Source organism: Lutra lutra, chromosome 9 (assembly GCF_902655055.1).
Source record: "Lutra lutra chromosome 9, mLutLut1.2, whole genome shotgun sequence".
Classification (NCBI taxonomy): domain Eukaryota; kingdom Metazoa; phylum Chordata; class Mammalia; order Carnivora; family Mustelidae; genus Lutra; species Lutra lutra.
In genome coordinates, this window is record NC_062286.1 from 28,809,746 (window position 1) to 28,881,834 (window position 72,089).

The following is a 72,089-nucleotide window of genomic DNA, read 5'->3' on the forward strand; positions in this document are numbered from 1 at the left end:
GCTCCGCAGGGAGCCTGCCTCCACCTCTCTCTCTCTACCTGCCTCTCTGCCTACTTGTGATCTCTGTCTGTCAAATAAATAAATAAAATCTTTAAAAAAAAAAAAGAAAGAAAGAAACATTTTGTAGTTTATGCACTGTTCCTCAATCTATCTTTTCTTTTAAACCTGGAATATAGAAAAATCCCTAGGAGACACAGAGATGGGATGAAGGCCAACCATAAATCATATTCCTCACTATATATCTATAATTTTCTAGGTAAGAGTCTGATAAAATGAATGTCAAGAGGAAAAGCAGTTCTAAATGAGAGGGACTACCTTGGGGTATAATAAATGTAGAATGTTTCATATTTACAGTTTCATATTTATAGATAAATTGTAAGTCTTGTATAAAGATTTTCATATACCCCCCCACTTTTCCCTATTATTAACATCTTACACGAGATGTTGGTACGTTTGTCACAATTAATGAAACCTGTTATTAAATAATTATTATTGACTAAAATCCATACTTCATTCAACTTTCCTTAGCTTTTATCTAACATCTTTTTTTCACTCAAGAATTGTATAAAGTGACTCCTAATTGTTAATTGTTTGATATTTTTCTTATAATTAGACTGTGTGTTTGGGCTTTGGGGAGGAAGACCATGGAGGTAGTACCATTCTAATCACATCTGATCAAGGGTATATACTATCAACGTGACTTCAATGTTAACCTTGCCTACCTGGCCACACCAGAGTGAATCAGGTTTCTCCCCTGTAAAGCTACCTTTTCCTCCCATTCCATGTTGTACTCTTTGGAAGGAAGTTGCTATGCACAGCCCACACTTAAGGAGTGGGGAGGTGTGCCCCACTTCCTTGAGACAGGAGTCTCTATATAAGTTAATTTTAAATTCTTTTGCATGGGGGGCACCTGGATGGCTCAGTGGGTTAAAGCCTCTGCCTTCAGCTCAGGTCATGAACCCAGGGTCCTAGGATCGAGCCCCCCATCAGGCTCTCTGCTCAGTAGGGAGCCTGCTTCCCCATCTCTTCTCTCTCTCTGCCTGCCTCTCTGCCTACTTGTGGTCTCTGTCAAATAAATAGATAAATCTTTAAAAATAAATAAATAAATTATTTTGCATGGGAATTTGTCTATTCTCTCTCATGTATTAATTTATCTAACCATTAATAAAAGTATGGAGAAGGGATATTTATTTTATGCTTTGAGATATTCAGTCTAACCCAATCCAATATTACCCTGCTTTGTTCCTCAAACTGCTCCAGCTTCAGCCTTTGGGAGGTCTTCTGGCTGGTTCCTATGTCCCTTCCATCCTTTCGGCACACCCTCATTCATGTACATATGTGTGTCTAGTTTTCTAAAACCTTCTTACTTTCTGGCACTAGCAGATACTCCAGCTCATCTTGCATATTTCCTACTCTGGTCCTAGAATCAGCCATTTTTCAAAGAAGGAGAATGGGTTTTAAGACAGATTTACATAGATTTAAATCCTAGATCCACACTTACTCATCTGTGACCTTGGGAAAGTTATTTAGTAGCTCTGTCCCTCAGTTTCCTTACTTATAAAATAAGAATACTACTAATGTCAAACAGTTATCATGCCTTAAATAAGAAAACAAACATAAAAGTCAAGTTCTTAATGCTTTAAATGCTTAATAAATATTAATTCTATTCCATTCCTCCCTCTTTATCACCAGTTAGCACAACAATCTACTTCTTCTCTGCCGGTCACCTCCCTGAATCACTGCCCATCTTCTACCACTTGAGGATGCTTCCAAAACCACTAGCCTGAAACACTCAGAATCTAGGGATGTCTTTGCGCACAAACTAATACTTAAACATAAACACACAGAGATGCATAGATGCATACACATGTATGTTGTGTTAATCCGCCCAAGTGTAAGACATTTCTAAACTAAATGTCCATCCTTTGTATGAAACACATTTTATATAAAATGCATCACAGCAGCAATTTTATAAAGCTGGTATTGCACATAGCTAATTTAGAGAAAAAGGAAAAAAAAATTGTCAAAATGAGTAGTTACCATACAAGCACATGTAAGTGGCTTTCTTTTTTTGGACAATCACTCATCATCATTTTAACATTTCAGTTTCCATGACAACCAAATGCATTTAGTATTATCTCTAAATACACTCCCAGGTACTTTTCTTCTTGAATGAATCAAGGTCTTTCATTTTATACTAAAGAGATCAAGGCTAACTGGATAAATTCACTGTAAGATCTATCAAAGATATAACACTTTATCATGAAAAAAATGAATATCGGATTCAGTAACATTATGAACGTCATCTATTTTTTTTCTCTTAATCATATTTACCAAGGAATTCTAGGAAAATATACTAGAAATGGCCAAAGGAAATTTGGTATAAATTTCCAGCATAGGTTATGCTCCAAAGAAAGAAGCATTTAGCTCAGCGAGTCAGACCTCATTCTGTGTTGATATTAGTTTGTATTTGTATAGCACTGCGAGACTTTTAGTCACAGAGAGACAGGAGGCCCACAATGCTGGCCCCAGTGTAGTTCATGTGTCTGTAAAAGCTTCAACAGCTACTTCTGTTGAAGGTGAACTTGTAACTTCCTGTTTTCCCTCTAGTAGTTCGGTTCCAACTGCTCTTTCTCTTTTTTCACTTATTCCTCCCTTCATTCTCTCCTAATACAGACAGTCCCTAACTTATGTTTTATTGACTTTACGATGGTGTCAAAACAATGCACATTCAGTAAAAGCTATACTTTGAATTATGATTCTTTGATCTTTTCCCAAGCTGGGGATATACATAGCTCCCTCGTGATGCTGAGGAGGGGCAGAATGATGCTGGCCGGTCAGCCACATGACCACAATGGTCAACAACCTACACACTTCAAACCATTCTACTCCCATTCAGCTATTCTGTTTTTCACTTTCAGGATAGTATTCAATATATTACTTGAGATATTCAGTGTTTTATTACAAAATAGACTTTCTGCTAGATGACTTTGCCCAACTATAGGCTAATGTATGTGTTTTGAGCACATTTAAGGTAGGCGAGGCTCAGCTATGATGCTTGCTAGGTTAGGTGTATTAAATGCATTTTGACATAAGATATTTTCAATTTACAATGGGTTTATGGGATCTAACCCCTTTGTAAGTCAAGTAATATCTGTGTTCTGTTTTCTCCTCTTCCCTTTCCTCCACTTTTTCCTTTTCTCTCTTGATCTGTCAATATCCATGTTATGTGTTGGTAGTAAAAGTAGTGGTACTAGTAGTAAAGCAGGTTAGGGATCAGGTGTTTAATAAATATCTCTTTGGTGTCAAAATGCAACTTGGAAAAAACTCCAATCAAAATTTCTCAGATGTTTGGGACGCCTGGGTGGCTCAGTTGGTTAAGCAGCTGCCTTCGGCTCAGGTCATGATCCCAGCGTCCTGGGATCGAGTCCCACATCGGGCTCCTTGCTCGTCAGGGAGCCTGCTTCTCCCTCTGCCTCTGCCTGCCATTCTGTCTGCCTGTGCTCGCTCTCTCTCCTCTCTCCCTCTGACAAATAAATAAAATCTTAAAAAAAAAAAAAAAAAAAAATTTCTCAGATGTTCAAATACAGACACCTCACAAAAAGAAAACCCTAAATTGTGACCTAGTATCCAACCCCTTTCTGCTTAGCTTTTAGCACTATTTAATATCAAGGTTCATTAATTGATAAGCTGACTCTGTAATGTACTAGTCAATATCAGAAAAACGTGACTCTAACTCAGCAATTGCAAGAGATAGACAATAATTGTTCTGTATCTGTTTTTGGTCAGATATGTCTTTAATGGGTTTGCCAAAAAGGGTATACATAAAAATAAACCTGAATGAGTTCTTTTTATTTATTTATATGAGAAAAACAGAGAGAGAGTTGGGGGAGGGGTAGAGAAAAAGAGAATCTCCAGCAGACTCCTCACTGGGCACAGAGCCTGACACAGGGCTCCAACCCCCAACCCTGAAATCATGATGTGAGCTGAAATCGAGAGTCAGATGCTTGACCAACTGAGCCACTTTTTAAAGATTCTTCAGCTATTAATTTGCCTGGGATCAACTCAATGCTAATCAACAAAGTGGTACCACATACTACTATCACTTTTCTGGGCCTTATATAGACCCAAACCCTATAATACCAAGGACAACATCAGGAGCCAAAGCAATCATGGTTGTATACCCTAGGTCACATACTTTTACTATTGTCACCTTTATTTTTCCAGCACGGTCTTCAGTTAGTAATTTATGGTTATATATCCCTTTTAGTATTCCTCAGAAAATGGATCAGGTCTTACCTGCTTACCTTGCTTTCATTTTTGTATTTTAGAACCTTTGGAGTAGAGATTTAATTATTTTAGAAAATACAGGAAATTGCAGATAAATGTGCCCAACTCAAAAGTTTATGTAGTTTATAGATAGGATATTATTTCAGCTGCAGGTAATACAGACCTAAAACAGTGATTAAGCAAAAGAAGTATTTTATACCCTCACATAACAGATTGGTACAAAGGCTATGCTACATGCAGTCATTTAAGGGCAATGCTGTTTTGCCTTTCCTGGATGTCTGTCTTATCTCATGGTTCAGGATACAGTGTGACCATGTTCATGTTCCAAGCAACAGGATAGAGGAGGGTGTGAGAAAGGTTTGCCCTCCCTTTTAGGACATGAGTTAGAAATTCCATACTTGGGCACCTGGGTGGCTCAGTGGGTTAAGGCCTCTGCCTTCAGTTCAGGTCATGATCCCAGCGTCCCGGGATCAAGCCCCACATCGGGCTCTCTGCTCAGCGAGGAGCCTGCTTCCCCCCTCTCTCTCTGCCTGCCTCTCTGCCTACTTGTGATCTCTGTCAAATAAGTAAATAAAATCTTAAAAAAAAAAAAAAAAGAAAGAAATTCCATACTTCATTTATGCTAACAACCTATTGTCCAAAATTTAGTTCTGGTTGGTCATGTGATAGCTAGAACAGATGTTTCTATTCCTATGAAGAAGAAGTGGAGAATAGGTGTGGGGAGACAACCACCAATCTCTGTTAATTTCCATTTTCAGCAGAAAGTTCTTTGTGTCTATGTTCATTTCTAACTTCTCAAAATTCAAAGAGGATGTAGAAGAAACCAAGATAGCAGTATGGCTTAATGATTCCTACTGCTCTGTAAGATGAAGGCTTGAGTTATTCACTGCTGATGCCTTCATCATTAACTGCTCAGGAATCCTTGGTCTGCTGTCCACTTACCTTGAGTACCCAGACAAAACACCATTTTGCTTTGTCCCCAAATGCTGTCACTCTTCTTTTTTTCCTACTCACTGCTACAAAGAGCAGCATTTTCTAGTTCTTTATGGCTCTCACAGAAGGGGAGTATTTGTTTCCTCTCCTAGGGGCATTACCTGTGGTTAGTGACTTTCCATTAGCGCAGCTGATCTCGCTCTTCTGTCCAACTGTTGACTCATTCTCGAATTCTTCTGGTGATATAGATTAAGCAATATCCTCTTTGGATGCGTATCTACATTTCCCTAGAAACACCATTCCCTATCATCTCTCTGCACAGAGACTTACTGTCGGTCTTCATCCCATTTTATTGATAAACAAGGTGTTATAATTCGTACCAGGATGTCATCTGACCTAGGTGGCTGATAATCTAGCTACTTTAGGGTTTGCATCTCTGTGTTCTCCTGAAGAGTTCACAAGCTTATAACATATTCACAATATCTATAACATATTATAGATACCATGCATATCATATACTCCTTTTTCTTTTCTGTGACTGATAGTAATTTGGTCTCTTTACCTATCGCTTTCTCTTAGACGATTTTATTTCAATTAATTTGGTGAGAACATTGAAGTTCTACTTTCTTCTTGGAAGATTTTTTAAATTTCAAATTTCACTCAGTGAAGAAACTCTATTGCAAAACGTTATCATCAACTCCACAGGCAAAGTTTTTCCTGCCACATAGAGCTGAGAAATTTTTAAATTTGTAGTGTTAACAGATCTTTTATAGCTCTATGGAAGCAGGTAGTTCAATTTGTAAAGTTTAAATCCTAGAAATGAATCAAATTGATTTAGTCTCAGGAGAAATGACTCATGAATGTTCATGGCAGCATCATCTGAAATTGCCAAAAACTGGAAATAATCTAAACATCTACCAACAGATAAACAGAATGTTGAATATGCAGAGAATTAAAACCCTATTTGGCAGTAAAAAGCAATGAGCTACTGATATCATGGATGACTTGCAAAAACATTCTGCTGAGTGAAAGAAGCAAAAGAAACACAGAGTAAAGACTCAATACTTAAATGTATAGAAGATTCAAGTTAATCTATACTTGACACAAAGCAGATCAGTTGTTATCTGGGGTCAGGGTTGGAAGGAAAAACCAACTTCGAAAGAACATGGAGGATCTTTTAGAGGCAGTGGGGATCCTCTGTTCCATCATGTGGTGATGGTGTTATTGGTGTCTACAACTGACAAGACACCAACTTGCACTCTCCAAATGAATGAACGTATTGCATTTACATCACTCCTCAATAAAACTGTTAAGGAAAGTAATGATAGAGTGGGATAAAGAAAGATCACATAGAAAAATAATCTAGTTTTATATTAGAATTATCTTCAGCATTAAATTCTCAAATTCTTAAGTATTTCTTCCAAATGATCATGAAAGAAGAATTTAGCTCTTTATTCTGGAATTCCCATTCAAATGTTTCTCTCTTGGGATTCCTGGGTGGCTCAGTTGGTTAAGTTTCTGCATTTGGCTCAGGTCGTGACCCGAGGGTCCTGGGATCAAGGGAGCAGGGAGCCTGCTTATCCCTCTCTTCCCTGCTCATGCTCTCTCTCACTTTCTCTGTCTCTCTCTCTCTCTCAAATAAATAAATCAAATCTTTAAAAAAGTTAAAAAAAAAAAGGAAAGAAAGAAATGCTTTTCTCTCTTTGACATTACACACACACAGAGCACTTGAAATTTCATATGCAAAGAGTACTTCTATTATCCCATTTATAATACTAACTCAGGTTCTAAAACCAAGACAATAAGTCAAGTGATAAGCCAAATGAAAATATGTGAAGATGATGAAGAATACAGACTTTTGCTCCTCTGAATTTCCTATTCATGAATGATAACAGGCAGTCTCAATCTGGCTTCTGCGGTACTTATGATGCTAAGCATGCTTTCATTATTATTATTTTTTCCTAATTCATGTTCTTTAACATACAGCATAGCATTGGTTCCAGGAGTAGAATTTAGTGACTCATCAGTTACATATAATACCTTGTGCTTATCACAAGTGCCCTCCTTAATGCCTGTCACCCCGTTACCCCAACCTCCACCCACCATCCCTCCAGGAACCCTCAGTTTTTTTCCTAGAATTGAGTCTCTTACAGTTTGCCTTCCTCTCTTTTTTACCTTGTTTTATTTTTCCTTTCTTTCCCTATCTTCATCTGTTTTGTTTCTTAGTGAGATCATATGATATTTATATTTCTCTGACTGACTTATTTCACTTTGATGCTAACCATGCTTTCCAAGAGCGTAGATAACCCCAACTTTCCCCATAGCCTGGCATACAGCCAATAACCACCTCTCTCCATTGGCTATGGATTGAAATATCATTACAGCATTTGTCCTACCAGCCATATATGGTAGTGCGGTAAGTTAACATTTGGAGTAGTCGTAGCTTCTACTTCTTAGAAAATGCAAAACTGTGTCACGTGAAGAAATCAGAGGTTCCTGTCAGGGCCTGAAAAAGAATATGGGTCCCTTGACCAGCAGAGCTCCAGGACAGGTTCAGATTGTTTGCTGGGTGTTTCTCAAAGAGCAGACACTGCAACTGGAAAAGCTTTTGCAACTCTGATAGAAGAAAGAATGCTCCCTGAGGAAAAAGTCACCTACTGTGTAGCTCAAACCTTCCTATAGCTGACACGTACATATTTCTTGTAACAAATGTCCTTCTGATTAAAAGGATGCCAGCTTGCTGTTTTAAACCCAAGGAAAAAAAAAACAACTCTGTGTTTTTCTGCCTGAAGTTCTTCATGCCAGGGTTCATCTAGACATCTGGATGGCTTGCTACCTCCGCTTATTTATGCCCTTGTTAAAACATGACAGTCTCAGCAAAATATTTCTGACCACTAATTTATAATTGAACCTAGGGGAGCCTGGGTGGCTCAGTGGGTTAAGCCTCTGCCTTCGGCTCAGGTCATAACCTCAGGGTCCTGGGATCGAGCCCTGCATCAGGCTTTCTGCTCAGCGGGGAGCGTGCTTTCCCCATCTCTCTCTGCTTGCCTCTCTGCCTACTTGTGATCTCTCTCTCTCTCTCTCTATCTCTCATTGAACCCTATGAAAACTCACCCCCCCAACCCCCCCCACATACACATACACATCCTGTGCCTCTTCTGTTACATATTATGGCCATGATTTCTTCGTAATAAACTGTATTTTATTCATTTATTTTCTGTCTTCCCTCTTTCCCTCAACAACCTCCACAAGATTTTTTTTTTTTCTAATTTGTTCACTACTTTATTCTAAGGTCCAAAGAATTTCTAGAACACAGTGGGTACTAATTAAACATGCAGAGATGAGAAATGAATGAATGAAAGGCAATGATACAGAGAGAAAAGGTAGATCCAATACATACATAAGAACTCAATTCATTAACAGACTGGTAGGATTAAGCATGGAATTTTTATTTTCCTTACATTTTGATAGGAAATTCTCCGTAAGCCTCCATGAACAGCGTATATAGGATTTCATACTCTAGTATTTTTTCAAACTATTCCAATTATTTTTTGTGAGATCTTGACATATGTTTGTTACTAAAGGGCGTGTGTGAATAATAACATTTTAGAAATATACATTACATTTATTTCTTAGAGAAGCAGACAGCACATTTCATTAAGAGCTCTGAGAAATTCAGGAATAAAACCAAATTTTTAAAAAAAATCAATGAACTAGTTTTAATTTCTTAACTCTCTTTCTCAAATTTATTTGACAATAATGTCTCCCTTCCCTTTGAAACATGTTAATACCTCATTGAACAGTATTATTCAGTGAAGCACAATTTAGGAATTTTGGCATATTCGAACTCGTCTTCATTTTGAGGTAAAAGAAAAACTATCAGTCATTTAGGGACTTGGAATGTGTAATACCCATACAGCAGTCCTGAAAAGAATTGCTTAAGAATTAAATCAAACCAAACAAGAACTGAATCATAATAATGAGTCAAAGAGAGAAGGGCAAATATTTTATAGAAACAATGTGAACTATGGATTTATAAGTAAGGAATAGCAATGAAATTATATCCACTTAGGTCTAAGTCCATGTAGTTGCTGATTAATTCTTTGAAGTTTAGTACAGTTTGAGAGAGCATTTTGAAACAGAATATATAATATTAAAATAAAATTGAGGATACATTAAGTGAGGGGAAAAAGGATATAGGTGAGAATTAGAAATTAATGAAAATTACACTTATAAATAGATTCCTCATTAAATCTTGGGATAATTAACCCTTCATTTGGTGTGGAGGAATGCCTACCATCTATACAAAAAATTAATTATGGGTTAAAATTTAACACTAAAAATAAAATCATGACAAGATGAATAAGGAGAGGAATATTTCACTAATTCTGGGCTAAAGACTTTCTAAGCAGAATGCCAGGATCAGAAAACTAATTTTTAAAAAGTCACAGTAATGACAGTAATGTCTCCCTTGTCCTTAAATACTGTATGTGGAAAATGTCACAAATTTTTAAGAAGAAGCAATAATCTTTACAATATATTTGCAGCCTATGGGAAAAGTGTTATGTCTTTTACTTAGGATTTTTATAATTTAGTAAGTATGAAGATAAGCACCCTCTAATGCATGGCTCATTCATAAAAGAAGGATATACTAATAAAGCATTAAACTTTTGAAAAGACGTTTAAATTCTTTTAATTAAGCATCTATCAATTCGTCAAAATTAACAAGATCAGTAATTCTTAGACTCAGCAAGTGTTTGGGAAAATAGGAACTCAAAATGCCACTGGTAGGAGCCTTTCTTTCCCAATAACTATCAGAATTGGAACAATCCTTTACCTTGACAACTCTACTTCCAGAGATTTACCCAAAGGAAGGAAATGGAAATATGCAAAACAACATGTTTATTTTCAATGGAGCCTTTCTTCTTTTTTTAACTGAGATATTAATTACTTAACAAATAAATGTGGAAGGACTTGTAGCATAATCTTAAAAATACGGGCTTTGGGATCAGGACTCCACTATTCTGAGTGCTAAGGTCTTGGGCAATGTCTTAACTTTCGTAAGTCTTAGTTTTTCGTGTAACACACATGCACACACATTCACACATCCACGCCAATATACTGGTTCAATGCAGTATTACATAGCTCTTCAAACAAAGAGCATAAATCATACCCTGATGTGAAAAATGATGATACACTGTTATGTTACAAAGATCCCGGTCCTATGTACACAAGGGATAGATCATATTTCTATCACATACCCAACTATATATATCATATCATGAAAAATACATATTAAATTATTAGCAACAATTATCTCAGAGCATGGGGAGGTGGGGAGGTGGGGAGGTGGTAAGTCAGGGAAATGGACCTGGTTTTTCCAGGTATTACTTTTATAAATCAGCACTGGCAACAAAAAACACCTCCAAAAAATATCAAAGTCAAACAAGCCTATCTGGTGTACATTTACAACACTCTGTGAAGCTCTCCCCCATGAAGGAATGATACTTTATCAATGCTTTCTCCATTTCAGAATTTTTTAAAAAGTCCACCCCGGTGCTCATTTAAGCTACCTGAGAGTCACAGATCCCACCTTTTAATCCCTTTTATTTAAAAAAACACTTTCAATAATATATTTTTGAAACCTAAGAACTGAATTCTCCATCAGTTAATTAATCTTGTTACAGGATTAAAATTAGATTTGATAATGAACTCAGGGTGCCATTTAAAAATCCTTTTTCAAAACTTTTGAATTTGAAAGTGAAGTAAGACACTGAAGGGAGACACAAAGAGCCAGTGAATCTCAATGTTAGAGGTTAATCCTAGGATTATGTACTTCAATAGCTATGTATGTAATTTCATCATTTGAAGGAAACCACTTAAATGCTGTTTCCATGTTTGCTTCAATAATGTCTCACTGCAGCAATTTCCTGAAATTTAATTACAGCCTGGATGGTGATTTTCCTGCCGACCTGGAACACGAGCGGTAACTCATCCAATGTTCATTTTAAACTGGAATGCTACTCCAAGCGTATCTGGAGTAATGAGGTAGGTGGAGGAAAAAAATGCCGGATCCCACAAAGACAGACACCTGGTGATTTCGTTACTTGAAAAAGAATAGCTCTATGAACACATCTTCCGGGGATCATTTTCTAACTTAAAATAGAGTTCACCACCCATACAATGACACAAATTTATTCTGGAACGAGACCAGTATTTCTGGAGCTCATAGAATCAGAAACCCAATATCTTCAGAACCCCTCTCTTCTGTTGTTGAGAAAAATCTTGTAATGCAGAGAAACTTCTCATATGGACTAATTTAGAAGAGATCATAATTCAAAGCAAATGCTATATTGGAAATGTACCATTGAAGTATATTTTGAATTTAAAAAATTGCTGTTCCATGTCTGAAGAGGTAATAATCTGAAGCCACTCAAGTAAGATAACATTTTTAGAACTCTTATGGTTCACTTTAATAAGATTTTATTAACATTGCCCCTAAGCTTTCTCACTTTAATTCAATTTATAGGTTTTAAATATATCCTTCAGGAGTGATACAAATATTTCATCAAAATACTCCATATATTAACTCTCAACAGAGAGTTGAAGTATATACCCAATCTTCTTGCCATGTACACCAATAGCTCTCCAGTGCAAAACACCAACGTCTCACCCACGAATTTCTGCGTCTTTACCACTTCCTTCCCCTTTTGAGTACTTCCTGTGGTCCTTCTCCTAACAGCAGCCAAACAGATTCTATTAAATCTCTTCATGGCACTCTCCTTCATAAAGTCTTCCAAGCACTCTCTTCCTTCCTCACCATCCTCACAGAATAAGTCCAAAGACCACAGATGACCTGGTCTGGCCCAGCGAGCATTTTCTATTTCTCTCAGACTGCTTTGGAGACACTGTCCTGCCTTGTGGTCCTCAAACATATCCTTATAGTTCCCATACAGTCTTTCCTATGTGGAAAGGCCTGCTCACCAACTGCTCTATTATTACTTAACTCTATTCTATATTTAGATCTCTGCTTCAGTATCGCTATAATAGAAAGATCTTTTCTGAGAGTCACTACCATTCTTATCTCATTGTTATGTCTCATAGTATACTACATATTTGTTTTAGGTTCCACTGGGTTCACAAGTCTTCCTGAATCTCTAGCTTGATCTATTTTATCATTAAAAAAAAAAAAGTTATCCATTCAAATATCCCTTCTGTTCCATTTTCTCATTTCTTTCCTTCTAGAAACTTAACTACACTAAATTAAGATTTGTCACTGTATCCTTTTGATCACTAACCTTTTCTTCTGTAATTTTCATTTGTGTCTTTGTTTTTTATTCTGGATGTGGTTTTTTTTCTATGTAATATTTCACTAATTATACTCTCAGTTGTCCTTAGCCTGTTTAAAACATATCCATTGAAATCTTAATTTTTAATATATTTTTTCAGTTCTAAAATATCCTTTTTTTCTTTTTTGATTCTGCTATCTCCTTTTTATTTTTTTTATTTTTTAAAAGATTTTATTTATTCATTTGACAAACAGAGTTCACAAGTAGGCAGAGAAGCAGGCAGAGAGAGAGAGAGGGAAGCAGGCTCCCCGCTGAGCAGAGAGCCCGATGTGGGGCTCAATCCCAGGACCCTGGAATCATGACCCAAGCCAAAAGCAGAGGCTTTAACCCCCTGAGCCACCCAGGTGCCCCTGATTCTGCTATATCCTTTTAAAAAATAATTCCCAGTGACCTACTAAAGTTCCCTATCTTGTTCTTTCTCTCCTTGAATACATAAGCATACTTATTTTAAAATCTTTCTCATAACAACAATATCTCAACCCCCTAAAAGTCTGTTTCTATTTTCTGTTGTTTCTCCTGATTCTCATTCATGTTGTCTCACAGCATTATGCATCCAGTTATTTTTTATTGCATGCCAAACCCCGCATATAAATAACAGCTTTTAGTAATAATCTGAAGTTCATAGGTGGTATTAGGTTACTAGCCCGCTGATCTTGAGATGGAATGATGAGCCTAGATCATCCAGGTGGGTCCAATATAATCAAAAAGGTCTATATAGGGGCGCCTGGGTGGCTCAGTGGGTTGAGCCGCTGCCTTCGGCTCAGGTCATGATCTCAGGGTCCTGGGATTGAGTCCCGCATCAGGCTCTCTGCTCAGCAGGGAGCCTGCTTCCCTTCCTCTCTCTCTGCCTGCCTCTCTGCCTACTTGTGATCTCTGTCTGTCAAATAAATAAATAAAATCTTTAAAAAAAAAAAAAAGGTCTATATAAATGGAAAAAAGAGGCCAAAGATAAACAACCAGAGAAATGAATATATGAAAATGATTCCTCCAGATGTTGCCAGCTTTGAAGATGGAGGAATGTGGTCATGAAATTAGGAATGTAGGCAGCCCCTAGAAGCTGGAAAAGGCAAGGAAATGGATTCTTTCCTAGAGTGTCCAGGAAGAATGTAACCCTCCTGACACCCTGATTTAATTTAAGCCCAGTGAGACAAGTGTTGAACTTCTGCCCACAGAACTACAAAGTAATACAAATATTTTAAGTTATATAAGAATAAATTTGTGTTGTTGTGTTTCAACATCCACAGGAAACTAGCAAAACACGTTAAATTCATAATAATATAACAAAATCCTTGAAAGTCATAAAAATAAAATAAAATAATCTGGGACCTAGAATGATGGAATAGAATAGAATTTCTATTTGCTTTTGCCAGATTCCTGGGAATACCAGCAATCTGGGACAACTGTAATTCCCTTTGCAATGTTAGGTGACTTGGTGCCAGGTTTCATACCCTGTGAGGGCTCTTCTATTTCTAATTCATCCTTATTCCTAAAAAGCAGAACCTCAGCGTCCCAAATGAAGTAGTGGAGAGTTTAATAGATCCTTTCCTACTTTTAAGAGGCTCGACGTTTCCAACTCTTGTTCTCTGAGTCACACAAAACTGTCACACATTGTGTCGCTTCTTGATAACTTATTTTGGAATTGGAAAATGCCCCTAGGGGAAATGTGTCTATGTAGAGTCCAGGCTCACTGCCATTTGAGATCTGCTTATTCTCTCTGATTTTGGTACAGGACTTCTTTACTATCAGCTTTTTTAACCCTTCAAGCCAAAGTTTTGTTTGTTAGTACATTTGTTCAACTCAGTCTATTTGTACTTGGTATTCAAAACTACTCAGACTGTCACTGAAAATAAAAGGTGCTGTTTGTAAATGAGGAGGTGAATATAGATCACGAGATGGCAGAGTTCCAGAACAGTGAGATGTGGTGATACCAAGGATCCAAGGTAGTGAACATCTCAGTTGATATGAGTTTCACCTGATGATTAATTAGTAAAGACCAGTCCCTCAATATATCCTAAACAATATCTTGATAGCTATAAATCCTCAAGGGAAACGAAGCTGGGGAAAAATAACTTGACTAATATTATTGGGATGGAATCACTATAGAAATTAAATATATTTAAGAACAAATAAAAGTTATCTAGGATACTATGAGACATACCTAGGCCCTCATCTTTGCTTATATAAAACCTAAATATCTAACCTCAGGTATGACCTCAGAATTAACCTATGGTATTCAGAAAATGTTTAATTCCTGACTGGATGATTTTCTATCAGGTTTAACAGAGTTGAAAATTAGAAGTACTTTTACAAGTCTTTAATAAAGTTAGCAGTAATTATAAATCCTAGTTATTGAATCAACTTATATGCCAAGCATTGTACTAAGCTTTTTTAGGTACATTAGAGACTGTAGACTACCTACCTGCATTCAAACCCTAGGTCTGCCTTGGGAAGCATCTGTAACCTTGTAAAAGTTATTAATAGCTGGATACCTCAATTTCTTTCCCATAAAATTGGGATAACGATAACCCCTACCTCAGAAGTTAACAAGTAAATGAGTTTGTTTATGTAAAGTTTTTAAAATGGAGGCTGGTAGATAGAAAGTGCTCAATTAATGTTAGTCACGGTTACCCTAAATGTAAAATAACTCTGCAAGATTGGTGTTATAAACTCTTTCACACCTTCATGAAATTTTGGGTTCTCTTTTTATATCCAGCCTTCTCAAAAATTCTTGTTCACTGCCTCACAGCTTCCATCCACTAGTAAATCCTTTATAACTTAGTTTCCACTCCTATTATTCAGTGGGAACTGCTCTTTTAAGACTGGATTTCCAAATCAGCTTTATTGCTCCATCTTCTACCTTTGACCTTCCTGTAAAATTTGACAGGTAACATTCCCTTCCTGACTATTCTTTTGGTTTGGGGGACTCTATACTATCCAAGAATCCTACCTATTTCAATTACTATTTTTCATTGTTCAACATTTTTAGGGAAAAAAAAAAAGGAATTAAAGTAGGCTCCACATCCAGAATGGAGCTCAATGCAGGGTTCAAACTCATAACCCTGAGATCAAGACCTGAGCTGAGATCCAGGATCAGATACTCAACTATCTGAGTCACCCAGGCACCCCACTTTTTTGAAATTTTTTAACATTCCCTCTTGCTCTAAATGATGGAGCTTCTCCCAACTCTATGAACTGAGCTTTCTTTCTCCATGAATCTGTGGCCACATCAACTTCTAAACATTGACTATAAACTATAGAACTTTCTAAAACCTTAATTTGGACCTGCACTTCTACCCAAATCCAGGCACACATTCAACCGCTTAGAGAGTTCTTCAATTATGTGTCGTTCCAATCCTCAACCTCAACATAAATCTTTTAGTCTACAAAATTTCATTAATGAGTAGAATGTGATCTTTCTTTTTCCAAAAACACTCATTCTCATTTGTTCAAACTTCTCTTTTCACACTGTTATTCTGCTGGAACTGAGATACATCCTGCTGGGACTGGTGATAATCCACGTGAGAATGCTGTAAAGACCATAAGGATATTTCATTGCTATTTTTGTTTTTAAATTCGCCAGCGTTTAAGACATATTTTCTCTTCCTATTCTGATACCAGCACAGAAGAAAAAGAGTCGTTATATTATCCTATATTATAATTTTCCATGACTTATCTGTTATCATGGAACCCTCTATTTTCTTTTTTTTTTAATTAATTTTTTTTTTCAGCATAACAGTATTCATTATTTTTGCACCACACCCAGTGCTCCATGCAATCCGTGCCCTCTACAATACCCACCACCTGGTGCCCCCAACCTCCCACCCCTCACCTCTATTTTCTTTTCTATTCCAACAGGTGGTGTACTGTCAAGTACTTAACAACAAGCTCTCCCGAGGTGGTAGAGCTCATGTTTATGACAGGGCAGGCAAACTTACAGTGCTGGGAATACATGTGAAAAAGACAGACAGGAGTTTATATTCTTGTTGAGGGAGACAGACAACAATCAAACAACACAACAACAACAAAAATAGTTTCTCATAATAAAATTGGCTAGGAAACAAATGAAGTTGTGAAATTAGAGAGTAAGGGGCGCCTGGGTGGCTCAGTGGGTTAAGCTGCTGCCTTCGGCTCAGGTCATGATCTCAGGGTCCTGGGATTGAGTCCCGCATCAGGCTCTCTGCTCAGCAGGGAGCCTGCTTCCCTCTCTCTCTCTCTCTGCCTGCCTCTGTCTACTGTGATCTCTCTCTGTCAAATAAATAAATAAAATCTTTTAAAAACAAATTAGAGAGTAATAGTGGTTCATATCTAACAGAATGGCTCTTTTATCTATTCTCTCAGTCCTAAGAAAAACCCAGTGCTTTAACTGACATTGTACAGTTACGGAAAACAACTCATTTTTACTTGTGCTGTGAAGTCTGATGCCGTTTTCAGAACTTTCAGCAACCAAATGACCAAAAAACAAAATGGCGGAATTTAGTGGCATATGCAAAATAAACAGGTATATTCTTCTTCCCCTTACCTCTTGTGCAGTGCCATAGGTCAGGGATGTTATCAGAGGCATCTGATCATTGACCTTGAATATTGAAAGGAATTGAAAAGTGGTCAGGTGGAGAGAAAGCAATTTCTTTTACGGTTTGAGGGTGACTTAGGAAATTTTTGCCTTTCCAAAAGATTATAAAAATCTTTGTAAAAAAAGCTATTATGCCATTGACAAAACTTGAATTAATGATAGAACCATAATTTATTATTGAGCAACATTTAGCAATTATGTTGAGACAACTGCTAGTTAGCTTCCACATACTATCATCTCAAAGAACTGATAATGTTCTGTAGTTCTTAATCTAATAACTGTATACAAAGAGTGAAACAGTTACTTATCTAAACAATATGCATTCATAAATGTATTATAAATCATAATTATGCATTATGGTTGTATTCTGTATTTTACAGATATTTTGGATCATGAATTAAAGAGGGGGGTGAAAATATTTATTTCAATAGCGACATTTTGTAAAGCTTTCCTTAGACTTCAGCACTTAATTCAGGCAAATGACTTGGGAATGTAAGTGCATGTATTATTATTCTCATTACCACATTATTCATTTATATAGCATCTCTCTTCCTCAAGGATCTCAAGGTGATTTACAAACATTAATTGCCAAATACCTGTAGCATTCCTTTGAGATATATAAACCTGAAGTTGGACTAATTAAAAATTATAATCAAATCCCCCTTATACACACATAAACAACTTATTTATTTATTTACAGAATAACCCCTTCTAGGCTGTGGAAGTGAAATTGTTCAGAAGTGAGTGACAAGGAACAATGGCAACAAGTTGATTAGGCCAGAGTGGTAGCAGGACTCATGAGAATCTGGCCCTTCTCTTTAAAGTGATTTGTCTATGTGGGAAACCAAAAATGAAAGCATATGAAGAAAAGTCCATGAAAATTTGATTTTTACCAAGGTAAGTTAGAGAGAAAGAGAGAGAGAGAGAGATGGTATAAGGCTAAATCAATGAAAAGTCAGATAATACCAATAAAATTCTATCTCCAAGCTTGCGCTTCTGAGATGGAAGGAAAATTACATCTTAGTCATTACCGAATTTCCTTCTCTATTCCCATATTGCATTAGAATCTTAAAGATCCCCCATGTGATATGCAAAGAACGGATTTCTAATATTGAACCTCTCTGAGTGACCCCTGACATCTAAACCAATATTGGCTCCTTGCCACTAGTGACTATGTGCTTCTGCCCCATGGGCCTAGGACAGTGCTTCCTTGAACGCACTATGAAGGCAGAACCTCCAAATTCTGGCCACCCCAATGGGGTACTGCTGTAGAGAAAAGCAACAAAGCCAAAAATTGATTTTTTTAAAAAATGGTAAATTTGAAGAAGTTCCAGTAACACTTGATCAAGATAAAAAGAGCAAGCCAAATAACCAATATGAAGAACAAAAAAGAAACATCACTATAAATTAGACATTAAAGAGTGTAATATAAACAATCTGTTGATAAATAAAATTTTAGATGAAATAAAACAACTCAATTATTGAGTTGTAGAAAACACAATTCATAAAACTGAAGAATAAAAATCTATATATTTCTTTAACTATTAAAGATAATCTCAGTAATTTCAGGTACATGAGGAAAGTGAAGCACCTGGTATTGTCAGATAAGTATGTCACTCTTTCTCCTGGCCTTTTTTTACCCCCTTCTGTAAGTAAGGGGATTGGACTGTATTATCATTATACAAAGAAAACTCTAGACAAATAAGGTTTCACCAGCAAATTCTACCAAATACATAAGGAAGAAATAACACTAATATTAGATACACTCTTCCAGAGAATAGAAGAAGTGAGTCACTCTTCAACTCTCTATGAGGCCATCATAACACTTGATACCAAACTACAAAAGGAACAGTACAAGAAAGCAAAACATAAGTCAAGCTCATTCATGAACATAGATGCAAAAAATTCTAAACAAAATATTAGCAAAACTATTTCAGTAACACATGCAATATATCACGATGAAGTAGCATTTACTTCAGAAATGCATGCTGATTTAACATTAGAAAAGCCTTGTCTTGCGCCGTTTTAACAGAGTAAAGAAGAAAATTCATATAATCACTCCCATAAATATAGAAGAAAGTATAATGAAATTTAATATTGATCCATGATTTAAAAAAAAAAATCCTGGGAAAATAACAATTGAAGGAACATTTCTTCAACTTCTATAGGATATTTACAAAAGACCTGAAGCAAAAAGCTTATTTAATGAATAGCCATACATTCTCTTTTGCGATTAAGAACAAACTAAGGATGTTTGCTTTTACCACTTGAATTCAGTTCTTGTAAAAGCTAGACACCAATCACACACATACACCAAAAGTGAGAACAGTTGTTGCCTTCAGGAAGATAGAAAGATATCAAGTAAAAAAAAAGATAAGACTGGTCACGTTTATTCAAAACTATGTCTATATTAAGGTACCAGCAGTAAGCATAGCTTGATATTGATCAACACATAAAAATGGATTTAGAAGAAAATAACACAGCAACTCAGGAAACCTGAATTTCAGGCAAAAGTGATCGAGACAAAGAAAGGGTACCACAGAAATCTTACCAGGCTGACAGAATTCTATGTGTTGTGTATGTGCGGCTGGCCCTTCCACTGATGGGCTGTTTTCATGGATTTTTCATGAAAGCCTGATGGGAAGCCCACTGTGAGAGAGGCCTTCTTCAGTGCTGTCATAACTAATTATCTTCCTTGGTAACCCCCGCCCCCCAAAAAAAACACACAACCCAGGTTCAACAACCCTGATGCAGCTCCCTCCCAAATTAGAGCTTTTTCTCTCTGGAGCCATGAGAAAGTTATCTCTGTAAGCCTCAGTTTTCCTGTCTATAAAATGGAGATATATTCGTCCCCAATGAAGAGGGCTGTTATGGGGGCACCAGTTGACATATGTGAAGCATTTAGAATATTTCTTGGCACAAAGAAAGTGCTCAATAGGTATTAGCTATTATAATTTTGACCATTAGTACCCACCACAAAGTGACTTACCCTTTGGTCCCAAAATAACAATTATATCAGAATATAATCATTATACTGAATTACTTGTCCTTGTGTAGCAGGATGAGCAGAATATCAGTTGACCAATCCACACTGAATTAAGCCAAGCAGAGGCTGGTCCTTTCTTACAGTCTTTGGTGCCCATAGATGAACAACAATCCCGAAAGCCCTTCCTGCTGATTTTCCATCTCCTGCCCTCCTATTTCCAGTGAAGAGCTGTTCAGACAAAAGTTCTCCTCCCACCTGTTTCTCTGTCACGTTCTCACTTGCACAGACATACGCATCTACCCAAGATTTGCAAGGCAAAATTTACAGACACAAGCTGTTTGTATCAAGAAAAGGAAATCTCCCACACACACTCCAAAAAAAGTCTTATAGCCCCAGTTTTGCATCAGCCTTCCTAAGATTTACTTTACCCATTTTCATTCAGAATCTCAGCTACAAAAGCTGCATTTAAAAAATAGTTTTTCTTAAGGAAAACTGAGAGGTACCTCTGCATTATAAAACGGGTTCTTAAAGAATACATTCAGATGGGTTTTTTTTCCCCCAAAACAAAAGGACAGCTGCTCTAAAAGTGAATTCAAGTGTTAACCGCTTATAAAGCAGAACATGCTTTCAGCTTACAAATGATAATTAAAAAACAAACAAACACCTTATCACTGTTTCAGACAGGACTGTAAAATGAGAAAGCTCAATAGTATTTTTCAGGACAGTTGTATCCATGTTTCAAATATTTCCAAAGTACTGGAACATGAAAAATAAACATTAGACTTCGGATGCTTGTCTTAATTTGAGCTTTGGTTCTTAAGATTCTTACTACTTGTACATCTCTAAGGATACAGAAAGGAGTGGTTACCTGGGAAGGCCAGTGTGAGAGCCACTAAAAGCAGGATCTGGAGGCAAGTCATTTCTGCTCCACGGAGGGTCAGTGCACTGCTGGTGTCTGTGACATCAGGCATTGTCCCAGGGCTCTGGGGAAGAAGGAACAGGTAAAAATGAGCTCTGAGATGAAACCAGCATCCCACAGTAAATGCCCAGGTGCATTTATTGGTGCAAATAAAGAAAAACAGTGAAATAGTGAAGAGTGAAATAGAGAAAATAGAGAAGAATGGTGGATTTACATTACGAATTTTCTCCAGGTGAATTAAGTTATTCACTGAGTGGGCAGTTGCTACCTCTTATTGCTCACTAACCACTTCAATAAATTTTAGAGAAACTGAGGCAGAATGGTGCTACTGGCTCCTTGGCCCTAACATAACATTGCAAGGAATGAAAGTCAAGCTAGAATATGGTTATGTGGGTCCTAATGAGAATGCAGGAGCCATGAGCATATGCCTTTCTCACTGTTATTCCCTATATTTTTTTTAAAGGTGAATTTGTTAAGAATAGAGGAAGAATAGAAAATAAAGTTCATTCTCTCAAAAATGGGGAAAAAATTGTAAAAACAAAAAGGATTCTCTTTAACTTCCGTGCTTACACATTCTAGACTGATTCCCAAGGTATATTTACTTCCAAACTGCGTTCTCCACCCCAACCCAATCTTTTTGTATCTTAGTGTCTCAGCATTCTGTACAGATAATTCATGGAACTATAAATACTTTTCCAGGTGCAAGACTTTTAAAAATTAATTATTCTAATGCCACTGAACTTGCTGTATATTCATATGAATATAAATCATATAAATAGGGGCGCCTGGGTGGCTCAGTGGGTTAGGCCGCTGCCTTCGGCTCAGGTCATGATCCCAGGTCCTGGGTTCGAGCCCCGCATCGGGCTTTCTGCTCAGCAGGAAGCCTGCTTCCTCCTCTCTCTCTGCCTGCCTCTCTGCCTACTTGTGATTTCTGTCAAATAAATAAATAAAATCTTAAAAAAAAATCATATAAATGGTAGGAAAATACAGAAAGGTATACCATAACTATATCATCTCTCTCAATGCAACACATGATAACTGATATGTATCTTCAAGGCTATATTTGGCTCAGGTTGGAGACAAAAATCTAATCAGTAGAAAAGGATCCTGGAGGTATTGCCAAGCCTCATTTGGCAACAATAGCAACTTGTGACAGCATTTAATGAAATATCATATCTTTTCAATTAAAATTTTATATACTGGAGGTTTACCTAAATTACACCAAATAATTTTCCAATCTAGAGCTTAGTGAGGCAACAGAGAATGAACTGTGTGCTATTTTGGAGCATTCGTTTGAACATTTCATCATTATATTTCATCATTTAAAAAAATACTTTTCCCCCCAAATAATAAATATTGAAAGAAATGAGCATCCTATAAAACATCTTTTTTTTTTAAGATTTTATTTATTTATTTGACAGACAGAGATCACAAGTAGGCAGAGAAAGAGAGGTGGAAGCAGTTTCCCTGCTGAGCAGAGAACCCAATGCGGGGCTCGATCCCAAGACCCTGGGATCATGACCTGAGCCGAAGGCAGAGGCTTTTAACCCACTGAGCCACCCAGGCTCCCCAATACATCTTTTTTTTTTTTTTTAAGATTTTATTTATTTGTTTGACAGAGACACAGTGAGAGAGGGAACACAAGCAGGGGGAGTGGGAGAGGGAGAAGAAGGCTTCCCGCTGAGCAGGGAGCCCGATGTGGGGCTCAATCCCAGGACCTGAGAATCCCAGGATCCTCACGACCTGAGCCAAAGGCAGACACTTAATGAACTGAGCCACCCAGGCGCCCCATATCTATTTTTATTATAAATGATTTATCCATTTCTGAAGAGCCAAAAGAAAATTAAACTTCATCAAAAGTCCTACTCACAGACTTTCCAAACCGAATTAATAGCCTGTCATTTCACGTATGCAGTTCTTCCAATTCTGTGATTACGGAACAGCGGTTTTCTGATTTGTTTCTCCCAATGTAGGCGGCTGATTGTACACTGCGCTCAGCTGATATCTGTCTGGAAAGAAAGTTACCACCGGGGCATGGCAGGAGGCTGTGCTCCAGAATCCCTGCCAGTTATGAAGTCTGAGAATCAGAAAAGGAGCAAAATATATTCAACACCTCCTCTGTTTCACGACTATTATAAAAGCAGCAAAGATATACGTTTCATAAGAGATTGATTAAATGCTTCAAACAATCCACGTAGATGGAACTGGCAGATGCCATCCACGTAGATGAGAATCAGAAAAGGAGCAACAAAATATATTCAACACCTCCTCTGTTTCACGACTATTATAAAAGCAGCAAAGATATACGTTTCATAAGAGATTGATTAAATGCTTCAAACAATCCACGTAGATGGAACTGGCAGATGCCAGTACAACACAATCCAGCAAAGGAGAAGGCAATTTCAGATGAAAGGAGTGTGTTTTCATTTATTTTTCTTATGTGTGTGCTTTTGTATGTACGACAAACTAATGGCCCCAGGAATTACCAAATTAGTGGATTTCATGTCTGCTGATTTCTCTATTTCTCAATCTCATAGTTAATGTATTTAACTGGGTCCTCATTAGTAATTCTCAGCAAATAATATCACCATTTAACTGGGGAGGCTTTATCTGCTTGGCAAATCCTTCAACATATATACCTTACTATTTGGTATTCTTAATACTTTTGGTTAAATTGGGCTGATATAATTTTACCCATAAAAAATGCCAGAGAGGGGCACCTGGGTGGCTCAGTGGGTTGAGGCCTCTGCCTTCAGCTCGGGTCATGGTCTCAGGGTCCTGGGATCGAGCCCCGCATCAGGCTCTCTGCTCAGTGGGGAGCCTGCTCCCCCCTGTCTCTCTGCCTGCCTCTCTGCCTACTTGTGATCTGTCTGTCAAATAAAGAAATAAGACCTTTAAAAAAATAAAATGCCAGAGAAGGTGTATGACTTAACTCAGGTTTACACTGTTTTTTTTTTTAAAGTTGCAACTGTACAGAACATCCTCGTTCCCAGTGGGATGATCTTTCTCCTCTACGATATGGCTACCCATCATGAGACTTTGGCAAGCATCATGCAATTGGTCCTGAAAACAGAAGTAAAAATAAGAGCAATGACTCATTTTATATCATTTGATATGGATGGTTTCGTGGACCAACAGTTTCGAATAACAGTCACAACCAAGTACATAGGTGATTCTAATGTTTCTGAAGTGTTAGAAATCAGACGGTTGTTACTAGACATTGGCCAGATAAGGGCTAGTTGAGATGGATTCGCAAACAGGATTTAAGAGAAGTCAAGGCTGAAAGGCTATTGATGATCCTTCCCTTTGGCTAATGTATCTACCCAAATCCTTATCTCTCTGTCATCCCAGCACCTGTAATTATTCTAAACATTGAAGAGAGGCAGATAAGGTACTTTCCTACTTTATCACAGAATTTGCTTTGCCCCTACTAAGAAATAACATGTAATAGTAACAACTTAAGCCAGGACAACTTTACTCCTGTCAATGTACTGTGACATGTATTAACAATTTTTAAGAATTTGATTTATTTATTTGAGACAGAGATATACAAAGAGAGAGAGCACAAGCAAGGGGAGAGGCAGAGGAAGAGGAAGAAGCAGACTCCCCACTGAGCTGGGAGCCCCACAACATGGGGCTCGATCCCAGGACCCTGGGATCATAACCTGACATGAAGGCAGACGCTTAACCATCTGAGCCACCCAGGTGCCCTGACATGTATTAACTCATTTGATCCTAACATCTTGGTGCGATAAACAAAAATTAAAAACCACATTTGAGATATATATAGAGAGAAACCACTGAGGTTCAGCAAAGCAAAGAGATATCCTTGAGGCCCCACAGCGCATATGAGGTCAGGAATAATAACTCAAATCTTTTGACTCCAAATTCAGCACTTCTGAACCACATCTGTGAGACCAGAGACCTAGGAACTTACCTTGGAAATATGTTTTTGCTTCTTCTGTCCTCTCACTAGAGGTGACGAGGAGCTCATTGCCCCAGAGATTCTGCATAAAGGGCTTCCTGCTGCTCTCAGGTGGACATACAGGGAATGCTGAGACCTTTCATCTCTTTTCCTAGGGGCTAAAATGGTGATGTGTAGACTCTTACTATTTGGGAAATGCAAACACAAGGCTGATTGGTACAGGACACAAATTTTGCAGTGCCTAAAACATATAATTTGGGTGGCCCTTTTTAAGAAAAAATGATACAAAATTATAAACACAAATTTAGATATTGGGGCACCTGGGTGGCTCAGTCATTAAGCGTCAGCCTTTGGCTCTGGTCATGATGCAGGGTTCCTGGGATCTAGCCCTGAGTTGGGCTCCCTGCTCAGCGGGGAGCCTGTTTCTCTCTCTCCCACTCCCCCTTCTTATGTTCCCTCTCTCACTGACTCTGTGTCAAATAAGTAAATAAAATGTTTGAAAAAAATTAGATATTAAGGCAAATGTTTACTTAAAATGAATAAAATCTCAAACCGATTACAAATTTTAAAAAACTGACAAACTGCAATGCAGAAAACTAATGTCATTATTTATTCACTAATACGTGTCTAAAATATTCTTGTATGTTTTCTGGCTGAATATAATTTGCCTCATTAGCTGATAAGGATTTCATCATATAATTTTCAATTAAAAAAAGCAAAAATAATGATTGTCATTCTTCTGGCAATGTTCTGGCATTTTTTGTTTTTTGTTTTTTTTTTTTTTCCCTTTCTACTCACAAACTCAGGAACCAAACCTCACAGGGTGCATTCATATTGAAATATGACCTCAGGGATTCATCTTGGATAAGTAGGTACAATGCGCAGGAAAAGTATTATGGGAAGACATTTTTACCCCAGGAGGGTTTAAATAAATGCTAGTCAGTTTTCCATAGAGAAAGAGCTCAGCATCCTGAACTTAGGAGCCCTTCCCAGTAACCATCTAACCTGTACTGTTAGTGCAGAAGACACACACAGACATGCTGGAAAACACCTATGCTGTCAAATCGTAAGAGAAGCACTAGCTAACACGGTTCCTTCCTAGCCTGAGAAAAGTGTCACAGAGGGAAGGTCTTTCCAATAGTCAAAGAGCAAAATGTAGTCTGCTCTTAGGAGTGGTCCTAAGAACACTGACTGATTCTCCTTTTCATTCATTCACTCAAAACGCGCACGCGCACACACGCACACACCCACAACCTCAGTGTGCCAGGCACTATACTAAGCATTGGATATGTGATAACGAACAAAGCAGCATTCTTCCTATGCTACCTTAGAGCTCACCTTTCACTGCCGGGCAGATTGGCACATGCGGGGGAATTTCCACTCCCAGGTGGATAGAACCAAAAGGGATGGAAAAAGTGATGTCCCTGAGAAATCCTGAACAATTATTTTCTCAGTGATTTTATGGAATTCCTCACTCTCAACTACCATGTTGAGGTAAATGGAACATTACTTAGCATGGGTCGTCACAGGCACGTTTCATTTCCTAACATTTGGCATCCCAGATCCTTGTAATCCAAAGGAAGTCTCTGTAACAATAATGGCGGTCAGCACATAACATTAGAGGCCATTTAAGCCAGGGAAGAATTATCTCCTCATGTGAACTCTCTCTAGGACAGCGCCGGTCTGAACTACCCTATTGTTTCTAAATCCATACCACAGCAGAAAAGTTTTAAAGATGCCAGAAACCGTGCCCCACCCCAGCAGGATTTAGACAATTACTCATATGACATGTCACGTTTTAGGGCACATTTTCATCATTACTCATTGTGTTTGTCACAAATACTTGATATTATAAACAAGACCCTCATTTTAAGAACCTCATTTTCTAGCACCTAATTATCCTCCCAAAGCTATAATCCTTTGTTTGTGAAATCATAATTTATGCCTATAGAAATATGATTATGACTTCAGGTAAAGGAATAAACAGGAGAAACAGATTAAACTTTTAAAACTATATTCTTCTATCATGCAAATCTCTCTAGCAATAAAGTGAGAATTAAGAATGTAAGAAATGCATCATGAGCCCATAAGATTGTGGCTAAATATACTGTTTCTAAAATTTTCTCAGCACCAGGTGCTTGAAAGTACCTAACTTATTTAGAATGACTGCAAGTGCTGTCTCTTTTTTTCCACTTTGATTTAGGGATACTTTCAATATCTTGCAAAATTTTTACTTTACTTAATTCTTAAATTTCACTCTTCCTATAAATATTTTTTAACTTTTCTAAAGTCCAATATCATCCAAATAAGTTAAAATTTCTAAAGGTCATATTTACATCATTAGCTTTCAGTATTAATTCTATAAATTGCCTTGTAGGTCATTGACTTTCTAACACCATATTTTTTTTATTATTTATTTTTTAAAAATCTACCAGCATACCTCAGTTTATTTTAATAACATATATCAGGGATATGAATTGGAACATGTTGGGGCTTTTTTGGTTTCTTTCAAGGAGACAACAATTTAAAATTACCGGTAGATACACGTTCACACAAAGCCAGGTACACCAGACCCCATGAGGCCTAGGATCTGGCACTGGGTATTTTCTCCCACTTTCTCCACTGTTTATCTTCCCTTGGCATAACTTGTCTTATCAAAATTCACTTTTGACATTGTCTTTTCTAAAAAGCCACTCATATCTCTTTTTCCCCAGCTGAGCCTGGTGTCCATTCCCATGCTTCCCACCACACCTGATGTTGGTCCCACTAAACACATGCCATTTAAAACAGCAAAACATGCTAATATGTTAAATGTTAAAATGAATCTTTGATATAATACACTGCTAATGTAGTATAAGTGTTATACATATACATATTATAAATGTTAATATGCTAAATGTTAAAATGAACCTTACATATAATAATATTGATAGATAAAATGTGATTAAATTATTCAATCTAAATTCTTTTCCCAAAAAGTCACTGGTGGTCTTGTTATCATATCCAATGGTATATTTCCTCTAAATTCTTATTGTTGGGGTGCCTGAGTGGCTCAGTTGGTTAAGCATCGGCCTTCATTCAGCTCAGGTCACGATTCCAGGGTCTTTCCTCCCTGCTCAGTGGGGAGCCTGCTTCTCCCTCTGCCACTTCCCCCATGCTTGTGCTTTCCTCTCTCACCATCTCTTTTCTGTCAAATACATTAAAAAAAAAATCTTAAAAAAAAATTCTTATTGTTGACTCTTTTACTACACTATTGATCTACCCAATTTCCTCTTTAACTTCTCTAGGGTCAGTGACAGGCCTCTCTTCTGTTCTCCTTCTTGGTCTCTCTCCTGTGCATCCATGCATTCTCTAGTACCTAAAAGAGGTAATTCTACAAGCCTCCAACACTGAACTTACACATTTATTTATTACATTCATGCCCCTGTGTTTAATCCAAATCTGGTGGCATGAAATGTGACTGTCAATGTCACTCAGATCAAACTCCTCCTATCTAACTTTCCAAATGGCCCATAAGATTTCTCCTCATAAATGTCTTCTTCAGAGATAATATCACATCACACGAGCTAATAAAAGCCTTCTTCTAAAATGTGTTCCCTTTCTTTAGCATGTTTTTGGTGTTACTGGCTACAACACACTTTTTACCTCCCAGACTAGGAAACTTGAAGTCATCTTTAAATTTCCTCTTTGCCTCATCCTCTGAATCCAGTCTGTCACTATATCAATACAGTTCTTTATTTAAAATATGTCCTTTCTCTCCATTCCTACACCAGTCTCACAACTGGAGCCTTCCTGACCATCGACTAAACACTTCCCAACTGATCTTGCCTCACCATTACTCACCCTGCCAATAAGAATGGATTGATCATCTCCAAACAGGCCATTAACATGCTAGTCCCCACTCCAAGAACATGATGTATTTCCCTAGTTTCCAACTCCTGCTTCCAATCTACTATGTCCTTCTCCATCTTATTTACCCAACCTGATTTCTGACTAATCCCCATCATATGGTTTGTAATACAACAGTCCCTACAACAGTCCCCAAATATTTCCTATGATCTTTCTCTTGGTATCTTTGTTTCTGCTGCCCCTCTAGCCAATAAAACATAATTCGTATCTCTACCTATTCAAATTCTACTCCTCTCTCGGGCCACCAAAATTCCCTGCCCCTGACTAAATCCATACACACTAATCTCTCCCATCTCTAATGTGCTACCACACTGAAGTTCTAAGCCACGTGGCACAATTCAAATAAATGACTGAGACTTCTTGGATGATGTTTTGACCAGATCTCATAGGGTTGCTGCATCCTAGTTAATTCACCCTCATTCCAGCTGTGATTGCCATCTTTACACTTTCAAAAACTCAGATTCTTCTGATCACTCAGATATGATCAGGTCCTAATGAGTGAATGAAAAAAAAAAAAGGGTTGGGGAGAGAAAGAGGAAGAGAAAGAGAGAAAGAGAGAGAGAGAGGAGGAGATGAAAGTAGACTGGATTACTCTTAAGTCCAGCTCAATAATCCATAGCCATACAAACTCAAGGAAGTGACTCAAACTTTCCTAAGTCTTTGAATCCTCATAGTGAAAACTGGAGTATTAATATCAAATTTCTCTAACACACTACACTGCTATGAAAATTAAATAAGATAATTTATGTGGAAGAACATCGTAAAACATTATATAAATGTACAGAATTATTATTAATTCTTGATAACAAGATTCATGAGGTACTTAATTCTAAGCCATAAAGTTAATTTAATAATTTATAAAGAGGAATAAATATTTCTGCTGACTGGAAGATGTGTGTGCTTTTGAGGTAAAACCATACTTGGATTAAAGGAACTGAGTAAATAATTATCAGATTTGGGGAAAATAAATCCTAAAACACGTGAAAGATCTTGAGAGATAGTTTGCAGTAAATCTTGATATTTTAGGGGATGGTAGATGAGTAGTGGAAATAAGAATCATGGACTCTTCTGCAGATACCAGCTCTATCTTGGTATGGGAATTTGTGTTAGCTTTGAATTTGGAAGGTGGTTGTATTTTCCGAATTTATGTATGCCTCATGCAGTGGGAGACCAGTTGTCCCTTATCACTGATAATTAACCCCTCATGATAATACGGCTTATGTTTTCAAGTCCTTCAACATCATACTAGCTCTAAGAATAATTTGCTTCTTCCTCTGCATTCCATTGTGACTTTATTTTAAGAATGAGGGAATCAGACAGCCTAAGATTATATCCTTGCTCTGTCACTTACTATGTTATCTTCACCAAGGGCTTCACACGATTCTATACCTCAGTTTCCCCATCTGTAAAAGGAGGATAATGATGTACTTACATCTTAGGTTGTGTTGCAGATTAAATGACTTAATCCGTGGCATATAGTAAGAGCCCAATAAATTTTATATGTTACTTTAATTCCTATTTCATTCTGTTTGTATCATAACCATCTCTACGAATCTGTCTTCTCTGCCAGATTTTGAGCATCTTCAGCATCTGTCTACTGTATTTCTCTTTGTTAGCTTCTTAGCACTTCCATAGTACTTTACTCACCAAAAAGTGTTTATCTGGGGAATAAATTGAGGACTGTTTCATATAGGTGTCATGCCTTCCCAACTAATATATGATATTGAAAGCTTTGTAAGCCCTCATTCAAGGTTAAAGTTATATGGGATATGTCTTTTATTTCCCCCAAACAACAGGCACTTAACAAATATTGATGATTGATAGATTTTATGTAGAATGGCTTCTATCTAAGATCCTCATGAAACCTGAGTAATGATGCATGCTGTTCCAGGACTTTTATCCCATATTTTCCTTTATGTTGCCTTTTGCTATATATCCTCGGTTCCTACAGCATCAATTAGTGGTAGTGATGACTACAACAGTGCCCAGTATGTGTAAAGCCAATTATAGAAGAATCACCACTTTGATCATGGAAACAAGCATGTGAGAGATAATAAAATATTAATTGGTACCTTACTGAGACTTGGAAGAAGCTGGGAAGCATAGAAAAGAATTAATAACTAGCCAATGTTTTCAAATGACAGAAAACAAAGATGAGAATAAGGCCCTTTATGCACTGCATAGAGAGACTAAAAATTTGCAGGACTGGCATAAAAATATTGCCAGATATGCAAAGAAACAGGAAAATGAGAACCATATTCATATGCAAAAGTAAACAAAAAACTGACCCAAGATAATCCAGACGACGGACTTAGCGCACACTCTCTTCAAAATGTGTTTGTGTGTTATCAGATAAAGAGCTAGTATCCAAAATCTATAAAGAACTTATCAAACTCAACACCCAAAGAACAAATAATCCAATCAAGAAATGGGCAGAAGACATGAACAGACATTTCTCCAAGGAAGACATCCAAATGCCAACAGCCACATGAAAAAGTGCTCCACATCACTCAGCATCAGGGAAATACAAATCAAAACCTCAATGAGATACCACCTCACACCAGTCAGAATGGCTAAAATTAACAAGTCAGGAAACCACAGGTGTTGCCGAGGATGTGGAGAAAGGGGAACCCGCTTACACTGTTGGTGGGAATGCAAGCTGGTGCAGCCACTCTGGAAAACAGCATGGAGGTTCCTCAAAAAGTTGAAAATACTGCTACCCTACAACCCAGCAATTGTACTACTGGATATTTACCCCAAAGATACAAATGTAGTGATCTGAAGGGGCACATGCACCCCAATATTTATAGCAGCAATGTCCACAATAGCCAAAATATTGAAAGAACCCAGATGTCAATCAATAGATGAACAGATAAAGAAGATTATACACACACACACACACACACACACACACACGAGGGAATATTATGCAACCATCAAAACCCCCCCAAATCTTGCCATTTGCATCCATTTCAATGGATGAAACTAGAGGGTATTACACTAAGCAAAATACATAAATCAAAGAAAGATAATTATCGTATGATCTCAGTGATACAAGGAATTTGAGAAACAAGACAGAGGATCATAGGGGAAGGGAGAGAAAAATGAAAGAAGATGAAACCAGAGAGGGAGCCAAACCATAAGAGACAAACTGAGGGTTGCTAGAGTTGGGGGTGGGGGGATGGGGTGGCTGGGTGATGGACACTGGGGAGGGTATGTACTATGGTGAGTGCTGTGAATTGTATAAGACAAATGAATCACAAACCTGTACCCCTGAAACAAATAATACATTATATGTTAATTAAAAATAATGTGTTTGTGTGTGTGCATATAGATTTAAATGCAGGCCAAGGGATATTGAGGTTATCTTTATAGACTTAAATAAACAAAGAAAAATATCAAGCAGAATTCTATATTCAACCAAATATTTTTAAATAAATATAAAATACAGACATTTTGAAATGAATTAAAAAAAAATGAAAGACTGTCAGTACCAGAGACACTAAAGGATTTTATTAGTATTAGAAACATTAAAGAATGTTTCTTTAGATGAAAGAAAACGAAATAGTAAATCAAAAATTAGATCTAGAGGAAAGCATTTAATTCCTAGGCCAAAACCTAAAACATAACAAAACTTAAAACTCTGAAGTAATAATTGGAAAAAAAAAAAAAACTAATACAGAACAGTACAAAGAATTATCATATACCTATTCCTGAATCACACAGGTTCTCATATATTTAACAGCTCGCATTAGTATGGTACATTTGTTATAATTAATGTTACTACCTTTGGATAGTCTCAGCCATTATTACTTTAAATATTTCTTTCTGCCTTTCTTTCTTTCTTTCTTTCTTTCTTTCTTTCTTTCTTTCTTTCTTTCTTCTCCTTCTGGTATTCCAATTGCTAGTATGTTACATCTACTGTATTTGTCTTAGATATCTTGGATATTCTGGAGTGGTTTTGTTTTTCATTCTTTCTGCTCTTTGCATTTCAATTTGATAGATTCTTTTGACATATCTTCATTCTCACTGATTCTTTCCTTGATTGTATCCAATCTGCTAATAAACCTGTCAAAGGCATCCTTCCTTTCTGTTAGAGTGTTTTGATTCCTAACATTTCCTTTTGAATTTTACTTGGAATTTTCCTACCTCTGTTTATATTATGCATCTGTTCTTCCATACTGTCTACCGTTTCCATTATAGCCTTTAACATATTAATCATGGCTATTTTAAATTCTCTGATAATTTTAAAATGTGTCACATCTGAGTCTGATTTTGATGCTTGTTTTATTTCTTCTTATTAGATTTTTCTTACCTTGGAAATTTATTTGGTGGTAAATGAATTAATAGGAACTTGGGCTTTCACTGTGAGGATTTTATGTTAAATCTGATTAGGAGCTGAGGTCTGTTTAATGTTTGCATTTGGTATGAGGGTCAGAAGTCTCAGTTCCCTCTTACTTGTTTGTTTGTTTTTTCTCCCTCTGTTGTTTTTGGTTTCCCTAAGAGCTCCTTCTTAAGTGGAATCTGTGTCTTACAGCTCTCTCGGTTACAATCCATTATTATTATGCTGGAGCCCTGTTGATGTGGTAGTAGTGTTGGGAAAGGGAAGCATTTTGTAATCTTATGATTGAATCTCAGCTTTTTAGTGAGCTTAAGTCCCTGGACTGTGATCCTCAGAATTCATTAGCCTTTTCCTCCCTCTCCCTATCTGAGACAGGGAGGCTAGAGAAAGCTGTAGTTGTCTAATCCTCTTCCTTAATGTCAGATGAGAATCAGATGAAGTAGTTTCTTTTGGAAAGCAGGAATTTTCTATGGAGAACTCTCTGGGCATATTTAAAAAGAAAATTTTGCAGATTTATTGACATATAACATTCCTTAAGGATAAAATGCGCAATGTGATAATTTTATATACATATACATTGCAAAAGGATCACCCAGGTATATTTAAATTGGTTAATTTTCTTCTTTCCCTGCCTGAAACAGGAGGAAATGTTTTTTCTCTGATCTTTGCTATGAGAACCTGGCGGAGCTATTAGAGATAACACCCATACATGCGTGGGAACTGCCCTAAAACTGGGCTCCCACAAGTTTTGAATTCTCAAGTTAGTCCACACTGAGACTCTAGCAATTCCTCAAAGTTACCACATAAGTGTTCCTACCTGTTTCTGGCCTTGCAGGTTTCTGCTTTACTTTAGCTGATCTCAGGTGTAATTCTCTGTATTCAATTTACTGTCTCTTTAATTTTGAGAGTGGTGGTTTGCCCTATAACCTCAATTCTCTGATAGAGTAAAAAGAAGTCATTAATTTGGTGGGGGAGATGGGACTTTTTTTTTTTAATTGTAAGGACAAGAGTGATGATTTCCAAGCTCTTTAATGTCAAAGCTTAAATCAGAAGTCATTAATTTTTTTTTATATTCCCTTAGCATATTTCCAGTGCTCAACACAGAATTAGTAAGTATAGGGACGCCTGGGTGGCTCAGTCAATTGGACCGCTGCCTTTGGCTCAGGTCATGATCCCAGGGTTCTGGGATCGAGTCCCGCATCAGGCTCCTTGCTCGGCAGGGAGCCTGCTTCTCTCTCTGCCTCTGCCTGCCACTCTGCCTGCTTATGCGTTCTCTCATGCTCTCTCTCTCTCACTCTCTGACAAATAAATAAATAAACTCTTTTAAAAAAAAAAAGGAATTAATAAGTATAGTTACCACATCTACACATTAGGTCTCTAGACTTATTCATCCCATATAACTGTAACTTTGTACCCTTTGACCTACAGCTCCCTACTTGCCCCCACCACCCCATACCCTGGTAACCATTATTCTACTTTTTGCTCCTATGAGCTCAAGTTTGTTTGTTTTTGTTTTTGTTCTCGAGATTCTACATGTATGTGAGATCATACAGTATTTTGAAAAGAGGTGCCAAGTCAATTCAGTAGGTACACTTGTAATGTGAATAAACAGCTAAAATATCCACATAAAAAATGAGTGAATGTCAAACAATACATCCTAACATACAGAAAAATTAAACTATTCAAATGGACCAGGATTAAAACATAAAAGCTAAAATGTGAAAATATTTTGAAAAATATAAAATAAAATCATCACAAGATGGGGCAGGCAGTGATTTATTAGAAAGACACATAAAGCTCAAACTATAAAACATGTATTGAAAAAATGGACTTTCTTAAATTAAAACTGTCTGCCCTTCAGAAGATTCTATTTAGTATATTTTAAAATGCCATAGACAGTAAAACATATATACTTGTAAATATGTTTGTTTATGGATGTACATATATACATAAAGAACTCCTAAGGTTTGGTAATAAGAAAATTCAACAAAAGTAAGTGTGCAAAAGACTTGAAGAAGCACTTGATAAAAGAAGATAAAGAAATGGCCAATAAACAAATAAAAAACATGCTCGACATTATTTATCACCAAAGCAAGGCAAATTAGAGCTATAATGAGATGTAAGTTCACACATGTAATAATAACAAAATTTTAAAATTTAAAAAGATTGAGAATACCAAGTATTAGTGAAGATTTTAAGCAATTGGAACTATCACATTTGCTGATGAGAATGAAAAAAGTGCTATACCTGGTCAGAAAAATTTCTTACATATTCAAATACACACCTTTCCTGTGATTTGGCAATTCCATTCATTGGTTTAATGAAGAGAAATGTAAATATCCTCCCAGAGAAATATTTGTACACAAATGTTTATAGCAGGCTTTATTTATAGTAGTCAGAAACTAAACACAACCCAAATACCCATCAACAGGTGACATTTAAAGGTATGTGGATATTCGTGCAATGGAATACTACTCATCATTAAAACATGCATTATCTTCCAAAAATGCAACAACACAGATAATCTCACAGACATGATAATGAGGGAAGGAACCTAAATCAAAAGGATCATACTATATGACTTCATTTATTTGAAGTTCTAAAATAGCATGCTAAACTATGGTGATGGGAGCGGAGAGGTGTCAGGGAGGGGATAGACATCTAAGATGTACAAACAGACTCAGTACTTTTGAGATGATGGAAATGTTTCATATATTGAGTATGGTGCAGTTTACACAGATGTAAACATTGAATTCTCACTGAATTTTCATTTAAAAGCTGTGCATTTTAAGAACCTAAATGTCCATCAACAGATGAATGGATAAAGAAGATGTGGTATATATATACAATGGAATACTAGGCAGCCATCAAAAGAAATGAAATCTTGCCATTTGAGACGACATGGATGGAACTAGAGGGTATTATGCTTAGCGAAATAAGTCAATCAAAGAAAGACAATTATCACATGATCTCCCTGATAGAGGAAGTTGAGAGGCAATGTGGGGAGTTTGAGGGGTAGGAAAGGAATAAATGAAACATGATGGGACCAGGAGGGAGACAAACCATAAGAGACTCTTAATCTCACAAAACAAACTGAGGGTTGCCAGGGGTAGGGGGGTACAGAGAGGGTGGTTGGGTTATGGACATTGGGGAAGGTATGTGCTATGGTGAGTGCTGTGAAGTATGTAAACCTGGCAATTCACAGACCTCCACCCTGGGGCTAATAATACATGTTAATTTAAAAAAAAAAGCTTGTATTTTATTCAATGTATTTTGAATTCAAGTATTTTATTCAATGCAAATTAGCTTCATTAAAATTGATTTTAAAATTGTCCACACTCTGCCCTGTGTGTAGAGGAATCCCTAGAATACAATAGGCTCTTGATAAACATTTGCCAAATGAATGAGTCAATTAATTAATTCAATTAAAAATGTACAAATGTATGAATAATTAAATAAATGAATATAAAGCAATATATAATTCAGTTCTGGGATGATTTGGGCATACAATAATTACTGTAGAAGGTCAAAACACAGAGAGCTGGGGAGAGTTTAGAGAGGAAGAGAAGGTTATTCCAATTGAACCTGTAAAGATACATCAATTCCAAGTAAGAAATAGCTCCCTCTTTGAGAAAAGGAGACCAGCATTTGAGAAAAGGCACAAAGAAAGGAATGATTAAAACTATTCTCAGAATAATGAAGAATGGAATCTTCATCTGAAAACTCTTTTTGGAATTATAATAAATAAATTTTAATCAGTAAATAATAATTGTAGTAAATCATTTGAACCAGGTATTGCAGATAGATTGAATTTATAAATGAAGAGAATCAGGAAAATTTGTTGCAATAATCTATGGCAATAAAACAATATTCAATGATATAATAATCTAAGAGTCAAGAGATGACAGCCTAGATTTATAGTACTAGCATGTGACAGAGTAAAAAATGAATATCTGTTCTCCGCCCCTGATTCCTGACACAGAGCTCCTAGGAACCCAGCAATTCCTTAAGGGATAGCCTATTCAAACCTTCCAGTGGCTTCCCATCACTCTAACAAATTAAATCCAAACTTTCTACCATAGCTAACAAGAGCCTTCATGGTCATTATACACCTAACTTTCTAGATTCATCCTAGTGCTCTACTGGGGCCCATACTGCTTGGGCCACTCTCAGGGGAATATGTCACCACTTTCTGTTTTCAGGGTCTTTACCTAGAATACTTTTCCCTAAAACATTCATGAAGTTTTGGGGTGCCTGGGTGGCTCAGTGGGTTAAGCCGCTGCTTTCGGCTCAGGTCATGATCTCAGAGTCCTGGGATCGAGCCCCGCATCGGGCTCTCTGCTCAGCAGGGAGCCTGCTTCCTCCTCTCTCTCTATCTGCTTCTCTGCCTGCTTGTGATCTCTCTGTCAAATAAATAAATAAAATCTTTAAAAAAAAAAACATTCATGAAGTTTGATTCACATTTCCACCCAAAGTTCAGTCCAAATGTCATTACACCAGGGAAGACTGATTTTATCACTTTTACCAAAAACAGGATCACAAAATTTATCCCTTCGTTCTCTATCCCCTTACCCTACTGTATTTATCATCATACCTTTCAGATCACCATGAAAGCCTATTGCTCAGTATTTATTTGCTAGCTACTCATCCGAATTTTCCTCCACCTCTAGAATATAAGCTCCATGAGGACAGGACTCTTATTCATTAGTGATTCTCCAAAGCCTTTATTTTTTCTTAAGATTTTATTTACTTATATGAGAGAGAGAGTACATGCACACATACAAGCCAGGGGGAGGATCAAAGGGAGAGGGAGGAGCAAACTCCCCACTGCACAGGGAGCTGATGCAGAACTCGATCCCAGGACCCTGGGATCATTACTTGAGCGTAGGGCAGATGCTTAACCACTGAGCCACCCACACACCCTCCTCAAACTCTTTTTGAGTGAATGAATGGATCAGAAAAGCCCAGCTCTGGGCACCTGGGTGGCTCAGGAGGTTAAGCCTCTGCCTTTGGCTCAGGTCATGATCTCAGGGTCCTAGGATTGAATCCCACATTGGGCTCTCTGCTCAGCAGGAAGCCTGCTTCCCCCCCTCTCTCTCTGCCTGCCTCTCTGCCTACTTGTGATCTCTCTCTCTGTGTCAAATAAATAAATAAAATCTTTTAAAAAAAAAAAGAAGAAAGAAAAGAAAAGCCCAGCTCCAACACTTACTACCTATATAAACTTGGAGAAGTTACTTAAATATTCTAACTTTCAGAATTCATCACTCCTTCAATGGAGATAAAAATTAGACTACTGCCATTCAGGATTTCATGGGGATTAAACTGGAGAATACATTTAAAAGACCTAATGAAGTGCTAGCCCAGAGTAAGCAATAAATAAATGGTAGTCCTCACAGACTGGAAGGATCAAATGCATTCCAGCATCTTAAAAAGATAATAAATTATAAGGTTTTTCCATTTTTAATATGGAGGAAATAGTCCCCAGAATGCTAAAAAGGCTTTTCTTCTCAGAGACCCCATGTGTGGAGCCACTTGAGGCTCCGGGGAAACCCTCATGGGAAACTATTAGCAAAGTTCTAGGGCATAAAGCTCCATGCTCTCGTTTGCTCAATTTTAAAACGAGACTCAGCACACACGCTCTATCTGTACAACCATCATTTATAGAGTTCACTGATACTGTGATTCCTTGAGGCAAACGGACTATAAACTCCTTTAAGAGAAAATGAAAAAAATCACCTCACCTTTCATTTCAAGTTATTGGAGTTTTGATTCCAACATGATTCCAAATATATAAAAATTCAATCTGGAGTGAAGACATTTACAACACGGTTGGTGAATATACTGTAAAGGGATAAAACATCACATGACCAGAAGGGAAGAGTCAAGATGGCGGAGAAGTAGCAGGCTGAGACTACTTCGGGTAGCGGGAGATCAGCTAAATAGCTCATCTAAAGATTGCAAACACCTACAAATCCAATGGGAGATTAAAAAGAAGAAGAACAGCAATTCTAGAAACAGAAAATCAACCACCATCTGAAAGGTAGGACTGGCAGAAAAGTGAATCCAAAGCGACGGGAAGATAGACCGCAGGGGGGTGGGGCCGGCTCCCGGCGAGCGGCGGAGCAATGGAGCAAAATCAGGACTTTTGAAAGTCTGTTCCGCTGAGGGACATCGCTCCAGAGGCTTAACTGGGGTGAAGCCCAGGCAGGGTCAGCGCGGCCTCAGGTCCCGCAGGGTCGCAGAAGGATCGGGGGTGTCTGAGTGTCGCAGAGCTTACCGGTATTAGAACGGGGAAGCCGGCTACAGAGACAGAGCCGAGGAGTGACTCTCAGCTCGGGGTTGCCTTGAACCGGTCGCAGGCTCGGTCAGCTCAGAGCGCGGCTGGAGGCGAGGGTGACGGGAGTCATTGGGCACTGTTCTCTGAGGGCGCACTGAGGAGTGGGGCCCTGGGCTCTCGGCTCCTCTGGGCTGGAGACCAGGAGGCCGCCATCTTCATTCCCGTCTTCCGGAACTCTACGGAAAGCGCTCAGGGAACAAAAGCTCCCACAAGCAAACCCGAGCCGATTACTCAGCGTGGCCCCGGGTAAGGGCGGTGCAACTCCGCCTGGTGCAAAGACGCTTGAGAATCACTACAACAGGCCCCTCCCCCAGAAGATCAACGGGAAACCCAGCCAGGACCAAGTTCACCTACCAAGGAGTGCAGTTTCAATACCAAGGAGAGTGGCGGAATTCCAGAGGAGAAGAAAGCAAAGCACAGAACTCATGGCTTTCTCCCCATGATTTTTTAGCCTTGCAGTTAATTTAATTTTTTTTTCTTTTTCAATTTTTTTTTCTTTTTCTCTTCTTCTGCTAAATTTTTTTAACTTTTACCGTTTTCTTTTTTAACGTTTTTTAAATAGTTTATCTAATATATATATATATTTTTTCCTCTTTTTATATTTTTTCTTTATCGGCTTTCTTTTTTTAAATACTTTCTTTTTTTTTTTATTTCTTTTTTTTTTGAACCCCTTTTTATCCCCTTTCTCCCCCCTCACAATTTGGGATCTCTTCTGATTTGGCTAAAGCATATTTTCCTGGGGTTGTTGCCACCCTTTTAGTATTTTACTTGCTCCTTCATAAACTCTTATCTGGACAAAATGACAAGGCGGAAAAATTCACAACAAAAAAAAGAACAAGAGGCAGTACCAAAGGCTAGGGACCTAATCAATACAGACATTGGTAATATGTCAGATATAGAGTTCAGAATGACGATTCTCAAGGTTCTAGCCGGGCTTGAAAAAGGCATGGAAGATATTAAAGCAACCCTCTCGGGAGATATAAAAGCCCTTTCTGGAGAAATAAAAGAACTAAAATCTAACCAAGTTAAAATCAAAAAAGCTATTAATGGGCGCCTGGGTGGCTCAGTGGGTTAAGCCGCTGCCTTCAGCTCAGGTCATGATCTCAGGGTCCTGGGATCGAGGCCCGCATCGGGCTCTCTGCTCAGCAGGGAGCCTGCTTCCCTCTCTCTCTCTCTCTGCCTGCCTCTCCATCTACTTGTGATCTCTCTCTGTCAAATAAATAAATAAAATCTTTAAAAAAAAAAGCTATTAATGAGGTGCAATCAAAAATGGAGGCTCTCACTGCTAGGATAAATGAGGCAGAAGAAAGAATTAGCGATATAGAAGACCAAATGACACAGAATAAAGAAGCTGACCAAAAGAGGGACAAACAGCTACTGGACCACGAGGGGATAATTCGAGAGATAAGTGACACCATAAGACGAAACAACATTAGAATAATTGGGTTTCCAGAAGAAGAGGAAACAGAGAGGGGAGCAGAAGGTATATTGGAGAGAATTATTGGAGAGAATTTCCCCAATATGGCAAAGGGAACAAGCATCAAAATCCAGGAGGTTCAGAGAACCCCCCTCAAGATCAATAAGAATAGGTCCACACCCCGTCACCTAATAGTAAAATTGACAAGTCTTAGTGACAAAGAGAAGATCCTGAAAGCAGCCCGGGAAAAGAAGTCTGTAACGTACAATGGTAAAAATATTAGATTGGCAGCAGACTTATCCACAGAGACCTGGCAGGCCAGAAAGAGCTGGCATGATATATTCAGAGTACTAAACGAGAAAAACATGCAGCCAAGAATACTATATCCAGCTAGGCTATCACTGAAAATAGAAGGAGAGATTAAAAGCTTCCAGGACAAACAAAAACTGAAAGAATTTGCAAATACCAAACCAGCTCTACAGGAAATATTGAAAGGGGTCCTCTAAGCAAAGAGAGACCCTAAAAGTAGTAGATCAGAAAGAAACAGAGACAATATACAATAACAGTCACCTTACAGGCAATACAATGGCACTAAATTCAAATCTCTCAATACTTACCCTGAATGTTAATGTGCTAAATGCCCCAATCAAAAGACACAGGGTATCAGAATGGATAAAAAAACGAAAGCCATCTATATGTTGCCTACAAGAAACTCATCTTAAACCCAAAGACACCTCCAGGTTTAAAGTGAGGGGGTGGAAAAGAATTTACCATGCTAATGGACATCAGAAGAAAGCAGGAGTGGCAATCCTTATATCAGATCAATTAGATTTTAAGCCAAAGACTATAATAAGAGATGAGGAAGGACACTATATCATACTCAAAGGAACTGTCCAACAAGAAGATCTAACAATTTTAAATATCTATGCCCCTAACGTGGGAGCAGCCAACTATATAAACCAATTAATAACAAAATCAAAGAAACACATCGACAAGAATACAATAATAGTAGGGGATTTTAACACTCCCCTCACTGAAATGGACAGATCATCCAAGCAAAAGATCAACAAGGAAATCAAGGCCTTAAATGACACACTGGACCAGATGGACATCACAGATATATTCAGAACATTTCATCCCAAAGCAACAGAATACACATTCTTCTCTAGTGCACATGGAACATTCTCCAGAATAGATCACATTCTTGGTCCTAAATCAAGTCTCAACCGGTATCAAAAGATTGGGATCATTCCCTGCATATTTTCAGACCACAATGCTCTGAAGCTAGAACTCAATCACAAGAGGAAATTTGGAAAGAACCCAAATACATGGAGACTAAACAGCATCCTTCTAAAGAATGAATGGGTCAACCAGGAAATTAAAGAAGAATTGAAAAAATTTATGGAAACAAATAATAATGAAAACACAACGGTTCAGAATCTGTGGGACACAACAAAGGCAGTCCTGAGAGGAAAATATATAGTGGTACAAGCCTTTCTCAAGAAACAAGAAAGGTCTCAGGTACACAACCTAACCCTACACCTAAAGGAGCTGGAGAAAGAACAAGAAAGAAACCCTAAACCCAGCAGGAGAAGAGAAATCATAAAGATCAGAGCAGAAATCAATGAAATAGAAACCAAAAAAACAATAGAACAAATCAACGAAACTAGGAGCTGGTTCTTTGAAAGAATTCATAAGATTGATAAACCCCTGGCCAGACTTATCAAAAAGAAAAGAGAAAGGACCCAAATAAATAAAATCATGAATGAAAGAAGAGAGATCACAACGAACACCAAAGAAATACAGACAATTATAAGAACATACTATGAGTAACTCTACGCCAACAAATTTGACAATCTGGAAGAAATGGATGCATTCCTAGAGACATATAAACTACCACAACTGAACCAGGAAGAAATAGAAAGCCTCAACAGACCCATAACCAGTAAGGAGATTGAAACAGTCATCAAAAATCTCCAAACAAACAAAAGCCCAGGGCCAGACGGCTTCCCGGGGGAATTCTACCAAACATTTAAAGAAGAACTAATTCCTATTCTCCTGAAACTGTTCCAAAAAATAGAAATGGAAGGAAAACTTCCAAACTCATTTTATGAGGCCAGCATCAACTTGATCCCAAAACCAGACAAGGATCCCAACAAAAAAGAGAACTACAGACCAATATCCTTGATGAACACAGATGCAAAAATACTCGCCAAAATACTAGCCAATAGGATTCAACAGTACATTAAAAGGATTATTCACCACGACCAAGTGGGATTTATTCCAGGGCTGCAAGGTTGGTTCAACATCCGCAAATCAATCAATGCGATACAACACATTAATAAAAGAAAAACAAGAACCATATGATACTCTCCATAGATGCTGAAAAAGCATTTGACAAAGTACAGCATCCCTTCCTGATCAAAACTCTTCAAAGTGTAGGGATAGACGGCACATACCTCAATATTATCAAAGCCATCTATGAAAAACCCACCGCAAATATCATTCTCAATGGAGAAAAACTGAAAGCTTTTCCGCTAAGGTCAGGAACACGGCAGGGATGTCCGTTATCACCACTGCTATTCAACATAGTACTAGAAGTCCTAGCCTCAGCAATCAGACAACAAAAGGAAATTAAAGGCAAAGAAGAAGTCAAATCGGCAAAGAAGAAGTCAAACTATCACTCTCTGCAGATGATATTATACTATATGTGCAAAACCCAAAAGACTCCACTCCAAAACTGCTAGAACTTGTACAGGAATTCAGTAAAGTGTCAGGATATAAAATCAATGCACAGAAATCAGTTGCATTTCTCTACACCAACAACAAGACAGAAGAAATAGAAATTAAGGGATCCATCCCATTTACAATTGCACCCAAAACTATAAGATACCTAGGAATAAACCTAACCAAAGAGACTAAGAATCTATACTCAAAAAACTATAAAGTACTCATGAAAGAAATTGAGGAAGACACAAAGAAATGGAAAAATGTTCCATGCTCCTGGATTGGAAGAATAAATATTGTGAAAATGTCTATACCACCTAAAGCAATCTACACATTTAATGCAATTCCTATCAAAGTACCATCCATTTTTTTCAAAGAAATGGAACAAATAATCCTAAAATTTATATGGAACCAGAAAAGACCTCGAATAGCCAAAGGAATATTGAAAAAGAAAGCCAAAGTTGGTGGCATCACAATTCCGGACTTCAAGCTCTATTACAAAGCTGTCATCATCAAGACAGCATGGTACTGGCACAAAAACAGACACATAGATCAATGGAACAGAATAGAGAGCCCAGAAATGGACCCTCAACTCTATGGTCAACTCATCTTCGACAAAGCAGGAAAGAATGTCCAATGGAAAAAAGACAGCCTCTTCAATAAATGGTGTTGGGAAAATTGGACAGCCACATGCAGAAAAATGAAATTGGATCATTTCCTTACACCACACACGAAAATAGACTCAAAATGGATGAAGGATCTCAATGTGAGAAAGGAATCCATCAAAATCCTTGAGGAGAACACAGGCAGCAACCTCTTCGACCTCAGCCACAGCAACATCTTCCTAGGAACATCACCAAAGGCAAGGGAAGCAAGGGCAAAAATGAACTATTGGGATTTTATCAAGATCAAAAGCTTTTGACAGCAAAGGAAACAGTGAACAAAACCAAAGACAACTGACAGAATGGGAGAAGATATTTGCAAATGATATATCAGATAAAGGGCTAGTGTCCAAAATCTATAAAGAACTTAGCAAACTCAACACCCAAAGAACAAATAATCCAATCAAGAAATGGGCAGAGGACATGAACAGACATTTCTCCAAGGAAGACATCCAGATGGCCAACAGACACATGAAAAAGTGCTCCATATCACTCGGCATCAGGGAAATACAAATCAAAACCACCATGAGATATCACCTCACACCAGTCAGAATGGCTAAAATTAACAAGTCAGGAAATGACAGATGCTGGCGAGGATGCGGAGAAAGGGGAACCCTCCTACACTGTTGGTGGGAATGCAAGCTGGTGCAACCACTCTGGAAAACAGCATGGAGGTTCCTCAAAATGTTGAAAATAGAACTACCCTATGACCCAGCAATTACACTGCTGGGTATTTACCCTAAAGATACAAACGTAGTGATCCGAAGGGGCACGTGCACCCGAATGTTTATAGCAGCAATGTCTACAATAGTCAAACTATGGAAAGAACCTAGATGTCCATCTACAGACGAATGGATAAAGAAGATGTGGTATATATACACAATGGAATACTATGCAGCCATCAAAAGAAATGAAATCTTGCCATTTGCGACGACGTGGATGGAACTAGAGGGTATCATGCTTAGCGAAATAAGTCAATCGGAGAAAGACAACTATCATATGATCTCCCTGATATGAGGGAGAGGAGATGCAACATGGGGGGTTGAGGGGGTAGGAGAAGAGTAAATAAAACAAGATGGGATTGGGAGGGAGACAAACCATAAGTGACTCTTAATCTCACAAAACAAACTGAGGGTTGATGGGGGGAGGGGGTTGGGAGAGGGGGGTGGGGTTATGGATATTGGGGAGGGTATGTGCTATGGTGAGTGCTGTGAAGTGTGTAAACCTGGCGATTCACAGACCTGTACCCCTGGGGATAAAAATATATGTTTATAAAGCTGTAAAAAAAAAAAAAAAGAAAAAAGAAAGGATGAATACCCAAGTTTTGTAGCAACATGGACGGGACTGGAAGAGATTATGCTGAGTGAAATAAGTCAAGCAGAGAGAGTCAATTATCATATGGTTTCACTTATTTGTGGAGCATAACAAATAGCATGGAGAACAAGGGGAGATGGAGAGGAGAAGGGAGTTGAGGGAAATTGGAAGGGGAGGTGAACCATAAGAGACTATGGACTCTGAAAAACGATCTGAGAATTTTGAAGGGGTGGGGGGTGGGAGGTTGGGGGCACCAGGTGGTGGGTATTGTAGAGGGCACGGATTGCATGGAGCACTGGGTGTGGTGCAAAAATAATGAATACTGTTATGCTGAAAAAATTTAAAAAAATTAAAAAAAAAATCACATGACCAGATGTACAGTTACAACTTGGCGGACTAGGTCATGCAAGGGAGTAAACATGTACCATACTGGTACACTGTAACAGAAATCCATGTTTCCAGAAAAATACCAACATACAAAATCTTTGTTCACTCCGTATTGTAAAAAAAACTCTTTAGCATCAGGAAACAGATTAGAAGACTGTGAGAAGGACAGTCCATTCTCTTGAAGCTTTATTATCTTGAAATTTCTATCTCAGGGTGCCTGGGTGGCTCAGTTGGTTAATCATCTGACTCTTGGTTTCAGCTCTGGTCATGATCTCATGATCCTCGCATCCAGCCCTGCATTGCTCTCAATGTGGTGTCTACTTGAGGATTCTCTCCTTCTCCCTTTGCCCCTCCCCCTGCTCACACCAGCTCTGTCTCTCTCAAATAAATAAATCTTTGAAATTTCTGTCTCAGCACCTGGAAGTCATCTTTGGTCTATGAAAGCAGATTTTGTGTGGCCATGGTTCCTTCAGAGGAATTCTATGCAGAAGTCCAAGTGATTCCCGAACTCCCTTCACCAGCACTGTTCTAGTGCATCTCACACACTGCTAGTAGATGAATGTGCCCCAAAAGCAGTCTTGTTAGTGCCAATCCTTTTCATATGCACTTACTGGATTCCCCACTTTTTATGGATTGAAGCTCAAATTCCTGAGGTTAACATTCAACGTTCTGAACATTTTGCTCTTGATTATCTTCCTAATCTTGTCTCCTACCACTCCTTTCAAAATGCTCTTACTTCTTAATGAATATAATTTTATAGTTGTTGCTTTTCTATCCCTGGCCTTTTTTTTCCCCCCTCATTTCCCTTTTAGATGGATCATTAGGCTACTCTCTTTTTGTGTAAATCCTTGTGATATTCTCACCTACCTTAAAAATTTGTTGGTTTTATTTTTGCATTGTATGCCTACTCTTTGTAGTATCACATGTTGTAGGACTATTTTGTGCCTGTGGCATAATTCTGGTTCATCCATTTTATTCATTCCATGCATTTCTATTGGATGCCAGGTTCCATGCGAGGCACTGGAGCTTTGATGTTGAACAAAAACAGACTTGGCTCCAGATTTCATAGCAGTTTTAGCTAATGAGCCTTCAGAAATTGACTAAATAATGACAGAAACAAATATAGTATTATAATCATAATAATAAATAAGATATACAAATGCTATGAGATCTTAAAATAGAAAATTTTTAAAAGATTCATTTATTTATTTTAGAGGGAGAGACAGGGAACAAGTGGGAGGGGAAGAGGAAGAGAAAATCTCAAGCAGACTTCAGGCTGAACATGGAGCCCAATAGCGGGCTCAATCTCATGACCCTGAGATCATGACCTGAGCTGAAACCAAGAGCTGGACATTTAACTGTGCCACCCAGGCACCCCTAAATTAGTAAATTTCACTCAGTCAAGAAGATAAGAGAAGGCCTGCCTACAGATATGAGAGTTTAGAGGATGAAATCTAAGGAATGACTTCAAGTTTTTTGGCTAAAGAGGGTGGGAAAGAAAGAAAGTCTCTGGCAAAGTGCCCACATTGAAAGGGAAATAGGCAAGAAATAGGGACTGAAGGGATCAAGATTGATGGAGTGGAAAAAGAGCAATGAGGTGTGAAGAAAGAAGGATTTGGAAATTAGGGAGTAGCCAGGCCATGGATGGCCTTCTATAATAGTGGCTCTCAAGTGGGTTAGTCTCTAGAACACTTAACACTCTTAAAAGTTACCCAGAACTTCAAAGAACTTTTGATTATTTGCACATTATATCTATAAACAGTTACTGGTTTATAAATTAAACCTGAGAAATTTTAAGTGTTTATTAATTCATTTAAAATAACAAAAATAAAGGCATTACACATTAACATGAATAACATAATTCTTAATTTAAGAAAAACTACATACCTCAAAACAAAAAGGAATTAGAGAGAGGGGAGTGATAGTTTTCTATTTTTCCAAGTCCCTCTAATATTTGCTCTGATAGAAGATCTGGATTCTCAGATTTTTTCTGTTATAATACCACAGGTTAGTTTGCCCTGAAAAACTCCAGTGCCCTGAGAAAGAATGAGGGCAACAAACCGTAGTATTATTAAGAAAATAATTTTGACCTTGTGGAGCCCCTGAATAGAGCCCTAAATGACCCTGAGAAGAGTTGTTCTACATCATGTTAGTAGATTTATGTCCTATGGCCGATGGAGAAAGGCTTACAAGAAAGCAAGGAAAAAGGTAGGTGGATAAATGTAGCAGTGTTTTATAACATTTTAGTGAGACCTGTAGCTTGGACTAGGATATTTCACATTTACAGAGAAGGTAGAAAATTCTGGCTAGGAGATTTAATGTGACAACACTTGGATGATAAGGGTAAAGAAAGAAATAGTTTAAAAGGATGCGCTCTATCGGGAGGGAGACAAACCATAAGAGACTCTTAATGTCACAAAACAAACTGAGGGTTGCTGGGGGAAGGGGGGTAGGGAGAGGGTGGTGGGGTTATGGACATTGGGGAGGGTATGTGCTATGGTGAGTACCATGAAGTGTGTAAACCTGACAATTCACAGACCTGTACCCCTGGGGTTAATAATACATTATATGTTCATAAAAAATTAAAAAATTAAAAAAGAATTTAAAAAAGAGTATAAAAAAAAGAAGGATGAGCTCTAGTTTTCTGGTTTGTACTATTAAGTAGATAATTGGGCTCTTCACTGAAGGAGGAAATCAAGGATTAGGAACAGTCTTGGCCAGCACTACAACTGTCTAACATCCTGGGGAGATAAAGAACTGCTTGCACCCATGACAGGGACAGCTCTCAGGGTGGTACGGCCCATAAGGAGATACTGGGGCAGCCAAGTTGAGTTTAAAGTGCCTTTAAGACATCCACTCCACCCCACCCCAAATGATGCAAGTAAGCAGTTGCCTATATATGCCCAGAGCACAAAGTACAGGTCTTGGCTAGAGATAGACATGTGGAAGCCCCCATCTTATGGTGGTTGGTAAAGCTATTGGTGCGTACAAGTCTGCTTAGGAGAAAATAAAGAGAAACTTGAGTATAGAGCCAAGTGTCAAGAAAGTTCTAAATGTAAATGTTTGAGGTGAAGAAGCCATATTGATAATGCAAAAAAGAGGCAGCATAGCCACTGAGGTAGAAGGAAACCCAGGACAGTGTTCTCTTAGAGAGTAATCATTGGAGTAAGATTCCTAAGAAAGACAGGATCCAAGTTACCATGTTGTTTTACTCCACTATCACTCTGGAAGCTAAAGTACCACAGACCTAAAGATCCAACTGAATGACAATGGGACTAAATTCAAATATAAAAGCCTACCCAGAAACTGGCTGGTCAGAAGCCAGCAGTGAGACTTTGATTGGGAAGCAGTTTGCTTGGCAGACAGTGCTTGTGTTAAGAACCACAGATAAAATGTTCCCAAAAACTACACATTACATCTGGGTATGTAATCCAGGTAAGAGAGATCAGGGATGCTATACTCATTTACTCAACTCTTCAAAAAAGCGTGAGAGAAAATTATATGAAGATGTTCCATCTTTGACTAAGCGTAGAAAATTTTTCAGGGTTTTATAGAATCTGAGTACCTGCCCATTGCATTCTTATTATGAAATTGATATGTGTTAAGATTTTCTTAAATGGATTTAAGGAATGTTTCCCTCCTAAAATTCTTTTACTAAGAAAACTGTCTCAGAAAGCAAAGGTATCAGGGCGCCTGGGTGGCTCAGTTGGTTGGAACACTGCCTGCAGCTCAGGTCATGATACCGGAGTCCCGGGATCAAGTCCCACATGGGGCTCCCAGCTCTGCGGGGAGTCTGCTTTTCCTTTCGACCTTCTCCGCTCTCACGCTCTCTCTCACTCTCTCTCTCACAAATAAATAAATTAAGTCTTTAAAAAAAAAAAGAAAGAAAGAAAGAAAGCAAATGTATCTGATCCTGGGCAACATGCTTCCTAGGGGAATTAATGAATTTAATGCAAATTATAGTATAAAATATTGATCAGGAAGAATAGGGAAAAAAAAGAAAGAAAAGTTGAGGAAGCAAAAAGCTGAGAATTTCTTTTCTGCCTAGCAAAGGAAAATCATAGGGTAACACACTAGCTGACTTAGAGCAGCAAATATTTTAGCATATCAGCCATGTGCCAAATAACATGACAGATACCTCAGATAAAAATATGAAAAAGATAACATTTATACTTTGGGGATAGGAATGTGTAAAAGCATGATTCCACAACAATGTTGCTAGTGCCATGTTTTTCTTAGTTTTTTTCTTTCTGTTGATGGAAGGAAAAGATATAAGGATTTCAAACTCTCTGAGACATAATGAGGTATTGAAAAAGGAATAGGCAAACCTCTCCTGGAATGAGAAGAAATTGAAAGGCCTAGTGCTCGTACTAGATGAAGTTACAGTATGGCTTATTAAAGTCCACCAAATATGACATCTGAGCTTCAGAGAAACCCAGGTATTTTGACAAAAAATTAAGTTAGCAGAAACAGAAAGCTGGAGGAAAGGTTGCCTGCAGTTTTGATTTAGGTTAATTGACAACCAAACAGCCAAACTCGACCACACAGCCTATTGGTGGTAGCTAGGACAGAGAAATGAAGGTAGTCATTAAAACAAGCCAAAGGTATGGGTCACCAACTTGCTTAGGAAGCCATTTCAGATAACTTCTTCAAATAATACCTAGGATAAGTCAGTATTAACTGAAGGAAAAAACAAATAATACTTGGGATAAGTCACTGTTACTAATCAGCTTGCATCAGATCCTACTTAATTGCTGAGATAGAATTGTACAAATGTAATATTTTAGTCCTAGGTCTTTTTATGTTCTTACACTTGCCTTAAATTACTTGGTTAAGCTCTTTTATTTATTTATTTTTTGGGTTAAGCTTTTTTAAAAAGGGGTTCGCTTTTTGTTGAAAATATACTTTTGTGGGGCGCCTGGGTGGCTCAGTGGGTTAAAGCCTCTGCCTTTGGCTCAGGTCATGATCCCAGGGTCCTGGGATCGAGCCCCGCATCAGGCTCTCTGCTCAGCAGGGAGCCTGCTTCCTCCTCTCTCTCTCTCTCTCTCTGCCTGCTTCTCTGCCTACTTGTGATCTCTGTCGGTCAAATAAATAAATAAAATCTTTAAAAAAAGAAAATATACTTTTGTGAAAATTCATACATTTAAAAAGTGTTGTTGAGTTTTTCTATGTGTGATGCAATATGTTAGCTAAAAATGATGGAGAAAACTCAAACACACTATAGATTTATTCACCATTTTGAGCTGCTTGTAAGGAATTAATGAAGGCAACCCTTTCTTAGGGTTGCAAGATGTCCTAACAATGATATATCACCCAGGATACTGTTAATACACTCAATATCAGAACTTAAGAAGAAATAAAATCAGCGTACATGTCAGATATATGCCTCTTATGACTACCCTAGGACTACTTCTACAGATCAGGGACAAATGTAACTTTTACCATGTCATCTTGGTGGCCAGTTACACAGACCTGCCCCACCCTGCCCTATGACATCCTAGCATAGCACATTTCACAGTGCCAGGAATACGGGAGGATGCCACAAACGGGTGGACTTGATCCTTCAAAAAGAACAAGATGTATGAATCTGAACCCTTACCTGAGAATTTTGGTTCAAGTTCAACCCATGACCTAGTCACAACAAAGTCCATCAAGGACTCAACCTAGGGTGTGTAGGCAACCCATCATGGGAGGAGAGAAATGGGACAATGGCAACATGCTCCAAGTGCTCCTGGGGCAAATGTAAGAGCTGCAAAGTGACCTAGAAAGACGGTAACTCAAAAGTAAATGCTTGAGCTATGTTTTAAACACAAACAGACACTTGCCAAGAAAAGGAAAATGAACTAAGCACACTAGAGAGAGAGAGAGAGAATAATCAAAGGCACAGTCAGGTAGAAGAGAATGGGATATCTGTAACCAGACAGCCATCTGACACTGATGCAGCCAATGTTCAGAATGGGACTGGGAGAACACGAGCCTGACAAAGTCTGGGTGAAAAACGCCCAATGACAAAGATCCTCAGATGTCCCACAAAGGGGGCTGGCTTGATGTTATCTGCTTGAAAAGGAAAGATTTTAACACTGAATCCCTATTTTTAAAAGCATTATCATCTGGGAGAGTTTAATACATAAAAATGAACACAAGTGAACAAAGAGTGGGGTTCAGAGACCACATTTAGTGGCCCCCTCAACCCCAGAGGGGACAGACAGGAAAAGGGGACTGTGAGTCAAGCAACGCTAAGGAGCCAGAATGGAGTCAGAGGCATCCCATCCTTCAGACACACCCCTGCCACAAAACCACAACCACAAAACCTTCAACTGCCTTCCCATGGGAGGGGAGGCGAGCCTTCTATGTACCCCCACCCCTAATCTTCCTTCTCCTCATTAACTTACCTATCAGTAGTCACCACCGACATCTTTTCACCCATCTGTCCTTTACAAGTTGTTTGACAGGAGTCCCACCTTAAACCATTTCTTACTCTATATACTGTCTGTGAGATCACATCCTCTCCTATGGTTTAACAAAGGCCCACATGCCCAAGACTCCCCAGGACATACTCTGTAATCGTGATATCTCAACTGAGATGCCAGCTGGGCTTTTCTCCTTGACTGTCTCCTACTTTTCCAACCCAGAATACTAGAATCATAGCCTTAGACAGGATTTGAAAAAATCTGCCCCTCCCGTGTTCACATTTTACCGTTGAAAACTAGAACCCAGGGATGTGTACTGCTCTCTCAGGTTATCTTTCTCCTCAGTGTCTCAAACACTGAACCCAAAACGCCCAGACTCCTATTTCTTCTCTCCCCCATTATTTGATTTGGCCATATACACTGACTCCAGTGAGGGTCTGTGATATGGGAAAACACTGAGCTAGGCACTTTAGGGAATATAACAATGAGTAAGACACTTCAAGCAGCATATAATCAAGTTCAGAGAGTAAATATGTGGCATAACACAAGGCACAAGATGAACGCTCCATGAGAGCTATAAAGAAGAGCCACAGGGTTTAGACGAGGGCAAGTTCGTGTTTTGGTTGTATTTTTTAATATGGGATAGGCATTCATATGCTTCTTACACGAATTTAGCTATATGCCTAAGCATGTTGACTTTACGTATCAGGCATACCGTTGGCACGTGCCCATTCCCTTCTCAAAGGAAAGCCACAAATTAACTTTAAGATCATAGCTGGAGCTTTGTGCATTTTCTCTCCCAAAACGAGCACGAAGTCATTACCTTCTCTGAGTCTGGGGAAATACCGAGGTGAAGACAGATACAGAGAGGCAGTAAAGCAACTTGAGCCCAGAGCGGCTGGTGCGTTGCAGAAACGGCACAGCGGATCACGAGACAAGCTGTCAGGGCTGCTTCCCACGCTGCGGCAATACCTCAACACAGCCTCAGCTTCAGAAAACAACCTGTTTGTTTATTTCAGCTATAGCGGCCGTGAGAGAGCCACGGCCTTGGAACTGCGGCATCCACAACAGTTCTTTCTGTCTTCTCCTTGACTTCTCCAGGTTTTGGAACTCATTAGGGAAGCAGAGAGAACTGGAGAGCTCAGTAAAGTGTAATGCATATCACTAGGAACCTTTCCAATTTAAGTATGTAGAGAGAATACCTATTAGGAAAGATGTTACCACATGAGATCCCTGAAGTCCTCTTATGGACTGTGAGCAATGGTAATAAGGAACAAGAGTTCAGCATGATCCACTGAGAATCTAAATTTTAATAGGAGTCTGATTGGCATTTTCCTAGGTTATACCCTCTGGCTCAGAAAAAGGAGGAAAATTATGATGCTGGAAAAGCAGCACCTGCCCCTCCCAGGGCCCTCCACAGCTCTTGTACCTGCAAAATTCAAAGCAGCAAAAAATGATCAGAGATTCATTTCCAGGGCAGTAGGAGAGCTACGGGGAAAAAAAAAAAAATGCCTCAAGTCACAATGAAAAGACTGGAAAATAAACTTCCCAAGGGAAACTATCGGTAAGAACTCTGAAAAATTATCCCTTGCAGTATCTATATATGCAACGTATTTATATAAAAACACCACGAAACAGGGGCGCCTGGGTGGCTCAGTGGGTTAAGCCTCTGCCTTCGGCTCAGGTCATGATCTCAGGGTCCTGGGATCGAGCCCCACGTCGGGCTCTCTGCGCCACAAGGAGCCTGCTTCCTCCTCTCTCTCTCTCTCTGCCTGCCTCTCTGCCTACTTGTGATCTCTCTCTGTCAAATAAATAAATAAAATCTTTAAAAAAAAAAAAAAAAAACCACGAAACAGAGGACTGAGAATTCCAAGAGGCAGCATGGTAGAAAGCAGAGTTTCAAACCTTAATGACAATCTGAATCACCTGGAGACCTTGTTAAACTATAGCCCTGATTCAGTACATCTGCGGGAGGGCCTGGGATTCTGTATTTTTAACAAGCTTCCAGGTGATAATGCAGGGCCTGTGGACCCATGGACCACACTGTGAATAGCAAGGGGAAGTAAAGTTCATCACCTTAGAAAATCTGGACTGCACTTTGCTCCCTTTTGCCTGATTCATACACACACAGCCATACCCAAACTTCTTTTTTTTTTTTATATAGAGATTTTATTTATTTGACAGAGAGAGATCACAAGTAGGCAGAGAGAGAGGGGGACACAGGCTCCCCGCTGAGCAGAGAGCCCAATGTGGGGCTCGATCCCAGGATCCTGAGATCATGACCAGAGCTGAAGGCAGAGGCTCAACCCACTGAGTGACCCAGGCACCCCCATACTCAAACTTTTTAATCTGCAGCCAGAGGCCTCCCCAGGCCTCCATTCCTCTACGATGGGACACTAATCATATGCCTAAAATAGAGTCTCACTGAGAAAAATGTATATGAAAATGCTTTAATTATAAAACAGTATATAAACAAAATGCACTGTTATTTGAGAAAACGGAAATAAATTTCTTACTTTAAAAGAGAAGCCACAGGATAATAATGGTTAGGACACAAAGGTTTCATTTTTAAGAAAACTGAAATCAAATTGTTCTCCATCTCCAAAGACAACAGTTGTAAGCAGTGCTTCTCAAACCAGGCTGTCTGTTAAAATCATTAAGAAAGCTTACCAGGGCACCTGGGTGGCTCAGTGGGTTAAAGCCTCTGCCTTCGGCTCAGGTCATGATCCCGGGGTCTTGGGATCGAGCCCTGAATCAGGCTCTCTGCTCAGCAGGGAGCCTGCTTCCCTTCCTCTCTCTGCCTGCCTTTCTGCCTACCTGTGATCTCTGTCTGTCAAATAAATAAATAAAATCTTTAAAAAAAAAAAAAAAAAGAAAGCTTACCAAAAAAAAAAAAAAAAAAAAAAAAAAAAGGAAAGAAAGGCAGGCAGGAAAGAGGGAGGCAGGCAGGCAGAGAGAAAGAGAGAGAAAAAGAAAAAGAGAGATACTACTGCTTGGGCATTTTCCAAATCTTGCCCTACAGTTCTGATGAAGTTGGTCTAAAGGGGGACCCAGACACAAAGTGATTTTTTTTTTTTTTAAGAACGCCTAGAATAATTTTAACATGTAGTCAGTGTTACAAGCCACTGACCCCTTGAGAGGAATGCCCACTGAGAAGAGTCAGCTGGGAAAGTCAGGACAAGTTGACTGGGGGACCGTAAAAAAGAGAAAAACGGTCTGGACAGCCATCCTTATCAGTGTCTATCTGCTCCCTGAAGGAAAACTGGTTTCTCTACTGAAAAGATTCAGAGAAAATTGGGAGGGTGGTGACGGTGATGACAAGGTTTATCCCACTACTGGCGGTGAGGATCCAATGAGATAATGTTGGTGAAGGCACTTGAATGTCTGTTAAGCACTATAAAAACACATAGTGTGGTTATTACCAGATTCGTCAAACAACTCATACCTAGGAGAGGGTGAGATGTTAAAGCGGGCTCCTTTAAAGGAGTCTCTTTCAGGATTCACCTCCTAACATAATGTGTTGCAACCTGATAAAAATTAAGGTGGACTCTGTGTGGTCCCAGCTAAGTAAAATCTCTGGTTATTGTCTTGCTTTTTTGTTGCTGTTGTTCTTGACCTTAAAGCTTACTCAGTTCTTTGCTGACTAAGTACTCATGAAGTTTCAGTTTTGAAACAAAAGCAAGTTTTTCTAAGCCTCTTAAAAATGAAGTAATCTTTAAGTGGCTTGCAAACAAAAAGGAAGAAAAAAAAATGACAGACAGGGAAGTGTATCACATGGACAAATTTACATAACAAGCAGGTATTAAAAATAAAAATCCGTTAAAAGAAAAAGCACCTACCCAAAGACAGGGTGTAAGAAGGAGGTAAGGCAATATTCCCTGGTTTCCACCAGGGCACAGAAAGATCATAGCCCTCTGTCCATGGCTATCTAGGAAAACACGGCAGGCCCTTATCCATGAAATGATCTTGGATGGAAAGTCTCTCAGGGGTGTCAGACTCTGAAGCATGGAAAATGTAATGGTGCTGGAAACCAGCTAGTAGAGTAAGACTCAGGGGGAAAAGGCAAAAATTCAAAAAATATAAAAATATGACAATTTTTATGAAACTCCATGTGTGATTGCTTTTTTCTTTGTGGACTTCAAGGCTGTATGTTTGGTGGTGCTGAATAAACAGTGAACAGCTAATAATTATTGAAACATTGTAAGATGAATGGAAAATCCACAGCTACCTAGGATAAAGGGCTGGGGCTGAGACATATAATATACAGCCTAAAGCCTGGCAGGAAAAGCTGGGAACGTTTCTTTGGGGTATTGGCACTTTCAAAACCATCCATGTATACTCAGGAACTTAGGAAGCCAGGCTCATGCTTGGGGCAGAATACATGTTCATTAATTATCTGTGGAGACCCTAAGCTTTTACCTTCAGCAGATCTTATAGGTTCAAGTGCAAACAAGAAGTGAAGGCTAGACAAAGTTGTAAATGTCCTGGCTAAGTGTTAAAGAAGTGTCACAGCACAGAACCAATCCGCAAAGACTGGGATAGGTGGGTGTTTGTTTGAGCTCTTGGATTACAAGAAAATCTCAGTCACAACACCAGCTAATAGAGCTCAGTGAGCACACACCACAAGGAATTAGAGTTACTGCAAAAGTAGCCTAGAAAAGTGACTAAACTAATGATCACAACCTTCAACAATCAAGGAATAGCATCCTGTAAGGAGGGAGAATCTTATTTCCAAAGTTACCATATCATTATGTTTAATTGTCTAGTTTTCAACTAAGAAAAATCACAAAGTATACAAAGAAAGAGAAAAGTATGACCCATTCAAAGGATGGGTGGATGGTTGGATGAATGGATGGATGGATGATTGGATGGATGGATGGACACACACATACCTACATTCATACATACATGCCTACATTAATACATATATACATGCATGCATACATAGAAACACTCTCTGAGGAAGCCCAGACATTGGATATACTAGACAGAGACTTTAAATCAACCGTCAAAGGAAAGCAATGTTTGCACCTATAAAAATAAGTGAATATTTCAGCATTATTTCTATAGAAAAGAGCTTTGAATTGTTTTGAACCAGGGACTGAGGTTCTCAAGTTCTGCATCATATTCACATCTAAGTGTCAACCAAGTCCTTAAAAATAAAAGTATTTGGGCTGGATGTTACCAGATGAATTGACCATTTCTAAAGACTGGCTAGCTAGATAACTTTTGATAAGCAGAAGCATCTTGAACAACTGCCCTCATGTGTCTGCCTTGATAAGTGATGACTGACTGACAAAATGTTTCCTTACAGTCCTGAATTAATTCAATTGTGAAAGTTGTGCTAAAGAATAATCCTGGTTCTGCCTACGAGAAGAAATAACCATATTTTTCAAGTACTTAGTATATGCTAGGCAATGTATTAAATACTCTACTTGGATATTTTCAAAAGAACTCTCTGAAATAAATGTAACTATTATCCTCATTTTACTGATGAGGGAAACCAGTCTTTTTTTTTTTTTAAGATTTTATTTGTTTATTTGACAGAGAGAGTAGGCAGAGTAGGCAGAGAGAGGTGGGGGGAAGCAGGCTCCCTGCGGAGCAGAGAGCCGGATGTGGGGCTCGATCCCAGGACCCTGAGATCATGACCTGAGCTGAAGGCAGAGGCTTAACCCACTGAGCCACCCAGGTGCCCCTGAGGGAAACCACTCTTTTTTTTTTTTTTTTTTTTTTTTTTTTAATGTGGTTTTTTTTTTTTTTTTAAGATTTTTATTTATTTATTTGACAGAGAGAGATCACAAGTAGACAGAGAGGCAGGCAGAGAGAGAGAGAGGGAAGCAGGCTCCCTGCTGAGCAGAGAGCCCGATGCGGGACTCGATCCCAGGACCCTGAGATCATGACCTGAGCCGAAGGCAGAGGCTTAACCCACTGAGCCACCCAGGCGCCCAGGGAAACCACTCTTAAAGAAGTTCAACAATTAACCAAAAAGCTCGGAGACGGCTAGTGAAAGACTGGAGATCTGAACATGAGTTGCCTTTCTCTAGAGCTTGTCTACACTTACCCCCTGCAGTGTCACCCAGATGCTGCTGACTGGAGCCACCCAGTTAATTTGGAGTATTTCTAAAAATTTTATCTATGCTTTTTAAGAAAGTAAAACTCAGGTTTCTTATATTTGATTATCCAGTAAAAATTTATCAAGTCCATAATTTAGAACAGTCCTCTGGATTTAACATCTGACATTTAACATAATTAACATCAGACACATTCAGTAATAAAGACTATAAATAGCACCATAGTCTGCTAACTTAACTATTTTTACCTTAGAAACGTGTGACTCTCTTACTACTCAAAGTTTACCATGTGCATATGTTCTCTAATTCTAGAATTAAAGAAAACCCCAACTGGCTCCTATAGTTAATCCCTTGCCTTCCATTTAAAAAGGAAAAGAACAAACCTTTCAATTTTAAACAAACTTCTAGCAGCACGTGCCTTTCAGTTAGGTTGGTTCAGATGAAAATTTGAATGACCTTTCAGTAATTGACATAATAAAAGGAAAGTAAAAGATATAAAAATATATGGCACATGTATATATCTGATGCAAAGTTATTGAAAAGGTAGAATAGCACAACTAAGTAATAAAAATGAGCAATTGTTACACCTAAGTGGTTTGGAAAATTCTTGGCAAGGAATTTAGTGGTAATAGATCTAAGGTTTTCATTCTGAAACTCATTATTCTTGCTTTTCACCTTGATGATTTAAAAGTCCTAAGTGAGAGACTGGACAAGGATGGTTGTGGGGGGAACCAGAGAAGGAAGAGGGCACAAGGAGAGAAAGACGGAGAAATTGTTGAGAATGGAAATGGGTCTTTACTTTGCAAGTGGAAAGGAAGCCCAACACTGAATGAGGGATACCCCACTGGAGAGAGCACATGGCACACCAAAAGTGAAGTACAGAAAGGAGTAATTCACCTGACTGTTGGATTTTTCTAGCAAACAGCATTGCTAAACCAGGCATCTTTTGTTATATGAGTGTCAAGAGAATACAAAGAGAGTCTAAATCCAACAATGGAATTCATTGATTCAAAAAGAACAGATGAAAACCCATTGATAATGAGCCCCTGAGCAATTCAACCTCAAAGATATTTGGCAGTATACACTGAATGTGGCTCAGCTCCTTGGGGAATATCATGCCCAAAGATTCGTCTCAGGATTTTATGATCATTAGAAATTCTCTTTAATTAGGATGAATTTTATTTAGTACTGAGGTCACATTTATAAAAACTTTAGCTTGTCTGAGAGAGAAAAAAAAAAAAGCCAACGTACTGAAGGACTAATCCTAGTATTCAATCACAGCTTTGGAAGGTTTTGTTTACATCTGATATTCAACTCGTCAATTTCCAAATGTGTCACACTGCTTTGGTTTTACCTATCCTTGTTATCCAGGACATTTGGGCAAGGTTATAAATAATCACCTAGTCTCAATCCACTGTGCTGTAGGAAGACTAAAGTCTTTATCATACTGATGAGTTTTCAGGCTAATTTAGGAGAGTTTATAATTTTGACGATTTCAGCTGAAATTACCTCATATTTTCATCTAGACCTTTACAGTACAATGAAGTTTTTCCAAAATCAGCTGCCCAAGGCTCCAATGACCTCCATGTGCACCGCAGCTGGCTTTCATGACAACTTTTCTAAATAGGTAATACCTAACCCAGACTATCCAGTGACCAATAACAATCTGATAATCCCACTGACAAAACTGTTCTTGTGTCCTCTAAGAAGACATTATGGGTAAGGACCCTTCTTGAATGCTGACTGCAAGAAAAATGTCTTAGTAGCTCTGGCATGTTCAAACCATCACATTCCAAAGAAAAGTCTGGCCTCTGACTAGCTTTGGAAGGCAACTTCTAAACCCTTGGAATATCCGTCCCAATAAGAGTACCTCTGTTCAGCCAGGGCCTTGGGTCATGCCAGGTAGTCTATGCTAACACTGTGGTTTATGACTGGGACCTTGGTCCACACAGTATCAGTTTAAACTCTGGAGGGGTCTAGAAGCTCAGAACGAAGGTCAGCCACATGACTGTTCTATGCCTCTCTCTCTGACCAACCCTCAATAAAAACTCTGGAGACAAAGGAGGAAATGAGCTTCTCTAGCTGACAGTACTCCATACGCACTGTCACACATCACTGTGAGAATTAAACAGTATTTGTACAACTCCCTAGGAAAAGATGCCTGAGAGCCCATGCAGAATAAATAAGCAAACTCTGTGTCTTCCATTAGGATCTAAATTTTTTTGTATCATATGTGTCAAAACAGACTAATCACATAATTTCCAAGACAAAAATTTTAAAGAAAGGACTCTGCTTTTGTCAATTTGGAATGGGATATTTATTTAGTGAACATGAGAATAATAGACTGCTAATTTGCATCTAACAGAATAAAACCTATTTATCTTTTATTGCAAGAATTTTTGATGTTTTAAATAAATCCTCCAGAAAAAGATTTTATTCTGTGAGGTGCAAATATAACAGTACTTGAAAGATGGTAGTTACTAAATAAATATTTGTTAAACACACAAATAAATGATTAGTTCTTAATGGAAGCTGGCCTCCCTGGTTTCTCTCTGTGTGTGTGTGTGTGTGTGTGTGTGTGTGTGTTTTCTTTTTTCCCTATATAAAAGCTCAGGTTAAGTATACCTGAGAATCAAAACCAAGCTGTGGGAAATGAGTAATTTCTACCTCACAACACCAAGGAAGCAGTTACCACTGGCAGGTACAACCAAAGATGGCCTTTTGTAAACTGGTTGCCATCTCCCTATTGGCCACCTTCTAATCACTTTGCATTCTTGACTGATGCCCAAACTTCTGGATCATAGCCTACCATCTGGACTTCTGTCCTCCTCCAAGGGCACTGTCTACACTGGGCCACTGCTCAGTTGTTAATTCATTACATCCACTAGAGCAAAATGTCCTCCTCACTCTCACTCAAATGTTTTTCCAACAGCCAGAACTGCCAACTATCCTTCATTAAAAACTCCATCCTAATACCCAGTTTAACAATATGTTATTTGGGCATTAAGAATAAATTTTGTTAGAGATATGCCCAGAGAAGTAGTCCTTCTCTAAATTTTTAGGGATAACAGTTTTAAAAAGGAGATGTTGAAAGAGCAAACAAAATCACGGAATGGTTAAGGTCTGGGCTGGAATGTTCCAGACCTGCCGGCCAGGCCCAGCCAGCTGCCTGTGACTTTCCACACATCAGCAAGTTCCCCTCATAAAAGGTTTACAGCTCAAAGCCAGGCTGGCTGCAGACAGAGTTAAACCAACACAGCACAAAAAAGTCAGGGGGAAAACAGTGTGAGACCAATTAAAACAAATTGGTAATGAAAGCAACAGCTGGATGTCAACATGTTCTGCTCTGTTAATGGGATGTCGACAGGGGTGATTTTTAGAGAAGCTGGTGCCGTCTGAAGGAGAGGAGAGACCAGCTCCCTAATGGGACAGAGCAGGCCTGTACCCCACCAGAGGCATTCCTGCCCACTCACTTGGGAGGCCACCTGCACAGATGAAAACCTGTGCAAGAAACTTTTCTCTCTTCAAAGGCCTCCCACCAAAAGGCCGCCACAGGGAATGACATCCCTGCCACCTACTGCCGGGCCCATTTGACAAACAGCCTAAAGAGAGCCAATGCAGCCTGAAGAGCACTGGAAGTCCGAGGCCTCGGTTCTGAGTCCAGCACTGTCACTATGACCTCATTTGCAAAGAGAGGAAAATAATACTTTTTTTTTTTTTTTGCTTGCTTACAGAAGTATCTTGAAGATGACATGAGAAATTATACAAGAAGACAGTTTACATATTGCAACCGCGGCCCTCCTATAAGGAGCTCTTCTTTTTTTTTTTTTTTTTAAGATTTTTTTTAAATTTATTTATTTGACAGACAGAGATCACAGGTAGGCAGAGGCAGACAGAGAGAGAGAGGGAGAAGCAGGCTCCCTGCTGAGCAGAGAGCCCGATGAGGGGCTCGATCCCAGGACCCTGAGATCATGACCTGAGCCAAAGGCAGAGGCTTAACCCACTGAGCCACCCAGGCGCCCAAGGAGCTCTTCTTAAATAGCTGCTTCGTGTTTTTGAAAATTGGTTTCATAACTGTCCCCGAGTATGTAAAGATGAGTCTGGTGTTGAACCACCTGGTTCTTCTCAGAGCACAGGGCAAATCCAGGACCTTATTGCTGAGAAATCTTAGGGGAGATGTCAAACCACATGTTGTCTGAGTGTGTATATGTGCCGGAAGTTTTAATCATCCCATCGTCATAACAACCCTCTGAATTGGGTATTATCAGACAAAGAAATGGAGGCTCGGAGTGGTTAAGTAAGTCACCCAAAGTCACAAAGCTATTCGATTTGGGAACCAGGACTTGAACCACAAAGCCTTTGCTTTTACTCACTGTGCTACATTCTTGCCTTCATTTTCCTCATACTAATGCAACAGGGGGTTGATATGGGATTAAGCCCCAAAGGCCAACAACAAAGCAATATATGCCATGGGCCTAAATACCAACCACTTAGCAGGATCAACCCTGTGGTAACTTGACTTTCCGTTCAAGAAGACAGCTTTAAGTGGCCAGTCCAAGAAGATATCTCACCCCCTCCTAAGAAGTGGTCCTTTTGGGGGATGTGGTGTTTTCTGAAAACATCTGAAAGTATCCCATGAGAGGGCATCAGCTGTGAGCAACTATCAAGCCCAGAAAGGGCACCATGCCAATTCAGAGGAGTATCAGCCAACAGAAATGTTTTCTACCACCTACCACAACTCCAAGCCCTACATCTGACCTTGCTGGAGCCTGGGCTGCCAACTGAGAAGGAACAGATGAGGAGAAAGACAACACAGGGGGATGAGAGAAAGAGAATAAACATCCCACCACCCACCATGGCAGGTCCCCAATTGAAGGAAGGAAGATGTGTGGACTCAGAATTAAATAAGGACTTTTTATTATCCCTGGACTTCACATTTTAATTACTGTTCTTGAGACTGCCTGTGCACTGAGGATTTTTTTGTTTGTTTTTTTAAATCTACTATATGGGGAAACTAGAAAAACTATGGAAACTTCCCACATTTTCATTCAATGTTAGGAAAGAACTGGGCCCCTGAGCGAGTTTGGAGTTAAAAAAAGAAAAACATTTGTTGCTTTATGGATTACTCCACTCTTTAAAAATACTTACACTTTCCTGGTACTAGGATTGAAAAAATGGCTAAGGTTTAGGGAATACTATTGCCTATGCAGACATAAAAATCCAGTTCAAAACCTAGGTGTTTTAGAGGGAGAATACTTGAGGGAGGAAAAGGTAGGATCAGGAAGAATCCTCTATCATATTATTCTCAGGCCAGGCCAAGTCCTTTGAAGTGTATGGAACTCATTTATTGCTCTCAGCTCCCAGCCTGAGGCTCTGATAGAGCAGCCAGCCTGCCTACTGCTTCCTAAAAGTCCAGTGCCCTTCAGGTCTCCGTCTGATTCATTCCTCTTTCCCCTTCTTCCTCCAGTCCTTTGGAGAATTGTACTTACTTCTGTGAACTGTCAAGTGTAACTTGGACCACGCAATCATTTTCCCAGCCAAGAATATGCTCTTATAGACCCAGATAGTCATGCATCAAGGACTGCAACAACTGCAGATAACAGAATAAAAAAGATAACTAAGCACAAATAAACACTGTACCAGTTTAGTGGAGGGTGATAGGGTATCTAAATAGGAGGCTGGCCAACATTTGCTCATTGCCTTAGTCTTCCAAGAAATGAAGGAGAAGTGAAGGAAGGGAAGGGAAGGGTAAAAAGAATATGGAATAAAATTCCTCTACAGAAGATAAAACAATAGGAGTATGTGTGTACACATACACAAGGTGACTTTAGTCATAGGTTTACCAGAAGTCCAAAAGTATAAGTTATGCACAAAACTGCTCATTTTCTCCCACACAGGAAATTCTTAAATAAATGGTTATTACAAAAAATGTAATTTTAGTAATCAAATAAATCATGAAGATTATAAAACCTAATGAATATCAAGAAACATAATCTCCCTCGACAGTCAACCTGCTACTATCCTTGGAACCAAGGCTCTGGAGCCAAGTCGCAGAAGCTTTCAAGTCTCCTTCCTAATTTTCTTCAGAACTGGGCTTTCTATTGATTTAGTGGTCATGTAACACAGAATCAACAGATCTCTAAAGTGGGAACAAAAATTACATTATTACCATCAGTTATGCGCACACATCATCCATTATTTCCTTCTCAGAGTATCCCTATGAGGTAGTCAATATTATCTACACTTTGAGACAGATGCTTCCAGTTATGGAATGAAGATGTTACTAGGATAAAAGTTACAGCATAGGGAATAGAGTCGATGGGACTCTACCAGTGTTGTGCGATGACATACAGTAGCTGCATACCAACTTGCCAAATCATGATGTTGTACACCTGAAACTAAAGCAACATTGTAAATCAGTGACACTTCCATAAAAAATAAAAATTGAAAAAAATAAATATTATTTAAATAAAAAATTATATATATATATATATATATATATATATATATATCCCCATTTAACAGATGAGAATATTGGCACTCAGGTTATGTCATGCTCAGTGATACCAAAGCTGAAACCAGAGCCCAGGACTCCTGAATACCACTGGAGAATAATTGCCTGCACCTTACAATGTGTTCCTTCTCAACACAACTAAAATGTCAGAGCAGGATTCATTTCAGTGAAGGAGCAACTTTACTGAATTAGCTCATTAGTTTGAACCATTTTGGTGACATCTATAGGGTTTTCTATATAGAAGATTTTATCATTCACAAACAGAGATAATTTTACTTCTTCTTTTCATATTTGGAAGACTTTTATTTCTTTTTCCTGCCTAATTGCTCTTGCTAGGACATCCAGTACCATGTTGAATGTAAGTGGTGAAAGTGGATGCCCTTGTCTTATTTCCAATCTTAGAGAAAATAGCTTTTCACTATTGAGTATGACTTCAGCTGTGGTCTTGTTATACATGGCTTTTTTATGTTGAGGAACATTCTTCTAAACGTAATTTGTTGAGAATTTTTATCATGAAAAGACGTTTAATTTTGTCAAATGCTTTTTCTGCATCTATTGAGATGATTATAGGATTGTTATTCTTCAACCTGTAAATGTGGTGTATTACATGGACTTGCTTATTTTGAAGCATCCTTGCATTCTAGAGGTAAATCCCACTTGATTATCGTATATGATCCTTTTAATGTGCTGTTCAATTCAATATGCTAACATTTTGCTGGGGATTTTTGCATCTATGTTCATCAGGGATATTGGCCTATAATATTCTACTCTGTGGTATCCTTGTCTGGCTTTGGTGTCAAGACATGTTGATGAGGACAATGCTGGTCTCACAAAAAGACTTCAAAAGTATTCCCTCCTCTTCAGTTTTTTGAAAGAACTTGAGAAGGACTGGTATTAATTTTTCCTTAAACGTTGGTAGAATTCATCAGTGAGGCCATCTGGTTCTGGGCTTTTCTTTGTCAGTAAGTTTTTGATTATGCTTCAATCTCTTTATTCTTTATTGGTGTTGTCAGACTTTGTATTTCTTCCTCATTCAGAGATAGTAATTTGTATATTTCCAGTAATACATTTTTATTTTCTAGGTTATCTTACTTATTGGTATATAATTGTTCATACTAGTCTCTTAACGATCCTTTGTATTTCTTTTCTTTTTTTTTTTTAAGATTTTATTTATTTGACAGATAGAGATCACAAGTAGGCAGAGAGGCAGGCAGAGAGAGAGAGGAGGAGGCAGGTTCCCTGCTGAGCAGAGAGCCGATGTGGGGCTCGATCCCAGGACACTGGGACCATGACCTTAGCCAAAGGCAGAGGCTTTAACCCACTGAGCCACCCAGGCGCCCCGATCCTTTGTATTTCTATGGTATCAGTTGTAATATCTCATCTTGTTCCTACAATTTTTTTTATAAGTCTTTTGTCTTACTTAGTCTAGCTAGAGGCTTGTCAAGTTTATTTATCTTTTCAAAAACTCCAGCTCTTAGTTTCATTATCTTTTCTACTGTTTTTCTAATCTCTAATGCATTTCTGCTCTAATCTTTATTATTTCCTTTCTCCTGCTTATTTTGGGCTCAGTTGGTTCTTTTTTTTCTAGTTCCTTGAGTTGGAAAGTTAAATTGCTTATTTGAGACCTTTATTTTTTTAGAGTGGGAGGGAGGGGGGTTACAGGCAGAGGGAGAAGAAGAAAGGGAATCTTAAGCAGACTCCACGTCCAGCATGACGCGCTATGTGGTGTTCAATTCCACAACTCTGAGATCATGACCTGAGCCCAAATCACGAGTCAGATGCTTAACCAACTGAGCCACCCAGAGGTCCCACAACCTTTCTTTTCTTAATGTAGGTATTTACCAATATTAATCTCCCTCTTAAGAACTGGCTTTCCAAGCTGAGCTGTTTTGTTCTCTTTTTGCCTTACTTGAAGTGGCATTTTATTAATAGAAGAGCCTCTCCTGGGCAACCCTATTTCTAGTTCCCCTCCTACCTCCTTCCCTTCTTTCGTAACCCCATTCACACTTGCCTCTCTTCCCAGGAGTTCCTGGCCAAACTTCCAGCTGCTTCTCCTAGCTGCCATCTGAACCCAAGTAGAGATAAGTTTATCCCTCTTAGGGGGTAAATTTTAGAATTGCATGCTTTCTCTCAATCCCAAAAAGCCAGACCAGATGTGAGGGCCTCCAGTTTATTTCCCCTAGAGGAACGACCTGAAGTATTCAAAGGTAAGCACCTTCCCCCAAATCAGCAGAATTGAACTGGCTGCCAGTGGGAGCTCACACAAAATCTGCAGAGGCTCCCAAGAGTCCTCAATGAGCTACTCACACAGCTCTGGCTACAGAGAGGGAAGACATGCAGGGGGCTAGGAGCACACATGGGTTTTGCAGTTGGTGGAGGGGTGGTATACAATAGATGATGCATCCTGGCAGTTTTTTTTAGCAGGCTACTGGGTGAAGTTTGCCAGACAATTAGTGGAAATCATGGCCTCTGTTGAATTCTGTGACCTGGTTGCTGTGAACCCCCAACCTTTTCCCTGCTCCTAGCAGCCTCAACTTTAGCCATTCCCATCCCCCCTTCAGTGTTCTGGATGGGGTGAGGAAATAGTGAGCCTCTTAGGCCTTGCCCACATGCCTGGGAAAGCCAAGCACTCACCACACTCTCATTTTGTCCTAGGGGAGAAACAGTGGGCCAGAGGGGTCTCTCTTGGCAATGAGCTCTGCCATCTGAGGGGAGGAGTGATACAGGTAAAGTGAAACTGTTCTTCTTACCCACTGCAGTGTATCTATTCTTGGAATTTTTGGTCCAAGGGTGTGCTGGGACCTTTCTGCTGGACTCCCGGGGTCCCACAAAGATATTCTTCTCTATGGGTGTTTGTCAAAAGAAGTTTCTGGAGGAAGTGGGGAGAGGAAATGAGAACTGAAAACCACTATTCCATCTTCTTACTGATGTTGCATTCCTCAACTCCATTTTTAATTTTTTTAAATTCCCTTACCTAGTATTTAATGTATAGCAATCAATAGTATTCAATGGATATTTTATAATTACACAAATATATACAACTGATTTACTAATTTGTACAGTACTATAAAACTAGAATATATATATATAACTGACATGTTTATATATCAAGCTGATAGGTATTTCATTTCTTTATGAGATGTAACACTCGAGAATTTCTATATTATTAATATTTATGTATGTTAGTAAATATATTTATGTGTAATATATATTTAACATCTATATAATTAAAATATACTGATAGAGAAATACTTGATTACATTGGGGAGAGAAGGTACATTTTAATTAAGACTCAAAATCCAGAAGCCATATAAGAATAGATTGATAACTTTACATAAAAATGAAAATCTTCAATATCACATAAAATATTATAAGGAGAGTCAAAAAAGACAAATAAGAAAAATATCTATAAGTTATTTTATAAGTACAGGACTAATTTGCTTAATATGTATAAGCACCTAGAAATTGAAATTAAGTCGAAAGAGGTAGTTTACATTAAGGATATTCATACAAAAAAAATTTGCTCAAATTTACTTATGATAAAAGCAATGCAAATTACAATCATGAGACACCATTATTTACTTATTAGAATAGAGAAAAGGTTTTTTCAATAGTAAGATTGTATTGAGATCCACACTTCTTAGGCACTACAGGTATGAGTATAAATTCATACAGCCCCTATAAAGGACAATTCAAAAATATCAATCAAACTTACAAATTCATTTATCCTTACCCCAGAAATCCCACTTCAGAAAACCAACTCATAAATATGTTTGCATCTATTTAAAATGATATATTTATAAAGTTATTTATTAGAGTTTTTTTTTCAAAATCCAAAAATTGTATTCATTCAAATCATTATCTACTGGGATATAGACAAATATAGTAGAACTCTACAATAGAATACTACAAAAGCTGCAAAAAAAAAAAAAAAAAGCAGAAACTCTCTTTTCTAGTTACTGCTGCCACATAACAAATCATCCTAAATTTCATGATATAAAACAACCACCATTTTCTTATGCTCATGGATTATCTGGGTCAATAATTCAGAAAGGGTGCAGTAGGGACACCTTACCTCTTTTCTACCAGATATGGGGGCCTCAACTGGGAAGGCATGAAGGCTAGGAGCTAACTCCACTGCTGGACACTGAAGTACTGGGAAGGTCTGCTCACTTATAATAATGGTGAGGACTGCCAGCTCTGGAACCTCCATTGTAGTTAAAGCTACAATACCTACCCATGGCCTCTCCATGTGATTTCTTAAGCTCCTTACACCCTAGTGGCTGGGTTCCAAGAGGAGCATCCTAAAAAGAAAGCGAGGAGGAAGCTGTATTGCTTTCTTTGTCCTAGCTTTGTCACCCAGTGTCATTTCCTTCATAGTTACATTCAGATTGGACTCATGTCTTGATGGAAGGAATGTCTAAGCCACATTGGAAAAAGAACGGGTGGGAGGGAACTATTGATGTTGCCATTTCTGGAAAATACAATCTGTTCCACTACTATGGAAAGACAGGATATAGAATTAAGTCAAGAGCAAGGTATTGAAATGCATGGAATATGCTACTGCTTATGAAAACAAAAGGGAAGAACTAACTATGGATAAAGAACATGAAAAAATATGTAAGAGACTAATAAAAATAGCTAAATATTGTAGGAGAAGTTTAAGGAGCTTATTTTAAAAAAAGGGGGCAGGGGGTAAATGAGGCCAGAAAGAAAACTATATCTCTTCTTTCTCTTCTCTTTTCTTCAAACATGAAAACATGCATCCTCTGAAAAAAGTGTAAAAACAATAATAACTGATAAACACAGTGACAAGCAACAAACATTTACACACACATGTAGCTAATTCTCCCTCTAAAATAATTATGTGGATTTATGATCTTTCCAAGTTTAAAGAAGTATTTACAGGTGAATCAAGAAAGAGCACCTTTCTTGATCCTTAAAATCACCTTAAATATTCTTTATGCTTAGAAAGAGAAAACTGACTTTTCCGCACTCATACTTTCTATTGAGGTCAGTGATAACTCACCGGCACTATAAGGCTCAGACTCAATTCTTCCTCACAGCATTTTGATTCTCACTGAAGGTTAAAATGCCAGTTGATTTTGAATGTTTGATAATAATCTCTCTCTTCTCTCTTTACCTCCCTCTCTCCTAATAAGCACTATTAATTTAGTGTTATCCTGGGACTGACTATTTATTATCGACTTCAAATGTATCATATAATCTTCACAATAACATTATGAGGAAGGAACTATTATTTTGCCAGTTTTACAGATGAGTTTGCAAAATACCAAAATATACACATAGTATGTAATGGAGACTGTGCCTGTAAAGGTTTGATCACCTCCAAAATTTAAATCTCTGAACTCAATTTCAAGACCTCAAATTCTAACACCTGGAGCTAACAGTCCTTTAGAAAATCCTTTAACAAACCACAAGGTCATTCAGTTGGAGGTAACTCTAAAGAGTACTTAAACCAACCTCTTCAATTATAGAAAAGGAAATTAAGGTTGGGGAGACAAATCATCCTGCAAACCCCATGCAGCTTTGTGGAGTAGAATCTAGATCTCCTGACTCCCAATGAAGTATGCTTCTTTCCACAGCAAATGTCCTCCTTCAGACAGGAATTCACTTGGCAACCTATAACCCTTTCACAACTGCCTGTGACAGGTTGTGTTCAGATCTAATCCATTTTGAGGTGTACTCACAGTAGCTGCAATAGCTGAGTGGGAGGCTGATCAGCATCACAAAGGGAGAGGAATGGTCCACTTCCTCTTGGCCTTAAAAAGATTCTAATTATGCTAATGTATTTAGACAACATTATTTATGACTGGTACAGGAGGCTGCTAACAAACAACCATGGAATTAGAATGGGCCCTAACCCGAGAATTCCTGTCAGTTTTGCAGATGAAGGACACACCCAGAGGAAGGTATTTTAGGTTCTGCCACTGTCCCTGGACTTCAAGCAGGACATCACCAGGAGCCATTTTGACTTACTAAGGCTAACTTTCAGTGTTCCTACTGCCCAGTTTATCCTGTGGGTGAAGTGAAGAGTATGTCCCAGCAGGAGCATAGACATACAATATCCATTCACACGTGCAGGAATGACTTCCTGAGCATCTTCTCTGTACCCCATCCTCTCCAGGCCAGGATGCAGCAAGACAGAGATGATCAGGTCCAGTCACTGACAGCTGCTAACCAACCAGCACATATGGATCAACTCACTTCCCTTGTCTATGCCAAATGTTAGCTACTTTATAATCCCTCAACTCTTCAATCAAAAACAAAACCAAAAGAGAAAGCCAGATTTTTTTTTTCAGTTTTCTTGAGACATAGTTGACAATGATTTTTTTAAACTTCCAGTTTAAGCCTAGTATTTCACACACATTTTTGTTTCCATGCACTAATCAATGCCAATACTCCTACTGTAGGTAAGAGGCAGACTTCGAAAAACTGGCTGTGCATTAAATCCCTAGTATTCCACCTATAGCCAAAGCCAAGTTTACGGTTGTAGTGGGAGGCATTTAAAAAAGCACCATAAGAGAATCTAATAGGAACATGAAGGCCCTTTAGTGGAAATTAACTTTGGATAGGACAATCGATGGGGTTTAAATTATTTATGTCTTTCTTATTTAATTGTCTCATATCAGATATTCACAAGCTAAGGCAAGTCTGTGACTTTTTCAGAGATGGCTGCCTTACCCAATGTGCTATTAACTGCTGTTAAAGAACAAAAAACCTAGTTCGAAAGAACTCAAATACATGGAGGCTAAAGAGCATCCTACTAAAGAATGAATGGGTCAATCAAGAAATTAATGAAGAATTTTAAAAATTCATGGAAAAAAATGAAAATAAAAGAACAACTGTATAAACTCTGTGGGACACAGCAAAGGCAGTCCTGAGAAGAAATTATATAGCAATATAAACCTTTCTCAAGAAAGAACAAAGTTCTCAAGTACACAACCTAACCCTATACCTAAAGGAGCTGGAGAAAGAACAGCAAAGAAAGCCTAAACCCAGCAGA